The sequence below is a fragment of the Periplaneta americana genome, chromosome 13 (genome assembly GCF_040183065.1).
Source record: "Periplaneta americana isolate PAMFEO1 chromosome 13, P.americana_PAMFEO1_priV1, whole genome shotgun sequence".
Classification (NCBI taxonomy): Eukaryota; Metazoa; Arthropoda; class Insecta; order Blattodea; family Blattidae; genus Periplaneta; species Periplaneta americana.
The window spans coordinates 60,098,809-60,170,897 of NC_091129.1; positions in this window are offsets into that span (position 1 = coordinate 60,098,809).

The following is a 72,089-nucleotide window of genomic DNA, read 5'->3' on the forward strand; positions in this document are numbered from 1 at the left end:
ATTAAATACATAAGGTTTATTTATTATTTTCACGAAGTACATAGTAGGCCTATGTTTTATAAACTCACCTTGCTGGATATTTCGGAAGGAGGATAACTTTGCCTTTTTTTTTTCTCACAATTTATATCACTACGTCTCCACCTTGTTCCATATTATTATTCCAATTATTGTATTTTAGCCATTAATATTCATTACAACCGATAACGAACATTTCACAGTTTACACACCCTTTCCTTTTCTCCAAAACAATGCGACATATGGCACAGTCCTAGTCGCTAGCCGCTTGGAACGCTGTATCGCGAGAAATGCAAAAAATCATCTCAAGCTTCGTGACTGTATGTACTAGACTATGGTACTATAAAAAATAGTTTGACAGGTCTGAAATGCAGTACTAGTTTGACGGTAACATAGCAACCAAGTCACGTGTTACTTGAATTAATGAATCTATTGCAAAATTTATAAATGCAATTTTGATTTGTTATTACTTTTTTACATTTTTTCAAGTATTGCAAAAAGTTATTCACTAATCGCATTCGGCCATCGGTTTCCCAAACTGCATTCTCGACCAGGTGAGTCTCATTTACAGTTCCCAGTACGTAATATACTATTTATTTATAGTTTAAGCGAGCTTGTAATGGTTGATAAAACATGACAGTTTCTTATTTTCGTCCATCCTCAAGTACACATATATATTCGTTGTCATGTGTCCTCTCGTTATTTTTATACGTACATTCTTTATTCGATCGCTTACAAAAATTATAGCTATGAATTCTGTTTTTAGAATAAGTCTTTAAATGTGTGCCTTGCCCCTGGAAGTCGACGCCTATGTTCCCTTCCACTCGTATCAACCATTAAGCTATGATTCCGCTATCCTATGGCTATTATCGCTGAGCGTACAGTACCAACGCCTCTCGATTAGCTTTACGTGTAAATAAATGGAGCTGGTTTTTTACGACGTTCAGCGCGGACTGCAGCGATCTGCGCTGGCATTCATCGCTCTGGATTGCCTTGGCTTCAAATTGACAGCGATGTTCGTCGTTAATTTAGAAAACAAATGAATGACGATAACACAATATGTCTGCAAAACATCGCGTATTTAGCAATTTCTCACAAATAAATGATGAAACTTTAATTAATCATATTTCCAGTCATCCTGTCCTGTACGATATGAATTCAAAATATACACAGATATCCATAAAAAGGAAATTTTATGGAAGGAAGTTTGTGAAATTGTAAGCAAGATTGGTAAAGTGTCTGTATTTTAGCACAGGTTAATTCTATGTACAGTATATTCCAATACATTAGAGAAAGAATAATTAAAATATCTGTTTTTAAAGACTGCTTATAAAAAACGAATTTAATGTTGTTAGAGCAGGGACTTATAGGCCTATATAGAATGTCAAGAGAATATTTTCCCCGAAATTCCAAACCTTAATAACGATGATTAATGTAACCAATTAGGCCTACTTGAGTTTATTTTAAAATCCTAATGGAGTGTGTTTTAGAATTACTTTTAAGTTGAATAGCTTGGACAAAAGCCTGAATATTGTAACCACGATATTTTTAAAGAAAGATGTAGTTAATTTTGTTGACACAGATCGCTCGCTCGGAAAATAATTTAAATATAGGTAGGTCTACGTCTTTGTATAAAGTAGCATAAGTCCAACAATGTATCTCACTGACACCATTTAACTCTTCCTTCTTTACTAAAAAAAATAAGCCCTAAATTTGTCCCCAACGCTAAATGATTCAGCGGAATTATTGCCTCCAGTCTTAGTGCAAATCTAATTTTCTGATGGCATAATATTTTCAATGGGAAAGACTACGAAGTGTGCTGTAAAGGAAACAGCTCAGCTGACATTGTTCGCTCGGCGATGATCGCCAACGTTGTACGCTCGGCGGTAATCGCCATAGCTCAGTGCTTCACGAGTCAACTGCACTGCGCAATGCACTGTGCACGTGCAGTAACAAGACAATACTGAGGGGGCGTCAGTGCAAACTGTATACGTGACGGCGAAATAAATAAATGTAAGTTACATATTTATTTACAATTTTTGTTTTTATTAAGTAATACCTGACAGGAAGTGTATTGAGTTAACTTGAATGTTTTTTATTGACAGAAACACAACATTTAACATAAAGCGTAGCCTATTGATGTTTCTTTGGTTGTTTTTTTGCGATGATACCAGTTATATCAGAAACCCTGAGAATATGGTTTAAATTATCATCTGAAATACTCGACCGCAATTTTGTTTTTGTACCACTTGAGAACAGAAAAAATCGTTCACATATACAAGTTGTGTAAAACTTAAAATAAATTTAAGCTCCGTTCAGTGATCGATACCACACAATTATCTTTACATGTTGTGCCAACCTAAGATTTTATTTATATAACTAGCCGTACCCGTGCACTCCGCTGCACCCGTTAGAAATAAATATAAAGTAATTACATAATTAAAATAGGACATTTGATCCAGGGAACATTCGTGTTTGATATAAGGATAAATCGTTTATTATGTTACTTAATTTAAATTGTATTTGCATAATTAAAATTCGATCATTTTGATCCAGAGACCACTCATTTAGTCATAAAAATTATTTTAGGAAATACAGGAAACGAATGTACAGAATAGCCTATCAAGTTTTCTGTGCATAAGAAGCTATTTTAATCTTACCTGTCCTCGATTCACTCAGAAGTTACTGTAATAACATTATAGCATTATGTCCATCTAGAGAAACTACACTTTCCAATGGTGAATTAATAATTAATTATATAAATCGGTTAATTTAGCTTCTGATATTGCTTCATACAAACACAGAAACATTATCTGTAGGCTATCTTTCATAGCTTTCGAATGTTGCTGTCCAAGGCCCCTTATAGACGAAGTCATTTGTTTTTTAATTCATTACACGGCCTTAGATGGCAGTTATTTTAATTTTAAAACTCATTTATCTCATTAAATATCAGTCCTATCAAAATTTTTCAAGGAATAAAACTTATCGGAAAATTTTTAAAGAAACTTTTGTTATGTAACATTTTTCACAAAAATCAATAATAAGCGAGATATTTCGATTTATTTAATTCAGGCCCCCTTATAACCCCCCTTTTAAATAATGTACTTTGAATGCCATATAGCCTAAAATCTAAATTACAACGAACTTAATTTATATTCCAATTTTCATCGAAATCCGTTCAGCCATTATCGCGTGAAAAGGTAAAAAATATACAGACAGACAGACAGACAGACAGACATACAAACAAAAATTTCAAAAAAGCTATTTTCGGTTTCAGGGTGATTAATTGTATATGTTAGGACCAATTATTTTTGGAAAATCTAAAATTACCAGAAAAATTTCGGCTACAGATTTATTATTAGTATAGATGTGGCCTAACCAAACATAACAAACGTATTTTTAATTTAACTAAACAGCACTATTCTGAAGGTTAGAACAAAAAAAAAAAACGATCGCTAAACTGCGTAACCTTTCGACTCAGACTCCGCTGTCTAATTCCGCCCCCTAGACTTACTGCAATAATTGCGGAAGATGTATTTGGATACCTCGCAGCGATACTCTTCACCTCGTTGCACCGTGCATTGCACCGTTGTATGGCTATTTGCGCGCGTGCAATTTTGAGCATTTGTGAAGCCCTGCCATAGCTGAACCATAGCTTTAAGTTGGTACCTAAGTAGTTCAAATATAGACTTAGAACAAGCTATATGGATTTGAGAAAAGCGGTAAAAAATAGTGCTGTTGATCGATAAAAATATTTAATCGATTAACTATTTCAATTTAATCGATTAATCGACAGATTAATCGAGTTTTGATAGAGTTGAAAAAATGTTTTAATATATTGTAAAATTTAACTTGTGTTCGGTGATAAGCATAAGTATTAAATATATATATATATATATATATATATATATATATATATATATATATATATATATATATATATATTGTATTGTTATATTACAAAACAACTGTTTTAATTACTTACTAACATATTTATTACGAGGCTTATAATTTGTTGTGTCAATTTCTCCGGGAATTTTTTAGACAAACATAAATAACAAAAAGTATGAAGACTCACTTAGTTAATACTACTTAATCCATGATTTTAAACATGTGAATGCATTCACATACTCCGAATTAAGTGCCGCTCTACATTTAGTAACAATGTTTCCTGCATTACTAAACACGAATTTTTTTTTTCTGTGAAGCACTTCTCAAGAATCGTTCAATTTAAATCCAAACGTTTCACCGAGTTTACCTCTCAAATTCTCATATGACATAATGGAGTTTACACTTTTCACAAACCACAGAAAACTGACTTTTTTCTTTATCAAACTAAACACAAAACTTCATATACAAACTCAGTACAGAAACTGCAACTGCAAAAGTACAGCGGTTTAAACAGAAGACTGGCCCCTATTGTAATCGAATTACCAGATTTTAGAAAGAGAAGAAAGTAGTTACGCTCTCACTTACACACAGTGTAGACATGGCTATTTTATAAGGGATGAGGGGGCGAATCCCAGAAAAGTACGTATTTCATATGCTAGGAAGATGAGCTGACAACAAGGTGTAAGTTTTCTTGGAAAACCATAAAACTTAATAAGGGTTTCGCATTGTGTTTCAACTTTCAATAGAGGTAGGCCAGGTCACTGTTCTCGTATCTCCGTCTCCTTCTGAAGTGATTTTCTCTACGCTAACTGGTTTGTAGTTAGAAAATAACAGTACTACTGTGCTTTTAAGTAAGCAATTTCCGAAAGAGAAATATTGTCGGAATTTTTAGTATGAGTTTGTATTAACAAAATAATAATAATTAATATCAACTACAACCGATTAATTTTAATCGACTCGATTATTCGATTAAATATTTTTGATCGATTAATCTTACAACAGAAATTGATCGATCCGATTAAATCGCACAACACCAGTAAAAAGGCAATATTAGAAAGGTATTCAATAGAGGACATGTTGCTGAGTACCTATTATTATGTATATACTGAGTGTATGTGAATGTGACGTGTGTGTATTTGTCAAGGATTTTCATATCGCTGTTGGGTTTTCACCCTTAGGCAGTTTCTTTACTATTAAATTTGACAGTATACAAACACATGGCGAAATTCATGATGTGGTGTTAGCACGACACTGGTATTTCATCTGAGATAATATTGGACGTCCCATTTACAACGAAAAAACATCAGCGTACTGGGTAGGATTGGAAGCGTCTTCTACGAAATATCGAGATTCTGTGCCTCAGCCATTTACTCGAGTACGAGTATGGCGCGGCCCTCAAATTTACAGATTAAAAATACATATTTATTCACTCATTTATAGTATTCTGCCCAAAGACCCGCCTTTAACTGGAAGCCCAGCATTCTCCAATCTTTAGTCGGCCTCGGTAGCGTAGTGGGTATAGCGCTGGCCTTCTGTGCCCGAAGTTGTGGGTTCGATCCCACGTCAGTAGATTTACTGGCATGCAAAAGAAATCCTGCGGGACAAAATTCCGGCACATGGGCGACGCTGATATAACCTCTGCAGTTGCGAGCGTCGTTAAATAAACCATAATTTAAGAAAATTCTCCAATCTTTCCTATTTTCCACTTTTCTCTTCCACATACAGTATGATCCATTGCTTTTAATGTTGTTTATCATCTGATATCTTCTTCTGCCCTGAACTCAACTCACATTCCTTCCAGAGTATCCTTCAGTAGGCAGTTTCTTCTTAGCCAGAGGCCCAACCTATTTTTTTTTCTTCCTGACCATTTCAGCTTTATTATTTCTTCACCCTCTCTTTTTAGCGCAGCTTACTTTCTTATCCTATCTGTTCACTTCACACGTTCCATTTTTCTCCATATTTACATTTCAAATGCTTCTATTCGCTTCTCTTCACTTCGTCGTAATGTCCATGTTTCTGCCCCATAAAATGCCACACTCCATACAAAGCACTTCATTAGTCTCTTCCTTAGTTCTTTTTCCAGAGGTTAGCACAAGATGCTCCTTTTTCTATTAAAAGCTTAATATTACAGATATTATTCTGTAGGACACATGAATAAATCTATAATATCAAAAGCTTCCTTTGCCATTGCTATCCTCCTCTTGACTTCCTGGTAGCAGTTCATGTTACTACTTATAATACACCCCCAGTATTTGAAGCTGTCTACTTGTTTCACTGTTTCATTACATGCATATTATATGCAAATATTATAACAAACTCATAGTTTTATGAAATTAATTATACAAATATAACAGTGTGGTTTTAGGCGAAGTCGATCACCAGTAGATGCAGTTTTTTAGAAACGAATAATAAAGAAGAAATGAATATATTCAAGAATCATTTATATTATTAATAGACTAGATCAGAGGTCTCCAAAAAGCGTATCGTCTTTCGTGCTCCGGATGCTGCCCGCCGAACACAGAGTGCTGTAAGGCTAGAGAAGGGTGAGAGACTCTTACCTCAACAGATGGGAGCGATCAGTGGGGGATTGCGGCTACGGACATGAAAAGAATAAGAAATAGCATACGTTTGTACATTATTTTAACATATTATGAAGCATCCTTTGTAAATAAACAACATTTGCGTTACCAAGCTCTCAAGATTAGGATTGGTTTCATAGCAGCCAATATTAACTACGCAAGAAGACTTTCACCTGTCATATGAGACCTTTACACGATTTTATGTTGGTTACTTTCTAAAAAAACTGTTCACAAATATATGTGGAACCAAACATAGCTGAGATTCTCAAAGCAAAGGACCTTAAACACGTTTATTTACATGCATCAATATTTCTAAATATGTCAACACCAACAAAATCTTTATACTTGGTTTTGAACAATATATCACTTTGAATTGTTGCAACTTCAAATTTTAGTTCAGGTCTCACGTCTGCAATGTTCATTGTAAACGGATTCGCGAACAAGGGAAAATCTTTTTCAATGTTTCTGAAGTCTCCAAATCGTCTTTCTTTGAAATCTGTTTTGAGACTTTCCATGATTTGGCAATATGCATCTACTTTTGACTGGGGAATATTCGTGAGCGAATGCAAACTTGGAAAATGGAATAATTCATTCTCCCCCCCCCCCCAACACAAAAAAATCATCTTCCCATTCATCCTTGAATGTACTACGTCCATGATTAGAAAACATTGTGAAACGATCGAACACTCCGACCAACACAATGATAATGGCAGTCCCCCACTGCTCTTCGTTTGCGCAAAAACATTGAGTACAGTACAGGTGGGGATGGGTGAAGCGGAGCAGGCTCATTACGTGCTGGCTTCGGTTCCATTCAGGGACTTACTCGCGAGTACGCTTTTGGAGACGTCTGGACTAGATTATGAAGACACGTATGACAGAGTAGAAAAAGAAAAAAATATTTCTAAATTTAGAATCTCATAAAGTAGGTTCAACATTACAAAATGCAATAAAGGCTCTGTATAAATAAACCATTGTATTATAGCTATAAAATCAAAAGATTATTTAACCTTTCCTCTTACATTGAATTTAGCCCTGAGGTAGAAATGTTGATTATCACTGTAACTTTTTAACATTTACATATATCATATTTTGGAACTTCATGAATAAACAAAAAGTGAAGGAATGTTAATAGGGCGAAATAAGCAAGTAGGAACAATATAGTATACATAAAATCAAATTTCAATCTCAGGTGTGTAGAATAAGTTACACCGATCCTCCAATATTTTCACTTATATCGCTGACGTATAAAATAATATGAATATCTTTGTAAGCAAGGCAAAAGCAATTATTGCTTTTCACGGACAGCAGATAAGAAGAGTGAAAATGATAATACAATATGAAACAATAGAACAAGTCAGAATATAAATATATGTGGGAAATTTAATAGCGGATACAATAAAGAGAGATACAGGGGATAAGTTGACTAAATACACTAGACTTTCGTTAAGCTGGCCCTCAGTAGTCCGGACCCTCAATCATCCGTCCTCCTTCTAGTGTACTCACAGTATAAGGAAGAAATGGATGTGTGTTTAGGGTCACATCCTGAACTCTCAACTGAATTTCAAAACACACACCCTTTTCGACACAATCATGAACACACCCCACCACAACAGGAAACTAGAAGATAGCGCTAGACCTCACTAGGCTTCGGGCAATGAGGGACACCACCTCGAAACTAGTCAGCCAGGAATTTATATAATATTAACACAAAAATTAAGTTATTATTGATCAGCAGAGACCGGGAGTTTAAGCATTATGAATCAGTAAAATAGGCGGGCAAAAAGGCATCATAAATAGCTAAAACAGGCAGGTAAAAAGGCATTATAAATAGCTAAAATACGCAATAAATGACAATTACAAAAACCTTGCATTAGACCCACAACCTTGCACTTTCCACAAAGGGATTTCGGCAGCAAGAAAAGCTTTACATAAGTCGAATGCAAATTGAGATTTTCGACTCGATGTTGTAATTACTGTTAGAAGCAAAGAAATCTTCTTCCCAGTAGCCTTGGAAAGTGCATTTTTGTGTTCGGTTGTACTGATATGTTGCGATATGAAATATTTAGCTATAGTCGCGACGCTGTTATTCCCGGCGTTGACTCCTCCTCTTTGCTTACGTCTTAGGAAGTGAAGGCTATATAAAGTCTAGGTAGGTAGTATCCATTTTTGTTCTTTCGTTGCCGAGCTACCATACGAGGAATCTATTTGCCACACCGTTAAACATTATCATATCGTAGCTCCTATGATAATAAATAAAACGCACTGTAATTCAGAAAATAATTGAGCGGCAAATAACGTCTTCGTGTGCTTTCTGCGAACGTCAACGAAAGAGCCAAAATGGCGGGCGATTATATTAAGTATTTATCAAGCCTTAGGAAATGAATGACGTCTTCCTCAGCGAATCACAAGACGCACAAATTTAAATGTAAAAGACCTTCAACGCAATTGGCTGCCGGAAATTAGAGCGACGGGACTATAGCTACAACAATGTCGCAATGAAAACTGAAAGAAAAATAACCGTTAAAAATAACGTTAGACCCGCACTCATTGTTGCCTTGTCAAATAAACACAACCGATAAATTAAAGCGCTTACTGTTATACATTTTTGCACGGCAGCACTCATTGTTGCAAAGAGAATATGAACTGACTGTGAAAGACAATAATATACATTCGGGTCCACACCTGTGGAGTAACGGTTAGCACGTCTAGCTGCGAAACCAAGTGGCTCGGGTTCGATTTCCGGTCGGGACAAGTTACCTGGTTGAGGTTCTTCCGGGGTTTTCCCTCAACCCAATATGTTCAAATGCTGGGTAACTTTCGGTGTTGGACCCCGGATTCATTTCACCGGCATTATCACCTTCATCTCATTCAGACGCTAAATAACCTAAGCTGTTGATAAAGCGTCGTAAAATAACCTACTATAATAAAAATAAGTATACATTCGGTGAAGTCACTTTCATTGTAGCGATTATAGAAATAAATTAAAATATACCTGTAGGCAATTTTAATAATAAATTAATAAATAATAGATAAATAATCAAATAAAGGCAAAAAAGCAGTTATTTTGTAAATTAGGCATATATATTAAAAAGGCAGAAATGAGCAACATAAAACTGTGACATTTCAATCATAAAGGTCTAATTCGTACAGATTTACTTTCAAAAAGAAAGATAGATTTAACACATTTAAAAAGGCATTCTGCCAAATTTCCGGTCTCTAACCAGTGACAATATATCTATTATTTTATGAGATTTTTAAGAAAACAATTAGGAGTGATAGAAAGAAATCACATTCTAAATTAAGTAACCCGTCAACAATTGAAAATTGGAAACAAAACAACGAACATAAAAAGTTGCAGAGTTATGTGGAAGGACTTCTTTTTGGCTCTAGGGGAACTTCATTTAAATTGACCTTAAAGTTTCTCTTAAATTTTCCAACGAGAACATCAACAAAATTTGTCTAATGGTATTGAGAGATTCATTATCCATTTTACACAATCAGTTGTATAACACTACATAACATTATTTACTTAATTTTAAATATTCTTCATTGCACTTTCATCTCATGTTTCTCCGAAATCAAATTCCTTCATTTCGTGTTTTGCCCAAGGGCAGGTCTTTCACTGCAAATCCAGCATTCACCAATCTTTCCTATTTTCTGCCTTCCTCTTGAAATCAAATTGTACTTTATTTTTAAGTTTATCATTGTTTTGTATTATTTCCGCAAATCATATGGTACTTTATTTTTAAGTTAACCTCTGCTTTGTATTCTGGATCCTAGGGTCCAGCCGTAGATGTCGGCCAGATGTCCCAAATTGTGGAATTAGTAGCAGAAGCTGATGTTATGTACATTTTCCCTATTTTACAGGAGAAGAGATTTAAAGTTTGTTCTTTCAGGAAAAATCAGGAATACTGTATAGAGGAAATATTTTTCTATTGGTATTAGTGTTAACTACTAATGGGAGTTATTATTTGATGTACCGAAGTACATATGATATTTCCGTGCAGAAATTCTGCATTATTATATGATGAAGGATGAGTGGAACGGATAAAAATTTCTCTCCGGCACCGGGATTTGAACCCGGGTTTTCAGCTCTACGTGCTGATGCTCTATCCACTAAGCCACACCGGATTCCCATCCCGATACCGATCGAATCCTGTCAGTTTAAGTTCCACCTCTAGGGTTCCCTGTAGTGGCCTACCCTCATGCACTGCGTCATAGATGTATGACAGTGGGACCATGTCCACACGCAATATGTGCAGAAGTGCACTCGTTATGAGTGACTAAGTGGCCGGGACCCGACGGAATAAGCGCCGTCTTAAATCACTAAGTGATTATTTTTCGCATATCATATATATTATTATTATGATGTACCGAAGTACATATGATATTTCCGTGCAGATATTCTGCGTCATCATATGCTAATGGGAGTATAAACACCATGTTTCCTCATAACGTTAAAACCAATATTTTAAACATATCTAGACAATAACATTTTTTTTTTTGTCAGAATTGTACTTCTGCCATAACACCACAGAAGACTAAAATGAAAAGATCGTAAAAGCGGCACAGTTCACTGACTCAGTATCGGTCAACTAGAAAAAGAAACTGATAAAGACCAAGAAGAAATATAAAGAGCAGGATTAAATCTTTGCTTCGGAATGGGAAGTAAAAATATCCACACCTTGCAGAGAAGAAGATTATATATATATATTAGTGTTTTATTTTTAGGTGGCCACTTCACGACTGGCGCGCTTTCAAATTTCTGTGGAATGTGCTGAAGTGAATGCTAATGGAACAGCGAACAATAGAACTGCTAGCTGTAATGGCGAGTTCCTGTAATGCAAATTAGTGGTAACAATTCTCTTCCACGATGATTTCAGACTATCTGTTGTAAGTTTTAATGGCCGTTACGAAAGCTAATGCCTTGATATGATGATGCCTCACGTACATGAATTATCGTGTGTCACACCCCACTGTCTCTTGATTATTGGTCAATATGCGTTATGTAATCCTCGTTTTGCTCCTGTAATCACTAAACAAGTAGTCCAGAGCTGAGCTCATAGGCCTGATTCATAACTGATGATCAGACATCGGATTCTAGGGCAAATGCCTATTTTGTTTCTTTAGGAGAAAAGTAAAAATAATTATTAATATTTGTGTTTCATGGAAATTGAAAGGTATTCAAAGAGTTTTATAGTGCCCTAAAGTGCCCTAAAACGGTTATTAGAGCCTAATTTGTTAATATTCGCCTAAAAATGCCTAACTCACTGTAAAGTTTCGCATTTTACTCTTACTTTTTATCATTTATACATGCATTCACTGCGAAATTTAAGGCATTTAAAAAGTGGAAAGTTTGCTTCACACCGGCCATGAAACCATTGATAAAGGAAACAAAATATTTTGAATCTCACGACACTCGCAATAGATTTCACCGAATTTAACATGTTTGGAGGCATAAATGCCGACAAAGAACCAACCTTAGTTTTGAAGCAGGCAACAATCACAACATGTGCTGCTACGATTGGGGGTTTTGGTAATTGATTAGTACCACTAATACTAGGAGCTCCAGATATAGCCTTTCCACGAATAAATAATATAAGATTCTGATTATTACCACCCTCATTAACTTTATTACTAGCTAGTAGTATAGTAGAAAGAGGTGCGGGGACAGGATGAACGGTATATCCTCCTCTAGCAAGAGGCATCGCCCATGCCGGAGCATCTGTTGATCTACCGATTCAGAGATATACTATACTATAAAAATGACTGTTTTCGGTCTGAAACCGATTAGCTGTACTGCCCTTCAGAGTGTCATAAAATCACAATTTTTGGAGAAAGAGTGCTTTTGAAATATTTATGAAAAGTCGTAAAACTGCGAATTAGTAGGGTAAACCGTTACAAAATATTTAAAAGAATGGCCCTCCTAGTGTTAACACTACCAGGAAATGCAACAATAAGTGGAACTTTGTATTTTTGTCCAATTGAATCTCAATAACAACGGTTCATTTGAATGCTCGTTAACAGTTGCTCTTTCCCTCACCTTATTTGTGTTGAGAAGTTTTGAGCGGTAGGACGTTTTCCTGTGAAGTTTAACGCGATAATGCCGAAAAATATAAGTGCAAAATCTACATTGGTCCGGCAATGGCTAACAGAATATTCAGAATTCACTTATGATGGAAAAATAATATTCTGCAAGATTTGTAGCAAACAGGTATGTAACAATAGTTGAAATATATAAATTCTATTAATTTTAATGAGTAGGCCTATAATATTTATACATTGACTGAGCTATCCTGAGGTATAATTCTTTTTAAGACCACTACACTTTAACCTTTTAAATTCCGATAGTTAAAGTATTTGCAGGTCATTAAAATTTTGATTGTTCGAACCCACTAACTTTGTGATAGAAATACGGCAATACAACAATTAGGATTTTATTTTAATTCAGTTTACTTTACATTTTTAGATTTCGCAAGAAAAGAAGTGCCACCTAAAGCAGCATGTGCAAGGAGCGGCTCATAAGTAGAGTTGAGCTTAAACGATATTTTCAAGTATCTGTGACAACTGTGACTGTGACAATTAAATATCTGTGACTTTTACCTGTGATTTTGTCACACCGATATTTTATATCGATAAGTAAGCACAATATGCATGAATTACACCGATATTTTGTCACAGCGATAAAAATTAACGGGAAATATTGAAGAGCAGTCCAATGTGAATACGATTTCTCTATACACGCCACACATAAGTGGTTTATATGGGAAAATCCAACAAATAACTTATGTACATGTACTATTAACAAATAAATACTAATCTAACTGAACAGTAACATGTAAAAAGTTAACCTCATATACCAAGACGTTATATCGTAATTGATTGTAGATATAGAATCAATTGATAATTTTTTAATGTAGGTGGGTATGGAAAAATTGAGGTTATGTGATTATCCTAATCGTTTTAAAAATTGATCCTTTTTATTGTATATAATATAATGGATAAATTATTCTAAGTCGTGCATTAACATCATAATACTGAGTCATAATAAAAATTAACGAAACATAAGTATTCGGAAAAACAATGGAAAATAATTACAAAACAAAACGGTTGTTCAGACAGAATTTTACACAAGATAAAGTATTGGTAACCAATGGTATTATTATTTAATCGTGTAATCACTATATCATTCATAATAAGATGGTGAAACTAGCGTTGAAGTAGTTTCGGTGATTTCGGATGTGAAAATCGTTGCATTTGTAAGGATTTTTTTTTTTTGTGGAGGGACAGTTGCTTGGGTTAAACTAGCGCTGAGGTAGTTTCGGTGATTTCGGAAGTGAAAGTCGTCGACTTTGATTTTTTGAGGAGATGCAGTTGATCATATATCTAAGGCATAACAAATACTAAACTAACCAAAGCTAACCTGTCACAGATTCGTATATGCAAGGTGTATAAGGGGAATACGAAGGAAACTATCTCAAAGTTAGTTTAGCCAAATAAGTTGCCCATCATTGTTGTCGGCTTGTGAGAAATGCTTCGAAAGTTCGGAAGAACATAACGTTCAGGGACACGGAGTGAATTAACATGATTTACGTTTGATGCCCCTTATTTTCAAATGTAATTAATTATCCCATTTATGTGTAAGTGTAGGCCTATTTTAAAAGTGTGCAAGGGCAATGAGAACGATTTGATGGCGCAGTGTCTGCTAGATGTCAATCTTTTTGGAATTTATAAAATTGACAATTTTTGCTAACTACCCCATAGTATTATATTTAAAAGTTGAAAATTACTTGCAAGTTGATTATTATAACAATATCAAGATAAAAATCACTAAATATCAAGTTTAGAGCATTGATTAGGCCTATTAATTGGGGTGAAGTAACACCCCACACAAGTACCAATGTTAGGAAGCACTGTGCGATTTCATAAGAGTTAATAACCATAAACAACATACCGGTAAAGAACTTACTACAAAAATAATTTTATTTTAAGTTTAATTATTTTAATTAATACTACCCTGCACGGTTCGTGTTGGAGCTATACATTAAAACTGGATCATACATAAATGAGAGAAGTACAGGACGGTAAAGTTATTAAAATAATATAGGCTCCTGTGACTAGCCTATTCTGTTTGTAATTAATAGTATAACTAAAAAAAAATATTGTTACTGCGTAAAAATTGGGTGGAAAATACTTACACATTAATATAAATTCACAGTAATATGAAAATGTGAAGATCTCGGGGAATACATAAAATATTTATAAAGCATATATACAGACTAAATATGAAAACAAAATGTTAGATTCATGATTATATTACTAGAATGCCGCTAATTACTTTGCAACACATCGTCACTTTGAAAAAAATAATATTGAACAAAATGCTGTTATTGTATCATGCGCATGCGCAAACTCACGACGTAGAGGAGAAAATATCAGTCACAGACGTTGCAACGGTCATAAAGTACTGAATACGGAGCAGATTTCGATAGCGATATTTTGTCACAGATATTTCGCGTCACAGGTTCATCTGTGACAAAATATCGGTTTGTGAAATATCGGCCATCTCTACTCATAAGGCTAAAGCTCAGCAGAAAAAACAACTGCAACAAACTTTACTAACACAGCCTACTTCATCCAATCTCAGCAGCAATTTCTATGCTGATTTAACCAGAGCGTTTGTTGCTGCTAACATTCCCTGGAATGCAATTGAAAATCCGGTTTTAAGACAGTTTTTACAAAAATACTGCAAACAAAATATCCCATCTGAGTCGACCCTAAGAAAAAATTACTTAGACAGAATATACAATGAAACTTTAGCTTCCATTCGGGAGGATATAGGTGATTCTTACATATGGGTCTCTGTGGATGAAACCTCAGATCCTATGAATAGGTATATAGCAAATATGCTAGTAGGAAAACTTAGTCCTGTTGGACCTTCGATTCCACACCTCGTATGTGTTAAGGAACTTTCGAAAGTGAATAGCCAAGCCATTGCTTATTTTGTAAATAAAGGCCTACAGTCTTTATACTCAGGTAATATAGACGATTCTAAAGTTCTGTTGTTTTGTACTGATGCTGCCTCATACATGGTTGCTGCAGCTTCACTTCTTAAAACATTTTATCCTAACCTCACGCATGTAACCTGTCTAGCACATGGCCTTCACAGGGTTTCTGAAACAATCCGGAATGAATTTCCTCTTGTCAATTCGTTTATTTCTAACACAAAAAAATGTTTTTGTAAAGCCCCATCCAGGATTTCAATATTCAGAGAGAACTTTCCAGATATCCCACTCCCACCTCAGCCGGTTGTTACACGATGGGGAACCTGGATTCAGTCAGTGGTGTATTATTCTAAGTATTTTAAAGAAGTGGTCACAGTTATTGATAAATTACCTGAAACTGATAGTGCAGCGTGTGTGAAAGCAGTGAAAGATTGTCTGAATGACTCACGAGTGAAAAACGATATTGCCTACGTAACATCAAACTTTTCTTTCATACCTGCAAGCATTGAACAATTAGAACGTGAAAAACAATCTCTTTGTAGCCAAATAGCAATAGTAAAGGAAGCTCAAGTGAACATACATTCTGCTTTGGGCGAAACTGGGAAAAAAGTTAAAAATAAGTGGGACAACGTATTAAATAAGAATGTAGGATTTTCATTGTTGGAAAAAGTATCAAGAGTGATATCGGGGGAAAGTGTAAATGTTCCAGTAAGTATTGATTTTTCTATTGTACCTAATTTAAAATTTGCGCCTCTCACATCAGTTTCGGTTGAAAGAAGTTTTTCTGCTTTCAAAATGATTCTCAGTGACAAAAGGCAAAGGTTAACTGTGGAGAATTTAGAAAACATTCTGGTGGTGTACTGTGCAGATAATTATAATAAAGTCTGAGCATGGAACTGAATTTCAATAACTTAAAATGAGTAATCTTGATATCAATAATCATTATTTCATTAGTTTCAATATATTAAATTTGTGCAGCTCTGTTTATAAATATAATATAGTATTCTTTTTTAATGTTTAAACATACTTTTTTGTGCGTATTTTAGTGTATAACTAAAAATTTCAGTGAAAGAAATAAGTATGATACCTTGATGTGCCTAAAATGCCTATTTTCATTAAAATAGAGCCTAATTTGACAAATTTTGAGCTTATTTTAGGCGCCTAAAACTGCAATTTTTAGTGCCTAAAAATCCGATGTCTACTGATGATATATTGGTATACAATATGTATTTGTTTTAACATGCATTTCGATCGAGTGGATACCAATGTGAAAGGCACAACTTAAACGACACGAGATGTGGATAAATTTAATGTCTTATTTTCTACCAGCGGATTAATACATGTAATGGAGCATAAGGGAATGATGTGAAATTTCGCGAAAAATTAGTATTTATTAAATTTTGCATTAAGTACGTAAACATAGGCTATCAATTTATCTATAGTAATCACAGTAGAGGTTTGTTTTATCTAGAGAAAATCAAAACTCGAGTGGGATTTTGTTGAATATTACGCGATTAGAAGAAAGTATATTAAGGTTAGAAGAAATAAAGTACAGCATTCTAATACAATAAAATATTGACTTACAAAAATACTAAACTGTCATGAAAATGCATTGTTGTACCATCTCATTATTTCAAATATTCCGCTAGATGGCAATAGTGTGTTGCGATTAACTGTTCTCTTGTTATCAGTTGCACCAACTATACAATTGAACTCTATGGACGATTACTAGTCAAGAAGGCTTTGTTGGTTCAGTTTCATTTTTATTAAAACAGTCCCATTCCACTTAAATTGGCAAACTCTGATACGTGACTATCCATAATCTCGCACAGCAGAAGTTACTGTATAACATAACTAAATAATATAAAAAAGATAAATGATAGAAAAGTTTTAATTAAGGGTGATGAAATAAACATGAACCATTTTAAAAGGTACAATTATTGAAAGTACAATGTTGGCAAACAAAGAAACAAATACTAGGAGGTGTTAAAAACAAGCAAATGTTAGGAAGGTGATAAAAACAAACAAAAGCTAGGGAGATGATAAAAACAAATACTAGAGAGGTGATAAAAATTGTAGGATAAGCAGTCACGGTTGGTTGAAACACGTCGTTCCATACCGGTTTATTGGTCAAAGGTAGTATGACGTAGTAAAAGTGTAATAGTCCGATTAAAATAACAGGAACAATTAGCAGTTAGGGAAAGTTAATATTTAAAGAAATGAGTGCAAGTTGATTGCCGAAGGAACTGTTTTCATGGTATAAGTTTGCCGTTCTCAACTTAATGTCCTACGTTATCCAAGAGTCGAGATTTGTTCACCCCAGGCAACGTTATTCTCATAGGCTATGCGTCTAATGCAGAGGTGCTCACGGTGGGCAGAAAACGGGGCGTGCCCTTTGCATCCATCGGACAAACAAGGAGTTCAGTGGCGGCCCCTCAGTTGCTAATTTCCTAGTGAAAGTTTTCTTAACCTGGGTCCATGGACCCCTTGGAGATCTTCAGAGATTCCGTGAAAGTCACATAAAAATTAACAAGTATATTCAATATATTATTTCAACGTAAAAAAAAACAAATTGTTTCTCATTTTTTAAATATACTTCTAGGGAGTGGTCTATAGCTTTAACCAGATTTTCGAAGGAGTCCGTGACTCAAAGAAGCTTAAGAATCACTGTCCTACTGGAATTGACAAGAACATTTTATCGCTATATTTCAATATTGTTTTCTAAAATTAGAAAGTTGTATTTATAATACATTTACATTATCTAATCAACAATGTTTTGCTTTGAATACGTACATTTTCTTTTATGTTTTTGACAACAATATTTAGTTATTTTATTTCAATTTGTATTTTAAAATGATAAAGCAATATATTTACATTACCTACGCAACCAAATGTTGTTATGATTTTGCTGTGTGTATTTTCTTATATGTGTTTTTCAATAAGCAGGGAAATGTCTGAAAGAATAATATACTTTCCTAAAACAACTTACCTCATCGATTTTTTATTGGGTTATTTTACGACGCTGTATCAACATCTAGGTTATTTAGCGTCTGAATGGTATGAAGGTGATAATGCCGGTAAAATGAGTCCAGGGTCCTGCACCGAAAGTTACCCAGCCTTTGCTCGTATTGGGTTGAGGGAAAACCCCGGAAAAAACCTCAATCAGGTAACTTGCCCCGACCGGGATTCGAACCCGGGCCACCAGGTTTCGCAGCCAGACGCCCAGACGCGCTGACCGTTACTCCACAGATGTGGACTACCTCATCGACGACTTAGTTGCATACGCTCATCTCCAACAGTATTATTATATGTTTGAGCATGCCTGGTGTTGTAATGTAGCTCAACAATATATATATATATAGTGCCAGTAAATGTTCTGTTCTCTTTATAAACAGTTCTCTTATTGTAGCATAAAATACTTCAATCTCCAGTAATTTCATCCCTACATAATATTATTCTACGTTTAATTTTTTATAGTTTATTTAACGACGCTCGCAACTGCCAAGGTTATATCGGCGTCGCCGGAATTTTGTCCCGCAGGAGTTTTTCATATGCCAGTATATCTACTGACTTGAGGCTGTCGGATTTAAGCACACTTAAGTGCCATCGAACTGGGCCAGGATCGAACCCGCAGTCCACACCTGTGGAGTAACGGTTAGCGCGTTTGGCCGCGAAGCCAGGTGGCCCGGGTTCGATTCCCGGTCGAGGAAAGTTACCTGGTTGAGTTTTACCGGTGTTTTCCCTCAACCCATTACGAGGAAATCCTGGGTAACTATCGGTGCTGGACCCCGGACTCACTTTACCGGCATTATCACCTTCATCTCATTCAGAAGCTAAATAGCCTAAGATATTGATAAAGCATCGTAAAATAACCTACTAAAATAAAAAAATCGAACCCGCAACCTCGAGCACAGAAGGACTAAAATGAAATAATTTTTTACCTTAATAGCTATTCAAAAAATTGCTCCCTTAATGTTAATTTCATATTCATTAACCATAAATATATTCATGTGAACTATTATCTTAATATCGGTTACTATTGGATCTATTGGTGGATTAAATCCAGCGTTATACCGACTACGCTACCCAGGCCGACTCTACGTTTAATTTGTACTTCTTAAATTATACAAGAACTTTTCCAGTCTTTATTAATCGGATAATGTTTTAGTACTTTGATTTTATTGTAACTGTAAATTTTATAATAATTGTAATTTTAATTTCAATTGTATTCTTGATGTTCTAGTTGTAATCTCCTGAAAGAGGAGAGGAGAAGGCCTGATGACCTTATCTCTATCAGATTAAGTAATAAATACATAAAGAAAGAACGAAAGAAATAAAGAAATAAATATAGAAAGAAAAGAATAAGTAAAAAAATAAAGAAAGAAAATAAATAAATAACTAAATAAGTAAATAAATAAATGAGTAAATAAATAAATAACTAAATAAATAAGTAAATTAATAAGTAACTAAATAAGTAAGTAAATAAATAACTAAATAACTAAATAAATAAATAAATGACTGAATGATCGAATGAATAAATAAATAAATAAATAAATAAATAAATAAATAAATAAATAAATAAATAAATAAATAAATAAATAAATAAATAAATAAATAAGTGAACTGCCAACAATCTTATTTCTTGGTTTACGCTACGCTTGAATGAGCGACACTGTGTGTTTACGTTTGCAACAGGTTTCCAGCGCCCGCCCACCAAGTGCCCGGGCGCCCGAAGTGCAAAATGCCCAACGTGAGCACGTCTGGTCTAGTGTCAAGCCTGAAAACCCTGACAGGAGTATTAAAACCCACGACGTAGGTGAGTAGATAGAAAGTTAGATATTGTTGTTAAATACTCGATTTAAGGGAGAACTATAGAGGAAATGGCATTATTTCTACTTTTTTATGATACAGTTTTATTTTTTGATACATATATATCTTAGCAACCTAATAGAGTTGCCAAAATGTGAGTGTTATTATACTATTATTTTTTCAGGAAGTAAATATTATACTGTTATTTTTTTCAGGAAATAAATTTCGAAAATTCTATTCCTAATACAAATTCCGTTCAATCAATGTGAATATTTTTATACAGCACCACTGCTATGTTAGGAAGGGAATGATACATTCATTTTTTATATAACCCTAGATTACAGAGGAAAAAAATTAAACAACCCCACATTTTTTAAAATTCTCTTGTTTATGTCACATATATTCATATTTTTTTAAAGTTGGAGAGTTAGAAAAAAAGTTATCCCAAAATTGTTAAGGAAGATATAGTAAATATACAGAAAAAATGCAAGTTCTTAGCTGCAACATTGTAGAAAAATTAGTGATTTAGGTGAACAGAAATAAGCCTACAGAAAACGTTATAGCTGAGAGAGATGACTTTAAATATGACAGTTCAGTAGCGCGATCCTTTAATTAAGACGTCATTAGAAGGGTTTCTAGTCGTTTTCCGCCGTTGAAACTTTGTAAATTTGTAGAGTAGGGTATTTAGAGTGATATACATAAAAATGAAAGAACACTTTTTGTCTAAAAATTCGTATTTCTCTTAAAAGAAAAACGCAAGTCTCCACAGGAAGTCTCTCTCTACAATTTATTTTCACCTATTTCACTGAGCTCACAAGATTTGAATCTGAATGTCTGGCGTGGAAAATCGATGTATTAATAATTATTCAGTTAACAGAACACTAACTAGTGTAATAATTACATGAAAGGTAGAATATTATCAGACAAATCTCTATCCAAGCTCATGCTATGGTAGCTGATTTTGAATTAACCTTTTCATGAGAGCAACGGATGCTTTAATTTGATGTGGTTGCGGATATTTTCCCACCCCCCATTTTTTTATTATGGCGAACGATGGAAAGCTTTCGTGTAATGAGATGATGTAATTCATCCCTTTCTCTTTCTACTAATACGGATTATGATTAAAAATAATCTGGGTTGACTTTAATTCCATCGTAGCTGCAGGTTTCCCGCCCGGATAGTGTGTGTGTCATTGTTGCGCTCAGTTCACACCTGACTGCCGTCGCTGTGGATTGCTACCTCGGACGTGGAATCGCGTCCTACATACCCACTGACTGTGTTGCATGATTTCGAGCAGAATGTGTATATTGTGGACTTGCGAGAAACACTTCTTGTGTCTCTTTCCTCGTACTACATGTTTACATTATCAAATATTTCGATGGTTAAGAAGTGATAGGCTACCTCGTACCTGCAAAAAATGGTCATTCACTTTAAATAGATTATTGTTATTTAGAGTAACTGCGTTATTATTATGTTCACAAAATTGGACAGTTAATTAGTATTTTGTCCTCGAATAGAGGATCTTACAAAATCTCTCTTTTGAGAGAAAATAATTTTTAATACAGTTTTCTGATTCATCTGCAAATTCACAGGTATGAGGTATCACTTCTTAGCCATCGATATGTTTGCTAATGCTGGGCAATAAAGTTATGAAAGAAACTTGCGACCCTACCCCATTATCTCTTGGCTCAGGTGTCTCATGAGTGATGCGTTAGCACAAACTTTTCCGCACTTCATAGACTATTTCTTGTAAACAGAAACTTGTAACTTAGACTTCGACGTAAAACAATTCTAAACTTAAGGATAATAATTCTTGTATTATTGTTATGAACATTTATAATTGTCTTTCAAATATGATAAATGGAGTTCGAATTCTTATTGCGCGATCTCAAATATGTATAGGCCTATCTTAAATTGAAGCCACAATTCTATAATACGAGGGAGAGCCAAAAAGTAACCTTAATTGTTTTATTAATTGAATATGTACAATAAGACTACAAACACTTCATCACTTTTCAACATAGTATAACAAGAACACTTGCATTGAACGTGGTGGGGACTATGTTGAAAACTGATGAAGTGTTTGTAGTCTTATTGTACATATTCAATAAGTAAAGCAGTTATTAAGATTACTTTTTGACTCTCCCTCGTATTACGTAAGTAGACTGTCCTTTTTTTACTTTTGTACAGTATTCCTGAAATTGGTTTGAAGTATTTTGAAGAATGAAGGGTTCAGAGCCATAGTGGGCCAAGCGCCATTTATTGAAAACGGAGAAAGCAAGGCTTAAAGTTAAGTGAATACCATAGTTTAATGAAGATTGACATATCATTTAGTTTGAATGTGTATACTTTATATTGCTTGCTATATGTTTCCATTGAATTATGGTGATAAATTCATTTTAACCCTTGTTTTGTACGGTTTTAGTAAATGGCGCTTGGCCCACTATGGTTCTAAACCCTTCAAATAGTAGCTTGAAATAGTGCTGCGCATGATTAGGTAGTCTCCGGAGCAGTTGTTTGAGCGCTTTCATTCGGAGACTTCTGTTTACCTCCGATTGATGCCGAAACAACTTTCCTATGGACTAGACAGCAGGTTGTATTGTGTGCTGTGGCGCAGACATACACTTTCCGCTGTGCATTCCTTTAATTGGTTCATACAATTATAGATCTCCTGGAAACATTCGTTTAGTCACAAATAGTTACTCCCAATTAATCTAATCGATATCTCGCCTGGAATGGCGCACCAAGCGAGTAATAACGAGCCACCCCTTTTATAGGAGGCCTTTGCCCTTCAAGGGACATAATGACTAAAATCATTCATTCAAGCTAATCGATTTAGTTTAACGTAAAATATATTAAATGGAATTTCAGGATGGAACCGAAGAAACGTGTGATATAAATGTGTTAAGATTTACTGTTTAAAAATAATTTTAGGCTCTTCGTTACTTTTAACACTGGAAAACACTTTACATTATTTGCATGAATATGTTGTATTAGAACATAATACTAATAATAATAATAATAATAATAATAATAATAATAATAATAATAATAATAATAATAATAATAATAATAATAATAATGTAGTACACAAAATTTAAAAAACGGATAATGTAAATTGTGAACAATTTTAATAATAACCTCCCTTGACAAAATTCTGCTACTTTAAACTTAATGAAAGGAATTTCCATATGTCGGATATTTTCTTCAGTGCCATTTTATCACACTGACAATTACCACCAGTCGAGCCACCATGATTGCGCCAAATGGGTTGCTGTATATTCGTATTGCGTTTGCGCCAGTAACTCGAACATAATATGCAACTTTTTTGTGCATAGATTGGTACAAAAAAATTATTTAAGATGTTACGATACAATTTTCCGTCCCACTTACAGACTGCGGACTGACACGCGAATATGCGCATGGTTTGGTTAAAAATTGTGCGTGTACAAGTAGTACATAGTAGTAAAAATTGAAATGATTGATATGATTAAAATTTGTGTTTTCATATTTTAGGTCCGTTTAAATGGGAGATGTGCTTTACAAAAGCAATACGAGATATGTAATTTTCTATCTTCGTTACTTTGTTTTCTACTTTCCTTCTTTTATTGGCCTGCAGGTGCATGCCATTAATTTTCAAATAAGTTTCCATTTGAATGTTTTTAAAAGTGAAATGACTTTGAAAATGTCAGGATGTGAGCTGTAAAATAAAGCGTTGAATTTACTATGAAATGCCTCACATGCGTTCGTAGTGTGAGTGGCTTCAGACGACAGCTCGGCCCATATTTGTAGGATTGAATTTGGCCTCCTCAGATAGTAATCAACAAGATAGTTAATAAACTTTTCAATCTTTTGGCATAGTGGCTTATTTTCAGTAATATCAAATACAAAACAATCACCTACTTCATGTGGAGGTAAATATGACAAACCGAAACAATGTTTAAGCCACTTACCAGCGTCAGACGAATACATTGTCTTTGAACACACTTGCTAATCCAATGCTTTGTAGTTTACACCACCATGCCTGGCCCAGATGAAACCTACAACCCAATAGTTGAGTTGTGTCACTCCACGTTGACTTAATTTCTTCATGTATAGCAACCTCGAAATGCACTTTTCAACTATGAAACGAAACACCAATGAATAGATATCTATGTTTTTATTTGGTAGTAAACAAAAAAACTGCTGGAATGTAATGTCCCTTGTGAAGGAAATGCAATGTAAATAACCGTGTAACATACCTTGCACTGTATCTGAAAGTTCCATCTGCGTAAAGCGCTTCTGCTTCGCACAAGTATTGCAAACTGCTTTCACATCCGAAAATAATCACATTGCTTTCGCGATCATTCAGTAGCACAAAATCTTCCTTAGTGGAGGACATTGGTTGCAATTCAGTTACAGCTTCGTGAACTTCAAATAAGATTTTTAGTAGTTTCGTCACATGGTGACGTCGTTCTCTGTAATAGTTTGTTAGTGTAACGCAATAGCACAAGCCTCTGAATTCTCATTTAATGTTGTAGATATTATGATGCCTGTTTTTTTTTCACTTAAGTCACTAGTCGCTTTCCTTTTACACGACGCACGTATTTTTTGCCGGACGAGATCTCTTTCATTACTTTGGTAATTATGGCCACCTACAATTTTCGTTTGACTATTTAAGATTATTATTATTATTATTATTATTTTGGCAGGAAAATTCTTCACTGTACAACGCCAACGTATACGTTCACCTACATATGTGTGCGCCTTGCGAAATTTAAAACCATCTCTTACAAGTAAGTTCTGTCCTCTATTGCTACACCTTTGGACTACCTCCATGACAACTTCCACTAGTCACTAGTCTCCCTCACAATGTTCATGTCCTCCCACTCAATATGCCTACTACTAAAACAAAAACGCCACCTGAGTATCGTGCACTAGTAGATTTCGTGAGCTACGAACTTAAGAAAAAAGAAAATTCTTACTCAAAAGTGATTTTGGCGCAAACACATTACCCTTAAATATGACCCTAATTTTCAATTACGAATAAAGAGTAAATCTGGCGCAAACGCATTGCACCCACCGCCAGTCCGGTTGGTCGGTCGGTCGGACTGCCGGTCGTCCTTGAAAACTCCATCCTTCTCCGCTTCTCTCCGAATCTCTACGTATACGTAACGAAACCAATTGTTGACTATAATGTTAATGTCTGTGGATCAAATGTTGCACTGTTTGTTGAAGGTTTAATTATTTACTGGATTATCCAGCTGCATGGCCCTAAGTCCTGCAGTCCATCACAAGGTGGTATTGGCTTAATACATGTCATAGACAAATGTCTTGCGTTATTCCTAAGCAGAGGGAGAAGGATTCAACTTTCTAATGCTTGTTACTCAGCGGCATGGCTCCAACATTGGTCACTTAAATCGGACCTTCGAAATCCACCTGATCTTCACGTAATTCCAAGGTCGTTACAATATCTTCAAGTTTATTTACTGGAAAGGTGTTACATGGACTTACTAGGTGCAGATCAGAATACGAGACTTGTACAGTTAGTGTACCAGAATATTGAAAGAAGGTCTCCTCCACTACAAATGCGTATACAACGAATCGCCCCTACCAATGTGAATTATGATCAACTCTGGCGTAACATCAGCTCCCCTGCTTTGTCTTTTGATGTCCGCTCCACCTGGTTTAAGGCAGTACATGATGTGGTGGCCACACGCACTCGCCTTTTCTCCATCAGGTTGAGTCCAACGGAAGTTTGCCCCTCGTGTCAACAACAAGACACTTCTGCACCGCATCTCAACATGTTCTTCAGTTATTGACATTTTTGAAGCTGCCACGAGTTATGTATGGAAACTAGGTTTAATCAACTGTTCACCCGAGAAGTTCCCTCGTCCCGATTTTCAAATTTCACCCCGTCCTAGACTAAACGCCATCTTGTGGCTTTTAGGTAATACAATTTATTATGTGTTGCAAAATCATGGAGCTTTAGACAAGGCTGTATATTTGGATTTTCTGAAACGGACACGGTGGAAGACGCGACAGTACAGTCAACACAAGATTATGTTTGACAATTTCATTGACATTGTAGATCAGTGATATTGTATTAATAATAACGGTTCAAGATCACAGAGAAAGCGTTAAACTTATACATTCATTTACGTTTATTGTTGTATTCATTCATATTTTATGTATAGTGTGAGAACGGTATAAAAAAAAAAAGTGGCTTAAAAACGATTCCCAGCAAAAAAGAAAGTCGATTGTTACCATTGATATTATTATTATTATTATTATTATTATTACTATTATTGTTGTTCTATCTGTTGGAACTCACGTTTCTGCCTTATTTAGAGAGCTCCGCGCTTTATTTCCGCCCCAGACCTCGCAAATCGTCGGGATGCGGACGGCCCTACCCAACATGATAGACAAGGTGAAGGAAAGAGGGATGTGACACTGCTGTAAAAACGCGTTTCTTGTCACTCTACGCACAGATTCTTATTCTGTTCAAGTTATTTTCTCAACCTTTTTAAATTAAAGATAAGATTTAATTGCCAATGGCGTAAGCTGCACTTACTCCTCGAGTACCATTAGTAGCGATAATTGAGTTTCAAAATGGCTGCTACTGAAGGAGAGAGCATGAAAAGGAGCGATGAAAGTACGAACTGCACTATAGGCCTAGCAGCAGGTGTAGCGTTATCGCCAGTCTAGCACAAATTAGGTTCGTAGAGGGAAGATTGTGAAAAATTTATTTAAATCTCTAAATCTTACAGCGGAAAATGTTTTTTCAGATAAAAACGTGTGGAAAGGAAAACGTTATCTTCTCCTGTAAAGAGCATGTTATACAAACATTAATTCGGTTACTTTTACACGTGTTCGTTCTAAACCGTACAACATTAATTTGTGTATTTGCGTGAGAATGTCAACATAATATCTGCAGTGCTTGGGAAAAGTGACATAAGTCAGTTTTCACAAATCTTTTTTGATAATTTGACAACTTACACTGGTTTATGTCGATTTGATTTTTTTCTGTATGAATTATTGTAATGGGAGGAATACATATGTATTTTTTTCCAAGCGAACAGATGTTCCGTAAGTTGTCAATAAATTATCAAAAAAGGTTTGTGGAAACTGACTTGTGTCACTTTTCCCGAGCACTACAGATATATAAAACATATTTAATCAAATCATCTTCTAAAACATTTTAGCCATATAATCTTATTAATATTTTGTCTATTAAATTAAGCAAAGCTTTTTAATTTTTACGTAGTCTTACGAGTCCAGGCTCAATGTGATTTTAATCCAAATTAAAATTGGTATATGTTATTCCTGCAAATACACCATGTGACACAAAAATCACTTGTCAAATAGAAAAAGAAGAATATCTTGCACACAAGAACTCACTACAAGGACAACGACAAGGATAACGAAAAAGACCACAGTAAAGATAATAATATGCAGAGCTTGGACTATATCTCTACCCAATGAAAAAGTAATAGCGCATCTCTGAATGTCTGTGAACCAGAATGAAAAATTTATACCGGATGGTAAGCAAATATGTGTTCCAATCGTCCGCAGCCTTAGAACAAGAAAATAATAAACGAATAATATAAAAAGAAAACAACAATAATTTGTAATAATTATAAACTTCGTAACTTCCAAACTAAAATAATTTACCCATGCATATAAATATAATATAAAAAGTATACAATTAAGATTCTAGCTTCATTATAACTAACAATGAATATTTTCATTTTATCGAAAGAAATACTCCTCTTATGTTCAGAAAGAAAAACAATATTTGTACTCTGAAAATATTCGTTCTACAGCACAACACGTTACTGGAGCAACTCTGAAATATGATACAGTATTTCTTACTATCATCAGGTGAACAGCTACTTTTGAATCTAATAGTGTATCTCGTATGTGACACATAATATTAAACCCATAATTGTTTTCAAGAAAATTTTTCATTTCCATTGTAATAACAGCTAGGAAGTTCGAATCGTAATTCCGTTGTTGAACTTGGACTGTAACGCAACCGAATGCATAGCAGCACGAGACGTCAACATTTACTGAAGAACAAAAATAAACATGTTACACACTCCTGTTTGAATAATTATTTAATAACGGGTGAGTCTACTTTTTCGGAATCATGCATAATATTAACATTACGTAAATAATACAATAATAACAGAATAACTCACTTTGTTCAGAACCTAAAATATTAATATAAAGTAACAATATTCTTCAAACTAGCTTTCTTCAATACACTAGCAAGCATTTGATTTCTCGACAATGGACTTTAGTTCGCCCACTTTAATAGCAATCCGACGCATGTTTCCGACCTGACTCCTGAAACATTACACCATGAAAAAATATTATTGGAGCCGTGAGACTAAAAGAATAAAAGACGGTCAAATGTCGGATTTTGTATAATAAAAAATGAAGTATTTAGACACCTACGACAATAAGGTCACGTATTACTGTCATAAAATTGCTGCGATGACAATGCTGCTATAGAGGATTCCGGCATTGGTCTTGCGGGCCTTGCCTAGTACACTGTTGCAGCAAGATGCCTCCGTTAGAAGAATGAGTGAGGTATAATATCTCTGTTTCACTCTCTTCCTAACACGTACAGTATTCTGGCAAGTTTATCGCACAAGATAGGTACGTCGAGTCCGCTCAAATTATTAAAAAAAAACTATTAATTACATAATAATTCCTGCAAAAACATACATTATATTTTATATACATAATAACTACACTTCGGACAGTTAGGCCATTAACCAACTTTTAGAACCTCAACTAGGCTCTAAAATGATCAAAAGTAGGCATTAAAATATTGTTTTAGGTACCTAAAAGTAACTGCAATAATAATAATAATAATAATAATAATAATAATAATAATAATAAATTAATTAATTTGAGGGAGATGGGACATGATGGTAGAGAGTTTAATCTTGCTGAGGATAGGGACCGATGGCGGGCTTATGTGAGGGCGGGAATGAACCTCCGAGTTCTCTAAAGGCCTTAAGTAAGTGAGTAAGTAAGTAATAATAATAATAATAATAATAATAATAATAAAGAAACTGTGTCAAACATCAATACAGTTATTTTATTGGGTTAAGAGGAACATATAATACAGATTTAAGATTATGTGCAGCACACATTTTCTGACATTAACTGTGATGCTAAGAACGGCTATAATATGGTTTTAAGATTATGTGCAACACACGTTTCCCGTCATGAACTGTTCTGGTAAGAACGGCTATAATATAGTTTTTAGATTATGTGCAGCACACGTTTTCCGTCATTAACTGTTCTGCTAAGAACGGCTATAATATAATTTTAAGATTATGTGCAACACACGTTTTCCGTTATTCAAACAAGAACTTAAGTTACATACCTAACGCCTTAGTTGTTTTGTACTTTATACAGGTTGTTTCTGGGCTAGTGTTACAAACAATCAGAAATGATGGGGAAAGGCACATGTATCAATTTGAGATAAGGAACCCTGGTTCGGAAATGACTGAGTCGAAAGTTATAATAAAAAATAGTTGTGTGGAAATGGAATTGTAATTTGGCACCACGTGCCTTCCTTCCCTTAACCTTTGGAACAGTTATGGAAAGATGGTATGGATCGGATGTCTCCTACGTGGGTACTTCACCCCGATACAATCTGTGAACTTATCTATTGTTCCCATTGGCTCATCCGTATTCGAAAATCAGGTCTGCATATTCCGCTCTCGTGTACTCCTCCATTTCACTAGGACTGATCGACTGGACACTGCAACTTGTACACATACACTGCTGTCTACAGACGTGCATATCAGGACTGACCATGTCCGTTACACATTACGCCATCTGCATTGTTTTAGTGTAGTTTCCTGTCCCTACCCTTCAAACAGCGCACTGAATGGAATACTGTAAGTAGACAACGTAAACAACGTCAGATGAATACAACATGTATAAGATGTATAGATAAATACACATAAATAAGGTGTACAGAGGGATAAAATTATTTCATTTCCACACAACTATTTTTGGTTGTAACTTTCGACTCTGTCATTTCCGGACCAGAGTTCCTTATTTCAAATTTATACATGTGCCCTTCTCCATCATCCCTGAGTCCACACCTGTGGAGTAACGGTTAGAGCGTCTAGCTGCGAAACCAGGTGGCCCGGGTTCGATTCCCGGTTGGGGCAAGTTACCTGGTTGAGGTTTTTTCCGGGGTTTTCCTTCAAATGCTGGGTAACTTTCGGTTTTGGACCCCGGTCTCATTTCACCGGCATTATCACCTTCATCTCATTCAGACGCTAAATAACCTAAGCTGTTAACAAAGCGTCGTAAAATAACCTAATAAAATAAAAAATAACTATCATCCCTGAAAGTTTGTAACACTAGCCCGGAATCACCCTGTATAATAAACGCAGTCAATGTTTGTTGTACGTGTTTTAACAGTGTGAAATCTCAGCTGTACCATCCTTGCCTGTCTGTTAAATTCGTCAGCGGGATGTTTGGCAAGAAAGCAGAAGGCTATTCCATTAATTTAGCTGTTAACCCATTATTTGTAAATTAAATATGTGGTAATTTTAGAGGTGTAACAATATTTTAACACATGAAATTGCTCTGCTTCTCAATGAAATTATATCCTATGGATTAAAGGAAAGTAATTAATTCCCGATTCTCAAGAAAAGACTTATAAATTGAAGTTGGAACAGATCCCATAAATGTTCAATGCTTTTTTCTTAACGTGGAATCCCCTATAGTATGCTCTGATTTCATAGATACAAAACAGAACGTGTGTGTGTGTGTGTGTGTGTGTGTGTGTGTGTGTGTAATGTAGTGTTATGTATATATGTATGTATGTATGTATGTATGTATGTATGTATGTATGTATGTATGTATGTATGTATGTATGTATGTATGTATGTATGTATGTATGTATGTATGTATGTATGTATGTATGCATGCATGGAGAAATCGTTGGTTGTTTACTGCTGTGATAATTATGTGAAAGACAAAGAAAATTTAAAAAAAGTTGGAAAGTTTTAAAAATGTGCCCATTCATATAGCCTACTTAATTATGTATTTAAAATGAGCAATTGATACATTTATAGAAAAAAAATCTGAAAGTTAGAATTTATAAAACAGTTATATTACCGGTTGTTCTTTATGGTTGTGAAACTTGAACTCTCACTTTGAGAGAGGAACATAGGTTAAGGTTTTTGAGAATAAGTGCTTAGGAAAATATTTGGGACTAAGAGGGATGAAGTTACAGGAGAATGGAGAAAGTTACACAACACAGAACTGCACGTATTGTATTCTTCACCTGGCATAATGAGGAACATTAAATCCAGAGGTTTGAGATGGGCAGAGCATGTAGCACGTATGGGCGAATCCAGAAATGCATATAGAGTGTTAACTGGGAAGCCGGAGGGAAAAAGACCTTTGGGGAGGCCGAGACGTGGCTGGGAGGATAATATTAAAATGGATTTGAGTGAGGTGGAATATGATGATAGAGACTGGATTAATCTTGCTCAGAATAGGGACCAATGGCGGTCTTATGTGAAGGCGGCAATGAACCTCCGGGTTCCTTAAAAGCCAGTAAGTATAGAAAAAAATAGATTTAATGAAAATGATGCCTTGATTACAATTATTAGAAATTATTTTCATTTATGTCATATTATTAAACGAAATAAACTTCTCGAGTGTACTTTTACTGCATATATTTCAATTTTTAGCGCATATTTCAACAATTGTTACTGTATTGTTAGTTGCATGCATATTTTCAGGTGTTTTAGTGCATGAAGTTCCGTGGTCTAGTCATAATTATGCATTATTCTGGTGACTCGACACTTCTGAGAAGTGTGAGGTTCCTTATTGTTTCTACAAAGTCTGCTATGTTGAATTCTTTGTATGACTATATTTATCCCTCATTAAGCAAGTCTGTTGAACTTCGCACTCTTTTAATCTTCTGACCACAGAGGCATTCGCTCAGGTTGTAGCAAAAGCAAATGGCACACGCCAATGTTCGATAATTACATTTCTAAGATGTTTAAACTTAACGAACCGTGGCGTGATGTTTTAAGTGTCGTCAGTTAGCGCTGCCACAAATCCGTGTGTTCACAGAAGAGCTGTGAAGTGCTGAAAAGTCCTTCCGCTTTTGCAACTGCGAAAGACCCGTCAGAGCATCTAATATCTTACACTCAAATAAGCTCAGTATTTTTGCCTTCCTCGTTGCACTTTTTCTTCACTCACTTACTAATTAATTCATTTCTTCCTTCAATCGCTCTTTCATTCATTCACTCATATATTTTTTTATTCGTTCAATAATTTATTCATTTATTAACACTTATTCAATCCCTCATTTAAATATTCACTTATTCAATTGCTCATATATTTATTTAATCACTCAATCATTTCTTCATTCATTCATTCAATCATACATTCATTTATTTACAAATACAATCATTCGTTCTCTCATGTGTTCACTTATTATTGTTTTGTTCATCATTTTGTTGTTAGTTTCCTTTCTCTATATCCTTCTTATGTATTTTATTTCTTTTCTTGTCTCTTCTATTCTTTTTACCTTTCCATGTTTCTTTATTATTTCGCTTTTAAGTTCCTTTTATATTTCTTTGTTTTTAATTCACTTTTGTTTTATTTTTCTCCTTATTTAAGTCAGTTTTTCTTTGTGTTTTCTTCTTTTATCGTCATTAATTTTCCGCTTTTCATGCTTCCTTTTTTTCTGCCAATTACTTCCTTCCTTTCTTTTAATTTCCTTCCCTTCGTTTTCAATCTTTTCTTTCTCTTCGTTCTTCATTTCATTGCTTTATACTTTTCTTCCTTTTTCCTCTTTCATTTGTCCACCGTTGTGGCTGAGGAGTCTAACTCCGAACCCAGCGTTCCCGGGTTCGATTCCCGGTTAGGACGAATTGCCTGGGTGAGTTTTTTTCGGGATTTTTCCCTCACTCCTATGGATGAATATCAGGTAACTTTATCAGGCGATTGCAACCCAATCATCTTCGCCACTTCCTTTTCTCATCATCCCGTTTTTGGTTTTTCAGATCACTCTACCGGCGGCCTCCTGAAGCTGCTGATTCTCTCGACCGGCCTCCTGGGATTGTAGTTCAGCGATGTCGGATGCCTTCTGCAATAGCACCCGAGGCGGACCTACTCGGGAGAGGAGTTTCGCCTCGGACCGACAGGGGTGCCTTGAGGGAATTTGCCGAAGCAGGAATGGTATATGGATTCTGTCGGCTGTAGGGACCGGTCGTTAAGGGAGTCATACGGTTAGGGCGGTGTGCGTAGGGGATCTATAGCATGCAACTCATTCCATATCGAGGGTTAGCGCAATAGATCTCAATAGGTAACTGTGCTGGGCCATCCGTGCCCCCCTGAGTTAAATTCAATTCTATTCCATTCCTCTTTCACTTTATTTTTCTTTTTGTCCTTCTTTCCTATCTTATTTTCCTTTGTCTCTTTTACTCTTCTTCCTCTTCTTCTGAAAGAGATTTTTTAGTGACGCTTGCTATTAGGATTTCTCAGCAGTGACAACAATATAAAATTAGGTAATGGTAAAGGTATCCCTTTAGAAACCATGGAGACGCATGGAAGTAGAGATTCATGCTTTCATGACATCGACACTAGAATGAGGTGATGTGGTACTTACCGTCTTTTTATCCCGAGAAGGACCAAGTAAGCCACCGGCGTAGCTCAGTCGGCCTGCCGATTCGGGTTCGATTGCCGCTTGGAATAATTACCTACTTGGGTTTTTTGAGGTTTTCCCAAACGGTAAAGCAAATGTCAGGTAATCTATGGCGAATCCTCGGCCTTATCTCGCCAAACGTTATCTATCACCAATCCCATCGACGCTAAATAACCTCATGTTTGATACAGCGTTGTTAAATAAGTAAGTAAAAAAAAAAAAGACGTACCCAATTTGACAGCAGGCTGAGTGGACCCTGGGGTCGTTCTGGGAGTTTGGTGAAGCCTTAATGTTATGCCGTCGTCCTTCTCTTCTGACAATATTTTTGTTATGCGCGTTTCTTACTCGCTCACAACTTAGGCCTACGTTAAGTTTTACTTTACCTACTTCTAAGAACCATTTTATGTTGTGCGACAACTTAAGTCAGGTGACTTGTAGAACGGTTGGTTACTGCGTTCGATTCTCGGCGATAACCATACCTGACACATCATTATAATATCTTATAACAGAAAAGACTGACTTTAGCCCTACTTTGTTTGCACTTTCATAACACATCACTTGTTTAACTAATTTCACTCATTATACTTAATTGAGCTAATATCACTTTTTCTTTATCCAGACGTTTGAGATGGGCAGGGCATGTAGCACGTATGGGCGAATCCGGAAATGCATATAGAGTGTTAGTTGGCCAGAGGGGAAAAGACCTTTGGGGAAGCCGAGACGCAGATGGGAAGATAATATTAAAATGGATTTGAGGGAGATGGGATATGATGGTAGGGAATGGATTAATCTTGCTCAGAATAGGGACCAATGGCGGGCTTATGTGAGGGCGGCAATGAACCTCCGGGTTCCTTAAAAGCAAGTAAGTAAGTAATATCACTTTTTTACTCATGCAAGTTTTAATCAGAATATATATGAAATTTTCTTGGTCTCTTAATTCAGTTTCAAGATGAAATTAATATTAATTTACAAACAAAACTATATATTGAATTTACAAATTTGATAGATTACTTACATAAAACAAAATATCTTCATTCTTGTGTCCGCTATCTGATGCCGTAATTTATTCTGAACTTTCTTGAAATATCTTCTACAATCCATGTCTGTACTTAGACAAAGAAAAGCCTAGTAACCGCCAAAAGCCCAACAATAGCCCAATAACCAACGTAGGCAATCTCACTTTGATGTGGAGTGAATAATACACTTATTGAAGAATGTGATGTGTATCCACGTGCTGATAAGTTATGTCGATGACTGCTGACGTCTAACCAGAGTTCATAGCTAGATAGCGAATTCCCTTCATGGCTAGACAATGGATTTCTGTACAATTTTTAATTTTCTTCTCGACGCTTTTATAATGCGGTACACAGTGCTGTAGTTGGAAACAAATTTTGTGGGGTATTGTTGAAACCTCCTTGGTCAGATTAGATCACTAGACTTTGTATGGACTCGTACTGCACTTCTTTTCCAAGGTTACTTCTTCGTCATGCAGTCGCCTCTGGAGACCTTCAAGATCGCAGCCACAATTGCATATAAGGCAAGAAATTAAACACTGACGCTAATGGCCCAACACTTTTTAGGAACAAATGTCTAGGAACTCTCTTATTGGAAAAGTATTCCTTTTCTTAATGCAGATATCGTTCATTAGAGTAATGCTCATTCACATTCAGTTTAAATTGAGATAGACTCTAGCCTATAATATGTAACTGTACTCAAGATTCATGAACGCACGAAAAGTAACAATATTTCCCTCTAACAAACTGCTGGCATTACACCTGAGGGAGTTTTAAAATCAGCGCAGCAAAGTTCTTGAGGGGCCATATCATAAAATTAGTGTCATGCGAAGTCATCTATGCAAGTTTTGAAATTAGCGAATCAGTTTAGCACAGCGTTTCTCAAACTTTTTTGAAGTAGGGACCACTTTTTTAAGTCAGAACAACTCCGCGGACCACCTTACTCTTGTTCCCTTCGAAAGCAAATTTATCATTTTTGTAGTATATTTTAATACCAGTATACTTATATTTTAAAATAGAATTAATTAACTATAATACTTTTCTAATTATATTTTTTGTATCCAATCACAAGTAACTTATACAAATTTTGTGCATTGTTAATTTATCGCTTGCTTGTTAGCAGTTAGTTGTTTGAAATCCTTCTTACGCTAGTAGTTGCCCATGTCTCTGTTAAATAGTGCTCATTATAAATAATGGAAAACTGGCTTCGATCCGGATCTTTGAAAAGAAAGAAACATGAAGATACGTTTCATTTAGGCAGTGCTAATTACAGAAGCTGTGTGTGAAGAAATATATTAATTATAGTGCCATTAAAGACATATCTAATCCTATTGGTAGCTATTCAAAGAAAAAATACTTTCATAAATATGACAAGAGTTATTTGGAACATGGATTCACTTGGTGTGGCAATGAAAGTGAACCAAAACCTCTGTGCGTTGTTTGTTACGAAGTACTTTGAACGAGTGTATGAAACCCGCGAAATTGAAACGGCACTTAGAGACGAAACACGCAAGTGTAAAAAGTAAACCTGTCGGATTTTAAAATAGGTGGAGTCTAAAATTTCTTATATCGTCATCTGCAAAATTAATAAAAGAAATTAATGCAAAAAACATGCCCGATTTTCAACAAGGACAGATGCAATTATTGGTGTACGACGTACAGTACGTGCACATTTCAGTGTGCATATTGGGTGTCGGAAAAACTATTAAGAAAGTCATCAATACATGAAAAGGTTCCTCTGTTACTTTGGTCCTCTGTTATGAATTCGGGTGATCCCTGGCTGGGTTACAGGCTCGGCGCCAGATATGCAGGAGAAGATGGCGAGAAACGCCACTTTCATAGTGCTTTAAATCCCTCTTTTGTTGCTGAGAGTAGAGTGGGAAGTCGGTAGACGGGTAGGGTATCATTTGTCATGTGTCACCATGTGTCATTTTCAAACTCTGAGATTTTCAGCTATAGTGTGATATGCAACTCGTTTGAATTTTATTTTTTCTTCTGTCTTTTTTGAAGGACCACAAGGCCAGAACTCGAGGACCACAAGTGATCCGCGGACCATAGTTTGAGAAACGCTGGTTTAACAGATTTCTTGATGCGCCATGTCATAAAGTTAGTGTTAATTACTTATAGAAATACCATGACGGTATGCAAGCTTGAAATTAACATATCCTGTAGTGCCAGACCATGGTTTTCGATAAAACAACGAGTGGACAAGTTTTTAAGCAAAGGATATGAGATGCCAGTCGCTACTTTTATGCCATATATCAAAATCAAAATGTTTTTTAAATAGCTAACATCCTCCATTTCAAAGTTCTTTAAAGATTATTTAAACATAATATATTTTGGAGTGTATATTTTTTTCCGGTACGGTAACAGCGAGTTTTTATTTTAGACCGTACGGCGTACCGGCCCAACTACAGCACTGGCGATAGAATATTTGTAAAATATTTTCTAAGATGATCATAGATCATACCTGCACAAACAGCGCTCAACTAGCGCGCGCGGTCCTTCGGAGCGGGGCAGCTATGTTCACCGCTCGCCGAAACGGAGAGGAAGATACGTCGGAATGACATAGACTTGCTATAGGTAAAGGAGAGGGAAACGACCACTCGGCAATCTAGTGGAGTGCAGTGTGTAGATCTATTCTCAGTAAATGTTTCACGTTGCTTACCTACTGCTACAGTACAGTATGGAGGAATCTAAAAGACGGAACATAACATTTAACATTTAACGATTTACAGCTCGAACTTATTGATCTTCAATGTGACCTAAGGGCTAAAGATCGTTTGAATAATACTACTAGCCTGGTTGAGTTTTACAAGACTAAACATTAGCAATAATATTCACGACTACACAGGCTGGCTGTGAAAATGTTTGCTATGTTTGGCTCAACATTTATATTTGTGAGCAACTGTTTTTATAATCAAATTTAACAAAGGCAGACATCGAATATCTGTAACTGATGTTTCATTATGATCAATAGGCTACTGTTTCTTTCAGCTGCCAACAGCATAAAACCCAATTTGATGTACTGATAAATAAAAATATAACAAATGTTATTGTACATTTAAGTAGCTATAGAATTTATATTATTTCTGTAAAATAAATATTTCTTTATTAATTAACAATAGTCCGAGATAGTTTTGCAAAAACTGAACGGAATTCATTTCATAAACACTCTTAATAGTACTGTATTTCTTTTTGTGTATATTTGTACGAGATCACCCCTTCTTCCAGTCCACCCTTATACAGAGCGCAGCTAATATCTGCGTTCCGCTCATGAGCTGTGAGCCGGTTCGGAGAGCGCAAACCTTGTGCAGGCCTGTCATAGATATAGACAAATATAAAAAGTGCTACAAGGTAGTTATACCCTGGATCACAACAGTAATGATAAAAATTCCGCCACCACCCGAGATTAATCCCGGACCTTTTAGTCCATAGCTATTTGTTCTACCAGCTGTACACTCTGCCGCGGGCAATAGCATTATCATTCCTATGTGTTCATATACTCGTAGAAGTTTCTCATAGTCGTGTAGCGAATAACGGCAATTGCTTTTCCGCCAATCACATCTGTCAAACCGGAAAGTCACTCTTAATAAACTGTCCTTGTCTGCTTTTCCGATTTCACGTCAGGGATAGTGTCATAATAAATACGTGTCGTCATCATGACTCTTGATATCGATGAAATATCAGCGTATAAATTAGAATGAATGGACTGGAACACAGGTGCAGGTTGAATGGAAATCGAAGTTCAAACTCGGGTGGCAGCACTTACCATAGTATAACAATGTTAGAAATATTTATGGTTCCATGTGCACTGAGTTAATGGGCCGCGGTCTGGGGCACAGAAAGAGGTCAGGAATGCTGTGTATTCATATTAATAGGCCAACCTTATAAATTGGGCCATCTTGAGACGGCTTCCTTCTGCTATGAGTGAGAGTTATCACTGTATTCTGCGCGCTAAAATGGTGTAAGTGACTGGGAAGATAGAGGTCGGTGGTGTGAAGACCAGACGTATAATGATGAAAAGGACACGAAACGAAAGATGTGAGAAAAAAGGACATCAGAGAATAGAAAAATATAAAGGTAGACGCAAGGAATAAATTAAAATTAATACGTTTTTAATTGGTAAATAAATAAATAAATAAATAAATAAATAAATAAATAAGTAAATAAATAAAATCCGCATTAATTGCTAAATATTTCAGACCCTTTCCATCTCTACCCGTATGGCGAATGTTAACAAAGTAGTAATTTATTTAACGTCGCTTTCAACTGCAGAAGTTATTCTGCATAGAAATTCAACTTGGGCAGGAAATGGCCTACAAAATATTTGTTTAGGGCCCTCAGTCGGGATTAAAGTTCTTTTACGTTCCGGAAATCTATGACATGGGATCCATAGCTCTACTATTCTCCCGGAGGAAGTCATGCTAAATTTGTTTATCACTTTTTAACCCTTTGCAGCACAAATTAATTTTTTATGTTTTTCATTTCATGGATCATAACAAAGCTTCGATCAATTTTTTTCAACATTTTAACTCTGCACACAATTTCAAAACATAGATGGCACCTCTATGTATACTCAAGAGGTGGTTCCTTGGTGGAATATATGTGCCATAAAATTTAGAAAGAAAGAAAACAATTCAGAATTCTTCTGAACAACTACTATGCTGCAAAGGGTTAGTTCATAGTTTTCGGGTGGATATGAACCCGCTAACCTCGGTTGTAATTGTCAGCAAGATAACCGCAAGACTACTAATGACGACACATAAGTAGCGGGACTCTCTCTCTCTCTCTCTCTCCATGTGATCGCGTGCCCAGAAATGCAGTTTGAAACAATACAGGACAAGCACAACAGAAATATACACAACCAGAGAAAGAGAGGTAAAGCCCCACTTCCCTGTCAAAAATCTAATCGGGTCCATCTGGACCACAGACGAAAGAAAATGTGAATAGTATGGAAGTACGAATAGATTATTGGAATTTATAGCAAATGAAAAAAAGTAAAAAGAAAGAAAGGAAGAAACCATTAAAGAGAAAGGGAAAAGAAAAGACGATAATATAAGATTTGGAAAATAAAAGGAATCTGTTGCGGAAGATGTTTGTGAACACTCCCTTGAGGCGGAAAGGAGTCAATGTAAAAATGTCATGCACTCTGAACCTCTGTGATGTGGCCATTGCCATATCCTGGCTGCCTTTGGTTTTCTGGAAATGTCCGCGACTCAATTTCATGGGAAATCGAACTTTCCCTGTCATTAGTCTATGATTCTATTAACAGTGCGAATTTGGCTGCCTCAATAAATAGTTATATACAATGTAAGTCAAGGAATAAAAGGAATGTGTATAAGTAGCTACAAAAAAGGATCTGAAGTTTCACAGTGGCGTGGACTGATTGTACTGCTTCTATCATGTGTCAAGGCAAGAAAGTGTTTTTATCAGAATATTCATGGTTATGAGAAGAGTGGATTTCAGTTGGGTTGTATGTATTTCTCAGATACACAAATTGATCCTTAGGTCTGGTTAAAAAATTATCAGTGCCAAATCGGTGAAAGTCCAATCGAATCCAATCCTACACAAGTCAAGTTCATACTACCAAACCTAATAAACTCAACACAGTCCAGTCGGATCCGACCCGACCCGATCCGACCCGACCCGACCCGATCTGATCCGATTCGACCCGACCCGACCCGACCCGACCCGATCTGATCCGATTCGACCCGACCCGACCCGATCCGACCCGACCCGACCCGACCCGGCCAGACAATCCAACTCAACTCAATCGTGTAAAATCTAATCAAATTGAACTCTCTGTCAATGAGCCCACTTCAGCCTCTTTCTCTTCAAGTCTTTGCTTTCCTCTCCTTTTTCCTATCGTGTTTTAAGGCTCCAGGTTATGATTCGACTCTTAGAACTGATCTAACCACCATCCTTTAGGTCGTTCCACTCTTTAGTCTATAATAAAATATTATTTCGGGAATCTCAAGTTACTAATTATATAAACATGATTTATTTTATAAATTGTAGCTAATAATGTTTAACAGCATCCATTCGGCATATATTACCTTTTCCCAAGCATCCTTTAGTCTTTGTGTTGGTAGGATAATTCTTGTCTCTCCGTGTCATGTCAAATAGTAATCTGAGAAATCGCATTTCATGAATCTCCAATCATTTTTTTTATCATTCTGTTTTGGGTCCTGTTCTTGAACCAAACATAAACATTGGTTCTGCAACAATATTATTCAGTCTAAGTTCGACATCTCTTGACATATATTTCCCAAAATGTCTTCTGATAACCCCATTGACTTTATTACATTTATTAATTTTTCTATTAAAATAATCCGCCCCAAAAGTTTCAGTAGTTGTACCAAGATGTTTAAAAGTCCGAACTTCCTCTTCTGTTTTCATTGCTAACCATAATTTTAGCTGACGGCCGCAGTACCCAGACTTTAGTGTACACAATAGCTGCTCCTCTCGCTAGGGACCCGGTTATGACATGTAATTATATACAGGGTGGAAGTGAAATAACCCTGCAGATTGAAAGAGACAACAGAGTACACTTAAATGAATAGAAAACCTACGTTTTGTGATTAAATGCACAGTTAATCAGAAAATTAAGTTGGAAGTTTCAGCAGTCTGGCAACATCGCCGCTAACACACTGCTCTTTCTTCTCGTAATATAAGAGATCAACGAACTAAGGTCTGTCCTCCTAGGTCAGGCATGTCAAAATGAGCCATAGCCTAAATGGCATTTGTCATAGCTGGGATTCGACTTTCCTACAGCGCAGCGGCCAGATGATTGACAGTTCAGCTGAGACTTCGATTGCTCGAAAGTTAGTTGCCAGTCTATTGTCATAGTAAACATACTAAAAGCATTGGCTGTAGTCTGTTTCAGGAGAGAGAATTGTTTTTGTTTTCTTTTACTATTGATTGAGTTTGCTTTTTTCAAAGTGTATCATTATTGTCATTGTATTCTTTACCTGACATAATTAGGAGCATTAAATCCAGACGTTTGAGATGGACAGGACATGTAGCACGTATGAGCGAATCCAGAAATGCATATAGAGTGTTTGTTGGGAGGCCGCAAGGAAAAAGACCTTTGGGGAGGCCTAGACGTAGATGAGAGGATAATATTAAAATGAATTTGAGGGAGGTGGGATATGATGATAGAGAGTGGACTAATCTTGCACAGAATAGGCACCGATGGCGGACTTATGTGAGAGCGGCAATGAACCTGCGGGTTCCCATTTGTAAGTAAGTATGTAAGTATCATTATTGTAATATTATAATACAGTTTTCTAGTGGAAGAAAAACGTACAACCTTGATAATTTGTGAATACCGAAAGTTTTTTTTTTTAATTACTATTACATGTTGTGTAATACTTACGACCGAATTAGATTTTCCTTAGCAATATTTGAAGTGTGGGATAATGTAATTTCAATGATTTAAAAAAATCGAATGTTTATAAACCTGTTTTTCGCACTTAAAAATATAAAAAAAATATAAAGAGTTTTGAATGTATTATTCATTACGTGAGGGGGGGGGGATAATATATTATGTAATTAGCTACTTAGATGTTTTACAATAAGAATGTTTAATATTATACTGTAGTTTCGGAGTAAACCGCTTACATGAATCTACATACTTCAACATATTGTACACAGAGTTCTGGATTTTACGTGTAGTGTCATAAATGTAACATTTAATGTAAGAACGCTGTATCGTATGTAAGTATCCAAGGTTGTAGTTCGTAGTAGTTTATTTTTTATAGGAGACAGCTGCTACAATTGCTACGCGAGCCTGAACTCTCCCATAGTGGCCACTGATCTTCACAATACTGCGCTTGGTGAACCTCTACTTCTATGACTATAATGTTTCAATCTATTTCGCATCGTTCAGTGGCTTTAATTAATGGTTTTTAAATTAAATTTACACGAAAACCGTCCACGCTATGGAAATTAGCCAGAGGAATAAATGATTCTTTATTAGATTTTCTATCGATTTAGACAAAAATTTACGATCTTACGAATAAGAGAACCAGTGACCCAGTCAATTCCTTTTTCTAGTCCTCATCAGTTTCAGTATCATTCTTTCTTTACCCACTCTTTCCAACACAGCTTCATTTCTTATTCTGTCTGTCCATTTCACACGCTCCATTTTTCTCCATATTTACATTACAAATGCTTCTAGTCGCTTCTCTTCACTTCGTCGTAATATCCACGTTTATGCTCCCCATACAATGCCACACTCCACACAAAGCACTTAATTAGTCTCTTCCTTAGTTCTTTTTCCAGAAGTCCGCAGAAGATGCTCTCCCTATAAAAAAGTGTTTCCGAATCTTCTGTAAACACATCTTATGACCAGGCATGGACACAAACTTTACAAGAAGAGATTTAAATCCCTCTCATATCATATTTGCTCATTATCAAGATATTCAAATGTTTTTTCGCTCTCCTGTAAAACTGAATATATTGACATATGAGGTTGCTGTTCAACACAATCGATATTTTCTGTTTAACATTGTTCACATATTTTTCTGGAGTCTATGATTACAAATAATTTGCTTTTATTTTTCTCCTCCATTTTTGGCTTTTGCATACAATGTTTCTTCAATTTCCCTCTTCTCTCATTGATGTCAGGTGTTTGGTGATCTTTCTCTTCCCCTTCGTCTAAATGTTATCTATCCTATCTCTCTGCTTGGCAATTTTTGTGCTGTCATCTTTTGTGTACCAATTGTTTTTGTTGAATAAAATCCATAATTGAATTTTGGACACAATAGTGTCTCTGATGATGGTAATAATGATAATGATGATGATAATAATAACAATAATAATAACAATAATAATAACAATAATAATAATAACAATAATAATAATAACAATAATAATAGTAATAATAAACACTAAAAAGTCACGATTTATCTACCTCCAGGATTGTGCTCTTTGGTCTATTCCATTCGGACTTGTGTACTAGCATAACGCAGAACTACAGCTTAAAATAATACTGTAAAAATTTGAGATAAAGGATACGTATCCAATCCTGTGGGAATCAGATAAACTTTCATTCCCGTGTCGGAAATCTAACCCTGGTTTTGTAACTGGATACACAACATAAACACTAGATTCCTTTGCCGCTATCACAATTTATGCCCTCCACTTAATTTACATCCAACACGTCAACTTGACGCGAATACAATTTAAGAGTAGCAACGTTGCGCTCGCTACCAGAGCTAGTAGGACGTGTCAAGGATATGAAGCACTACCTAGCCATTACTGTTCCAGTACAGTCGTTTTCATCGCCTCCGGATATTGTAACTCACGTCTTCCCGACGTTTGCTAGTCTGGCAATGCGAATGCCATTTATTACGAGTATGTGAAGCATCTGTAAGGCATAATTCGTTACCCATTTGTGAAGATAATAAGAGAGCCTGACGGCGAACAGGGTTAAATAATTTTGACATGGACGAGAAACGAAAAAGTAAATTGTTCGGATACCTTTCGTTCGGAGATGTAATAAACTACGATCCAGGAACCCTGTTTTTACTGTCTATTCATTTGCTATAATTTTCATCGTTCTTAAAGATTCATAGCTAGATCTATAGTCAGTGTTTTAACTCTTAAATTTCGAATTACTAACGATGGAAGGCGACAGTAATGCAGTAATTATTTCCAGTTTATTGTGAAGTTCTTAGCGCGCGCAGTGATATTTTAAGCAATGTAGGCCCTAATTCATGGGTTAAACATTGACAATTTCAAAATAATATTGATATTATAAGTTCATTGACATTTTTAGTAGAACAAACTTTTATGAAAGAGTGATTGTATAGACTATTTTGTTTCATTATGTGGTTCAAGCTCATAGATTCCTATCATGAAAGATAAACGAACATACATTGTGAATACTAAAACTTTAGCAAAGCGATTTGATAGCTCATTTAGCAGAGCGCTGGCTTTCAACGACCGAGGATCCAAGTTCACTTCTCGACGATGGCGAAATTGTATTTGTGGTGGACAAAGTCAAGGTCATGAGAGTTTTTTCTCGGGGTTCTCCGGATTTTTCCTCGTTATTACACCAAAGCTTTTCACAATTCCATTTTCATTTCTTCTCCGTCTCGAAAAATAGGGCGTCACTTATGTTTGTGTGATGCAGAATCGGCCGTCCGATATGATAGGTGTTCCTCGCGGTTTGTGCAGATATGGATAGATAGCAGTGGTGGTGGGTTCTAGACAACTCATACATCTGCGCAAGAGGTACCGAAGCCTCCCTCTTGCAGGTTCTCTTTTGCCTGATGGGAATGTGACGACTCATATATATATATATATATATATATATATATATATTTGTGAGTTGTGACTAGGGAACGGATTTATAGTTCCGCACCTATTTTGTTTGCACACGATTCTCCTTAAAATCCTAGGGAACCTAAAATGCCTAAATTAAACATAAAAACTGTTGTGCGTGAAAAGCGTCTTTTCAGTATTTTGCGTATATTTAAAATAAAAATACCGGTACTAAAAATGCAAAAAATGCCCAAAAAACTACAAAAATGTTATTTAAAATTAAAACTTATCTTACAGACAAATATTGGTCTGACAAGTTCGTTTCAAATTGGTCTGAGAAGGGAAAGGAGATTTTACCTAATTCACTGGAACCGAAGTTCGTTTGGAAAAGTCCATCCTAGCATAAAAGGGGTGATAGATAATTCAGGTTAGGCGAAAGTTGATTCCATGATATTACAAATTTCTAAATTCCGGTGGCGAATATGTTGAAAAATAGCTCAACAATTGCTGTATCTGTTCCAATAAATATTTCCATAAAATTGTGTTTTCTTTCTGTAAACGGCCTCAGAGAAACTTACTTTCTGAACGGCTGTCGTAAATTCCATCTAAAATGGAATATTTACCAAAATTAAAATTCTTAAATGTTAATTTAAACATCCTAAAATGGAACTTATAAAGTCCTAAATGTCTCCTTTTAGCACCTATAAATCCATTCCCTAGTTATGACAGACCACCAGGAGAAGTGTGGTATACGGATTTGAAGGCTGGATAAGAATACAGTGTTGCGAATGGCAGTGCAGGCTTAGTCGAGGTTCAGAATCTTTAAGTAACTCATCCTATCAAGGTATACAAAAATACTATTCGGATTGAAGTACACCATGTCCTGCCTGATAAGCACCTCTACTTCTCTATAAATTCTTGACAGAATACAGCTAAGAGTTCGTTCAAGAAACAAAGACAAGGAATTACATGTACTGTATTACCTAATTATCAATAAAAAACATAAAATCATCACATAATGAGAATGACTACAGATACAATTAAAAAAAAAATTACGCAACAACAGGCCTAGAAGTCGATGAAGTGTTGAAGAAATGCAGACATCTTCTGTAAGATAAGGATTATCCTGTTATCCTGAAAGGGGAGGGCGAATCTTAACGCTACGTCCATCTGACAAGGGAACCGTCCCAGGTCGTGTAGCTTGAATTTGAAGAAAATGCATATTTAAGCTAATTTTCGTTCGTGGTGATAGTCGTTCGTTTCGCTTTTTCCTCGTTTACGAAAAATAATGATTTGAAATCGTTGCTCCCTGTACTGCTTCTTGCGAGCACTCGGATCCTCATAGTATCGCGAAATCGTATCACAGATCTCGCATTAATGCTCTTGTCAATTTGTTTTCTCTTAATTCACATTAATTAAGTAGCATAGTGCAATCTATGGCATCTTTCACTCATTCGTACACCATCCAAATCTATGTGTGCAGCTGGAAGTTTACTATGCTTTCAAGAATCGAAAGGAAAATTCGGACCCAAAATAAAACAACGTGCAGATAATGATAAGCCATTTCATATTGTGGTCGATGCAAGTAGTTCCGGTAAATTGACAAAAAATAACGTGAGAAGATGGTTAAGAGATGTATTTCTCCCGGATGTTAAGAAAGACACGCTACTACTTCTGGATTCCTGGAGTAGTCAGATAAATGACACTATATTTACTTTTGAAGGAGTAAACAATACTTTACATGGTAAAACAATTAAAACACAAATTATCCCTCAAAAAACTACAAGATTTGTGAAACCCTTGGATATGTATTTTTTAGGAAATATAAAATATTGTAATTCGAAGGCTAGAAGAGTATTTCATACATAAAATTATCTGTCAAAACATTCCAGACACGTTCTACGATAGGGTCTTCATAATGATATTGGTTTGTTTGTGTATCAACAGTTTCATTCACGTGTCCTCAAAGACATGCTAATATACGCGTGACGGAGGTGTGGATATGTGACAGAGAAACATATGAGAAAATTAGATAATACTCTTGAAACAATGTTGCATGTTGGAAACAGTGTGTGTGTTACAGAAGAGTGTGAAAACCCAGCCTATATAAAATGTTTGTACTGTTCAATGGCTCTTTGTTCCGACCACTTCATTTCGAATCCCACTATCATTAAAGTGAATCACAAAGTTAATACGTATTTTAAATTCAACTTGAATTTATATTGCAACAGGAGTACTGTATTAATGGAGTTAAGAGAAAAAGAAAATAGACCAGAGCATTAATGTGAGAGCTGTGATACGGTGTCGCGGAACTATGAGAATCTCAGTGCGCGCAAGAAGCGGCATAATTAGCATCGATTTTCAAGTCATTATATTTCGTAAACAAGGAAAAAGCGAAACGAACGACTATCACCACGTTTCTCAACGAACAAAAATTAGCGTTAATATGAATTTTCATTAAAATAAAGCTACACGACCTGGGACGTTTCCCTTGTGAGAGAACGATTACTCAGAATTCCAGTTAGATGAATTCTCAATGCACACCAGCTGACTATACTAAGGTTCGATAAGTGTCCAGGTTTCTAGAAAGCAACCGCACATGTCTCTAAATCTCCCCTATCCGCGCGTCGCCAGCCGGCGATCGAAGACTTCTATGGAATGGTAATGGAATTATATGCATGCCTAGGGAAACGAGAGAACCCTGTGATAAAACCACAAAAGTGACCTTGTCACTAAGGATTTTTGAATGAAAAGTCTCAGAACTGACCGGAACTCAAACCTGGAGGAAATAAGATAAAGACGGTGTGTAGCCTATACTAAAACATGTTGCCTTTGTTGGCGATACTGATGGTGATGTTAATAGTAAATTTTACCGGTTCACATTTAAAAATGAATTCTGAATAAAAATGAATGGATTATGGATTCGTTTTATTCCGCTTTCGATATATTTATTTCCTTTCCAAGAAAAATTAGTTATCACTCAGAAGTGAGAATGGATATTTTCTGAGAAGAAAGCTAGACGTAGACGTTAATGCCTTCAAGAGGAGTTCCAATAAATATATAGGGTATGAAAACAGGAAAAAGGTTGACTGCTGTGAATCTCCCGTTACAATCGAATTATGGACCAACAACGGTATTGCACTTACTTCTGAGAGAAACACGATAGATGCGGTAGGATTCCATGTCCAATTTATAGTGACACCTTATGCCTGTTGTCATCTTTTCCACTACGAATTGCAAGGTACAAGTGTATTGAGTCACGTTGCTTGTCTTCAAAAGAACAATTCCTACTTTATTCAGGGCAATAATTATTGATCTGTTTGATTTTCCTCATTCTTATTAATAATTTACGTAAATCTTGACACTTGAACATTAAAGTTCTTTTATACGCTAACAGAGACTTATTCCACAAAATTATGGTATTGTACATTATAAGTTGCTGATAAGAGTTGTTATAAATTATAGAGTTGTATCTTTCTGTTCCACGAAATAATTAAAGTGTCTTGTACATTACCAGTGAATCGCTACAAGTGACATCATATCAATAAACATAGTATGGCATAACAAGAAACAGCTCTTGATTTTCATATTTCATTCGTCAAATCAGGTTATGTTTGTCTCCTGTTTCAACATAGGTTACACAGCAAAATTCGTACTAGGCCTACTGTTATTATTTATAGTCCATGAATTACTTAACCTTGCAATGTTGTGTATTTTAGTTTATTTTTTCTATAATGAAAAATTACTTTTTTATTATTGTCATGTTCTTCCGCGATCCCCACATATGCTCCTCGATAGTATCCCATATTAGTCAACAAATGTCGCTGATAACGATCTTCACCCACCAAACTTAATTGTTACGAAATTGCAAACACCGCAAAATTATTAAAATGGTGTCAAAGGAGACGAAATTATTTCTTTTGAAGTAAATAGAAGCAAGGAGAGATAATCTTTTCGGTCCTGTCAGCAATAGTCTGAAAAACAAGACAAAACATATATTCGTAGTTTCATGCAAATAATTGATTTGGGAAAACCTAATGGAGCTTTCCAAGGGAAGACTTGGACGTATATTAGGGACATAATGATGTTAGTAACAGATATTTAGCAGAAAGGGATTTACATCAGTTCGTAGGATGTTCTAACCTATGTTCAATATCAAGCAAAAGTTCTTCCACTTGTATTGCACTTAACCTAAAACGATCATTATATTGAAATACAGACTTGGACTAGAAGTTTATTTATTCTCTATATTACACAGTATTATGAAATATAATAGTACATTATGCAACGAGCCCATAATGATAGTAATTAAGAAGCGAGTATGGATGTTTATGAAACGAGCGCAAGCGAGTTTCATAATTTTCATACGAGCTTCTTAATTACCATTATAGGCGAGTTTCAAACGACTTTTTATGCTCGACCATATTTCTAACTTGAAATTATTCAGATGTATACATTTTATTTGTATCTGACAAGATCGGAAGTGACCTTGTTCTAGATCGTGAATTGTGAGATGTGCGCAGACGCGAAAGTATTAATCTTTTCCGAGGAACAATAATGTCATTGACCTTGATGTAATCCCGTTAAACTTGGTATAACCTTGATTATTGAATTCGACATTGAAAAACGAGATGACAAATTGAATTTATTTGAATATTATTTACAATTAACGCTAATTATTATAGTAACAGAACATAACCTTCGGCGACAGTATTGGATTTCCAGCCTCCGTGACTTTTCGCTAATTCTCTTTCGATTGCATATCCGAGAATAATCGATACTTGCGGTTTTATAACGGTACAAAGCTGACTTGTCATTGGCTGAACACCTGTAAGCTGAGTTATCATTGGCTGAAAACACCTGTACTTTAATGAGTAGGTGTACTTTAATGACATGCATTAAAGGACTGCTACCAGGTGTATAATTACTACATTTCGGCATGGTCGAGCATAAATATATTTAAATAGCGCTAGTAGACTATATGTATGTATTAGTCTTGTTTCATGGGTAGAGAATACTTGACAATTCACTGGTAAACCACACAATCATGAAACTTAATTTGTAATTTACAGGTTTGGAGTAGTAGAAAACTCTTTTGCGGAACAGAAACTCTAGTATCTGTACTACTTGTGCCTATTAAAGAATCTACTTGTAATGTACAAGACTATATCTTTATTTATAAGTATGAAATAGTAAAGTCTAGTAAGTAAAAAAAAACTCTTTTGTAGAACAGAAACTTTAGTATCTGACTACTTATGTCCACTAGAGAATCTAATTGTAATGTACAAGACTATATCTTTATTTATAACTGTAGAAATCTCTTTTCTGGAACAGAAACTCTAGTATATGTACTAGGCCTACTTATGCCCACTAGAGAATCTATTTGTAATGTATAAGACTATACCTTTGTGGAATAGACCCCTAAAGCGACATTAAAATTATGTTTTAATGGTAAGGATGTCAAATACAAAATAGTTTGCTTTGAACGTATTTGCTAGAAGGTTTTACGTATATCATAGGGTAAAATTGTTTATATTAACCCTTAAATTGACAATGTATCCTATAGGATACAATAAGTTAATAAGCTGTATGCTATAATTTTAATAGAACAATAGAAAAAAATGGTAGGAAAATTAAATTTCACAACTTAATAATTATCTTTATTAACTCGATCACCAGACAATGACCGTTTTCATTTCTTAGCACGTTAATTTTGCACTAATTAAGTGAACTGCAATATGCTGACTTCTAGTGAGCAAAAGTTCGATTCTTGCCGTGAGTGCAGTGTTATCTTCATTCTAGGGGCTTCCTTGTCTTGCTTTCAGACATTCAAATAAAGAAAATCTCATCCAGAGATTTGACGTCTGGAAAGGTTCCCAAAATGCTGGCTGCGTTTCCACGTTGGATGGCTATTCCTATTCATTGCCGTAGGTAATTGGTGCAGTGAGGGTCTCCAGTATCAGTCACCAAACTTCTACCAATTTCGGAAACCAGGTCTTTTGCTTCTTTACATCAGGAGCCTAGTGTTTCGACAGCAAAGACGATGAAGATGTAATTGTCTACTAGATGTACAGTTTCCCTGAAAAAGGATGAGACGATTGAATATTCCTAAGTCTCAGAGACCAGAGCACTGATACACAAGATAACGAATATTGAGTTACTTAAATTCAGGCTATTTGGTTTGTTACTAGCATCGTTCCGAAATTTACTTTAAAAACTGCAAAAAATATGATAATATTACGTAAATGAAAGATAAATATATACATAAATCGTGTAGTTAAATCGACAACGGACCTTCATGACTAGATCGACACTCCACACAGAAAGGAAAGCTTTCATGTCGTTTCAATAGCTCAGACGGTAAGACTTCTGCGTGTTGTGTAGAAGAGTGCGAGTTCGATTCTTAGTCTACACAACGATTTTTTTGTCTAAATAACGTTGAAATAGCTAAGTAACGTTGAAATAGAGTTTTACAAAGTCCTGAGATTAAGTGTTAATGATTGCAAACAATACAAAATTACAAGTTATAATATTATAAACGTTAATCTAATGAATGCATTTATACACACACATATACAATGTAAATGCATCTATATTAAAAACTAACAATTAAAATGAAATTAAAAAAATATATATAATAATAGACAAACTTTTACAAAGGTTTAGAGTCCTTAGGCTATGTCATTTGTTGAGTAATTATTACAATATTTTATTAATAGCTTTCCCATATGTGTAAGAAATGCACTCGCACAAAACAATTTTTGTTAAAAGTATGGCTTTGGATTATTTCATTCTCACACCTTCAGTTAATTTTAACTATTTTATCTACGTGTTTGCAATAGTGTTTCATTTAGTATGCATTCAATTTTATTCATGTTATAATTGAATGGAAAAGCACTGTTGCAGTTATTGACTAATTACATATATTAATACTAATTATTAAATGCATCTGTTAAGTAACCAACTGCAGTATCTTTTGCAAAATCTTGAATGTTTAAGTTGTCAATAATATTTCTGTACTATATACTATAATACGTTAAAAGAATCTGCAATAGATTTGGCATCCTCTACTTTATAATCATTGGTTTTAATGAAAAAATATTTTCTTTCTTAGGATATCTACAAGTTTAAATTTAATAATATTCCGAATAGGTTTAATTGCATTATCTGAATTTTGTACTTTTCTATTCAAATATATTCTATTTCCCTCTTTTATAATTTTTGATAAATTACACTGTACTCCTTGCAGTATTTAAGAACATGAGGATCATTACATTGCAACTAATTACATATAGATTCTTCTTTTTAATACATGAGATTTTGAAGTCCCTGCGTTATCTACATGTTTTTACTTTTGAATTTTTTCACAACATTGAGTGGAGAACATACACTGAAGTAATTATGAAATTAAGTGAAAAATGCAATACATTAACTCTTAATATCAGTAGTACCAGTATCATATACGTTTTTCCAAGATTCATTTTGTAGACATAAAGGTAAATAATCACTAGATACAGCATTTACGATCCTTTCTTAGTTTTTAAATTAATATTTTGAAATTGTTCAGTGACATTGGAAACATTTAGGATTTGTTTATCATGTTCAGACAAGCTATTGATTATAGGTTCTGTCGAATAGGAATTCAGTCTAATTCTGTGTACGAAACATTTATCAATGGCTGTGCTACTTCAGCTTAAATTTAATTTGATTAGTTTCGCAACAATTGGACTTCCTGTTATATCCTGTTATTTAGATATTTAATTTATAGTTGATTTATTAACTCTTACTATGCAAGATGCCTCTTATTTCAATAATTCTATATCACGTTAAATAGTCATTGTCTACACTAAAGTATTATCGTCATCCCTCATTTCTCATCCTAATGGCGAACCGACGTGACATGAGACAGCGAGTTATAGCTCTAGTTGAAACTGGATATGGGACTAGATCTGCTGGCCGTTTGATCGGTGTTCCTGGAAGTACAGCCGTGAGGTGGGTTATCGTTACCAAAATTTAGGGGAGGTCGAAAATCGCCCTATTCCTGGGCGTCCGCGGATTTCTTCATTGGAAGAGGATGTTCTCTTATTCGAGACAGTTTGACAGGACCCCTTTCTGATTGCTAACGAAATAAGAGCAGTATCTAACTTTCCCGGCTCTTCACAGACTGTGATCAGCAGGTTGAGGAACCGCGGTATTAGGAGCCGGAGGGCTGCGCAAATGGAAATATTGGGGGAAGTACAAGCTGTCGACCGTCTTGCCTTCGCTACCAATCGAGTGGATTTCGATTGGAGAAATGTAATTTTCTCCGACGAAACAACAATCTCGAGTGATTACGAAGGTCCTGTCCGTGTCTATCGTGAGGATGGTCTCCGACATGACCAGCGCTATGTGCACCGACGTGAAAGATCGGGGCGCTTTAGCATATCGTGTTGGGGGTGGATGTCTTACGATTGACCTGGCGTTATAGAACGCATCTATGGCCGGTTTAATGCGGGAACTTAAGAGCACATTCTGGAAAATATATTCCTTCCCTCCGCCCGAGAACGTTTTCCCGAAGGAACATTGCTCTTCCAGCAGGATAACCATCCCGTGCCCTATGCTGCAAGCATTCAAAGATGGTTTCAAAGGAGACCCGAGATCGAAATCATTAATTGGCCTCCGAAGTCACCTGATTTGAATGTCATCGAAAATTTATGGGCGGAATTGAAAAAGAGAAGGATAGCTCCTATGCCCACCGAAGCCCTCGAAATCGAGACGAATTGTGGGATCAAGTTGTTGACACCTGGGAAGATCTCGCCGGGGATCAGAACTTATTCCACAATCTCGTGACATCCATGCCGGATCGACTTAGAGCTGTACTAGAAGCTGATGGCATGTGGACAAGATTTTAAGTTAACAGGTCTCTTTTTGTTTCTTATGATTTTTGTTTGAGGAAGAATACTTTTAACTTCCAAGTAAGTTTTATTTTTTTTTGACGAGGTTCGGCCAACTTGTAAAACCCAGAAATTGGGCATAAATTATTCCATATTTTTCGACAAATTAGACAGTCGAGGAACTCTGAACAAATTAATTACACCTCAATAAAAAAGGTTTTGCCTGGGATCGAACACGAGACGTTTCGGTTATACAGTGGAACCAACACGCTACTATATGAGCTACCGAGACAGGACAGTGACCAGAAAGTAGATCCCTTAGCAGGCATTTGCCATTCGGTACAGTGAAGCAATGATATTTTGTGACTCGAGCTATGTTGTGAAATCCTGGCCTTAAATGGCAGTCTTCTTCGTGATCCTTATTCTGGTCCTTGTCCTTGTTGTGGTCCTTGTAACAATTCTTGTACTATTTATCATGGTATGTATCGTTACGTCGATATCGAGTGAACCGCGCTGTAGAACTTTAACTTCCGACGAGCAAGAATCGTCTCATTCTTTTTAAGGGTAACTATATGTATTTACGACGTTTACGGCGTACTGCAGATTCTGCTACAGAGCTTTCGATTTTAGAAAATGATGGCAAGTGTGATGGAGCTAAGGTATCCACGCATGTCGTATCTCACATTAGCGATTTTCCTCTGCTCCACGGGACCAAGGTTAATCCATCAGGGCGCTTTCCATCGGTGCGACTAATCCCAGTGGGGTTTAAAATAGCAGGGATACCAGAAGATGTTAATTCTCTCTTGATTACGTTGTTAATTGTAGAATGCCTAAAGAAACGTCCCTTACTCTTGACACAGCTCAGAGCATGATGACCGAAAGTGTCGTCAACTTCCCCGCATACACATTTATGTGGTAGGCAGATTTTGCATCCAAGACGTAGAGCGACTGCAGTCTTAAAAGACATGTCGTCCATCAGCGTTCCAATATTTGGGGAAGGTAGAGCTTGTAGCCAGGAACCCGCTTCTTTTTCTTGTAGAGCCAAAAGTCGAGCTTGGTCTGTTTCTGATGTACAAGATGTTACAAGAGACTCTAGGATGTGCCTAATAATTATATCATCCCAACAATTCTGGACGTCTGGATGAGCTGGCGGAATAGAGTTCCTGGATATATCATTCCACCTATCCAAAGCCTCCGGCAAATAGATTTCGACCTCATCACTGAATGAAGGAAAAATAGATTTGATTATATCGAAAACTCCATATGCAGAAGCCAAGAATGCCGGTGTACAAATGTCACCGAGTTTTCTAATACCGAGACCTCCAAGTCTGATAGGAAGGCAAGCTTGTGTCCAACTTCTGTCCTCAAGTGTAGTATTGAGAATAGTTTCCAAACATTTTCGCATCATATAGTCTGATTGTTGGAGGAATAATGGAAATAGCCACAATGGAGTTGTCCTCACGAAATAGGTCAGTTTAGAAATTACTAAACAGTTTTAAGAAGAAAATATGATATATGAGGATTAAAAGGCAATAGACGATCAAATAGCGTTTTCAAAGCCAATAATTTCTGTTCAGCAATAGTTTCGACACTTTCCAAGAAAACAGGGGAACCAAGGATGGTTGGACAACATATAAAATATGGGCAATGCGATAGTTGTTTTTTTTTAAAGTCCGACACGGTTTAATAAACTAGTGCGAGAAATGAAGTTTTGCCAATTTAAGGGTTAGATGTAACATGTTGATGATATTGGTTACTTGTGATCAGAATAACGTGGTGACAAGAAATAGATTTTTAAAGAAGTCGGTTTGCTTTGCATGAGTCATCATATTCACTCTGTTTAATTTCTTTTTCTTTACTTTATAATTCATATATGCTTATTTTAATTTTCTGTCAACAAATTTATGTAAACATTTAATATTGTAAAATTCATGTAGGAGAGTACACTGAGTCCTTCTGGGCTACCTCCAATGGGAGCCAGTTAACAATTTAAAAATTTAACCCTATCTATTTTTGCTTTAAGAGGCCAGAGGAATGTTTGAAAATGAAGAGTAGAAAATGCAGGCAATAAAGATATAGCCGTGTTAGATTGCTGATTCCAGGTTGGAGAATCAAATCTCTAAACGTAAAATTTTGAAGGTAGACTTTTGCATTTAATATTAGAGGAGAAGAATTCGCTCCGGCGCCGGGGATCAAACCCGGGTCCTTGGTTCTACGCTCTCACCATTGAGCTACGCCGAAGTCCAATCCCTAGCACAGTAGGACCCCAAAAAAAATCTTTTGTAAATTCTTAAAGACTTTTGCATGCCAGAGAACTCGGTTCTAGTGCCGTAGAGTAGTGGTTTCAATTCGTGGTAGACGAAGGAAGCGATTTTGTGGCAGGTTTTCTTTATCACTAGTGACCGGATTTTTAGGTTTCTTAAAATACCATTTTAGGTTTTTAGAATAGGTGAAATAGATTTTTTAATTAAGGTTTATGTCCAACCTCTGAAAGAGGTCGCAATAACTGCCAGATCGTTAAAAATGTATCCTTACAGTTATTCTTAAATATATATATATATATATATATATATATATATATATATATATATATATATATATTAAAGCAACATGGATCACGAAACTGACCTTTTCAAGAACCAAACTATTTATTAAAATTTATAAGATTCGTAATTTTTGTTCCTTCACCTTTAACATTAGGTCTACTTGTAGTTTTAATAAATTATTGTAACAACTAACATTTTATCTAATATAATTTGCCTTGATATATGAAGAGTCCACTGCAAGAATGATGGATGTCATTTGGAATACATTTTTCAGGAGAAGCAATTGAAAGTTTGAAATGCTTAGCGCTCAAAGCTTAACTGTGATTTTCCGATCATTACAGGACAATGACTATCAGTGTTAATGCCATATAACTCTCTATGTACATTCTATGTGTCTTAAGCTATGCATTGACAGTCTTGATTCATTTTCAACAAGAAAGTGAAATCCATCATTCTTGCAGAGGACTTTTCATATGTAACTACATAGATTTCAATTTTCAATAGATAAAAGGTGCAGTACAGACACAATATTTGAATTAAATTTGTTCAAACTTGATCAAGGATTATTTTAAAAAGTAACAAACAAACAAACAAACAAACAAAACAACATTATTTACTGGTACTAATCCTGGTTGCAATATATGACCAAATACGTTTTAAGATTCTCGACTGAGAAGTTTTTTGTATCGTCTTTCAAAATATATTCACTGAAGGACAAAATGGTTCTTTTGACAGCACATGCCGTCATGGGTGCAAATTTCATTGCTGCCACTGCAGCAGGTACCCACGGTAACTGACAACTGAAGCTTTCCCCCTGAAGAATTGAGCACACATTTTTCATTTTTTCAAACCCTGGATTCCTCTGCAACACTTTCTTCAGTTCTAATGTGACGGCTTCACCCATGGGTCCTGGTACTTGTTTCTGTAGAAGCGAGGCAATGACACCAATTGCATCCAAGTACTCAATATATTTTGGAAGGTCACTGAAATGTGTCTTGAGGAAAGCAAGGGCGCCATAGATGTTGTCACTGCTAAGTACAGTTTTGCCTCGGGGATTGAGGCAGCCTCCTCCACGTTGAGAGTGTTCTTTCCTCTCTCTCTCTCTCTCTCTCTCTCTCTCTCATTGTATTGATATTTCTCTCAAAATAATGAAAATATACAGTGAATACAGGATAACACTTATCAACCGCAAGCATCTTGCTTTTTCGGGTGTGACCCAGTTGCATTGTATTTCATTATATTTATACAATACATTGTAATATGTAGGATATTTTACTATGAGATTGGTAATCAATTTCGAATTTTGAAGAATATTCAATAGTTGTAAAATATTTGTTATTATATATAATTTTTGCTTGCATTAAAATCTTTGTAAAAACAAAAAATAAAAAAAACAATGATTTAGGTTTTTTTAGATACTAAGGTCCAATTTAGGTTTTTTTAGGTTCAACAGAATCCACATATACGACTCCTACGATCATGTTTCGGAAAAGTATTGAAGAAATTACGAGTTCACAAGCAAAGAAAAAAAATAGGTACAAACCTACAAATCCGGTCCCTAGTTATCACCCCTTTATAACGGTAGGAAGCAGCACAGTTTCACTGCATTATCTCGTGTCATCCCAAGAGTATCGTTACTAGGTGAGCGAACAAAGAGAAAGGGGTAGAGGGACGAGGAGAAGGGGAAGATAGAACTGGGGAAAAGGAGGGAGACAAGAACAGAGAGACTTTGTAGCAAATGAAAATATGTCTTGTGGATTTATTGCTGATAGGAATTAATGATAATAATAATATTTCATATATATAAGCTTACATGACATTTACAAATTTGTGGAGAATGTAGCAAATATAATCGAATTAAAGCGAAGATTGCGATTGAAGGGAAAATCATAGAATAAATTAATGGCTTCAATTTCAATAATGAAAATAAGGGACAAAATTAAGTACATTATTATATTCCGATGACTAAGCAAAGGTATTTATGTGAGTTAATAATTGTAAGGTAGAATAAGAATAACATATTTTATTAGATAAGAAAATATTAGAATGAGTAAAAATGTGCACTTATTTCGTATTGAAGTTTATATAATTATGAAGTTGAATTCCAGTCCAGGATAATTGTAATTATACGGAAGGGGCCATAAGTCACGCTACCCCCCTAATTTGTTTATTTCACAACTAACAATTAACGACTCGTATATACATACACGCACCTTATTTATCCAGAAGACTTGTGTGTGCACTGTCATTATCATGACACAACTGAATACGACGCCATGTTCGACGAGAGGTTTTGCGAAGAAAATCTTCTGTTATATTCCTGAATGCTTCTACGACAGCAAAATTGCAATTGATTAATTGCAAAATATAAAATAATAATATCTAATCTTTCTCAACTTGGTGAGAATGTTAAAACAGTAACATTTAAGGTGCGAGATTAAAAATGTTTTGCAAGAAGTTTGTTTACAATAAATTGAAATTTACAGTATATAATGTTTTACAATAATGAAAATTTGCAGTGAAATAAGAAACAACAAAAAAAATAAAATAAAATAGAATGAGAAAATTCAACTGTAATTTGAATTAGTGTACAAGTGTCACTGTAAAATCCGCAGGGAAGACTTCAAGGCTATCATAGAAATTTCCTTAATTGTTGTTATTGGGACTTCAAATTTATGACAGAATGACACGAATTATTTTGTTATGGTCCCTCTAGCGCCCACCATTAATCCAATGACTTCTATATCCCTGAGTTTATATGATGTTTTGTAATAAGGGATAATTGGTTCATAAATTTCCCTTTTCTCTAGATTAACTTCATCTAGATTCTGATGCATCTTGAATCTGATGGTCGGATCCTGAATATAATCTTTTGTCTCTTCAGGTTTAAATGTTATAATATCAATACGCCGAAGACTTCCGGTATCCGCTATTCCATGGACTTCTTCATAGGTAGTGTAGCCATTGAACTTAAAGTACGGTATTAATTATTACGGATAACGTGACTTATGGCTCTACTTGTATTTCTAATATATTATGAATGCTTAATAAAATGTCAAGTCTTTATTTAAGAAACTACATTAATTAAGGTCATGTAATATTTAAGGAATTCCATCACTACTGTATGACAACGAAATTGGGAACGAAGACTTAACATTAAAGCCACAAGAGATAAAGCAGCAATGTATAATTCCTTGGCTCACTATTGAAGTGAAATCAAGTCCACTGCTGTGGAGTAGAGTAACGGTTAGCATGTCTGACTGCGAAACGAGTTGGCCCAGGTTCAAATCCTGGTTGAGGGTTTTTACAAGGTTTTCCCTCAGCCAAATGAAGTAGAATTGCTGGGTGACTTTCGGTGTTGGATCTCGGACTCATTTCGCCATCATTTCATCACACGTCATTGTCATTATTATCACAGCCCGGGTTAAGTTTATGGTAGATAGATAGATAGATAGATAGATAGATAGATAGATAGATAGATAGATAGATAGATAGATAGATAGATAGATAGATAGATAGATAGATAGATAGATAGATAGATAGATAGATAGATAGGTAGATAGGTAGATAGGTAGATAGATAGATAGATAGATAGATAGATAGATAGATAGATAGATAGATAGATAGATAGATAGATAGATAGATAGATAGATAGATAGATAGATAGATAGATAGATAGATAAGTGCATTTATAGATGCATAATAAATTATACAAACTCATGTACACAAGATCCTTCGCACGAGCTCATACGGCCATTCGTGCTGTAACTATGCACAGTTTGAATCTTCAAAACGAAAATAATGCCTACTAATAATAAAATAGTGAAACAACAGTTATTATTATTACTATCGTTATCATTGATTGCCACTATTATAACTAATCTAACTTTATACCAAATTTCACAAAAATAATACAAATAAAATAAAAGGGAGATATGAAAAACAGACACGCACAGTGTCACACACACACACACACACACACACACACACACACACACACACACACACACACACACACATACACACACACACACACACACACACACATATATATATATATACAGTATAAACAATTCAATTTCTTGTTGAAGCTGCACCAAATAATCCAAATAATAAATATAAAGTTAAAAAAAAAAAAAAAAACTTATCCCCTAATTCTATCATTCGCTCAATGTTAATATTACTCATTGCAACACTAATAAATCTTTCCCTTATCCATCGGGTCCCTCCCCCTTGGCCAATTCCACCCTCAACTGTCGAACTTTTGCCAAAAATTTTCCCACACTGTCATAGGATTTAACGTTATTTAATACAGCGTATGTCGCCAAGTGCCCCCTGCTAGATGTAATGAAGGACTCTGGCAGGAATCGTTTCCTCAGAGCTTCTGTGGCTTCACACTCCGACAAAATGTGGTGTGATGTCTCGCCTCTACCGCAAAGAGGACATATTCTCGCCCCCTCTTCGTTGACGATTTTAAGTGCCCGCCAGGCTCCTAGACGAAACCAGATTAAACACAGCCTACCATCTTTGCTACCTCCATAGAGATATAGTTCGGCCCCCCAATTTGTTTTGATCATCGATTGGATCTCCAGATCAACCTTATCCCTACATTCCCCTTCTGTTATTTGCCTGTCTATATCCTTCAGGCGTTTCTTGACTTTCCGCCAGACATTTCGCTTGTTCCTGCAATCTTCCGCGATTATAAATCCCATGCCTATTTCCTCCAACCCTCTGCGTAATCTACCTGCCCAGGTTACTTGGTCTCTCCTCTCGAGTTGCTCCCTATAACAGACCGCTCTAATAAGAGACTGATCTCCATGCACAATCCTCAAGTAGTACTTTAAAACTTTTATCTTGCATTCTATTGAGTCTCTATGGCGTCCGAATTCTCTTAGGATTCCGCTGTTAGCCGTTCCCCTCCCCACTCCCGCTATCCGTTTTAAAAAGTCGCTTTGTACCTGGTTAAGCTTTTCCGTTCTTTCCCAACCCCAAATTTCTGCCCCATACGTAATTGTAGATCTAACTACCGTGTTATATACTTTATCTAATAAATTTAGAGAGACTTCCGGGATTTTGTTACGTATCTTCAGCGTTTCCATCGCTTTTATCAATGCCCTATGTTTTGTAGTGTCTATATGTTTATTCCATTTTCCGTTCATCGTCATTGTTACCCCTAAGTAAACAAAACTTTTCACGTTGCTCAGTGCTCGGCCTTCGTATGTCCAAGTCTCCGTTTTACTGTAAACACATCCGTTCTTAAAGGTCATAGTCTTCGTCTTTTCAGTATTTACTTTTAATCCCCAGTCCCTAGAGTATATTTGAAGCTTGTCAAGTCCTTTCTGCAATCCCTTAACACTTTTAGAACATAATGTCAAATCGTCAGTGTATAATAGTACTGGAAAAGAGAGGTTACTTGAAGGAAAAACTGAATGAGGTAGAAACAAATAGTAAGAATAAAAACATTCGAGATTTATATAAGGGTATAAAGGAATTTAAGAACAGATATCAGCCAAGGGTAAACGTGATCAAGGATGAGAATGGTGACTTGCTTGCAGACTCTCCATCAATCCTAAACAGATGGAAAAACTATTTTGCGCAACTACTAAATGTACATAGGCCATATAGAAATGATCGGGACGAAATTGAAATACAAACTGCTGAGCCATTTATACCCGAACCCACGCTTTCAGAAGTCGAAATTGCGATAGAAAATCTGAAAAAGTACAAGTCTCCAGGTATCGATCAAATTCCAGCAGAATTAATACAAGAGGGTGGGAGTGCATTATATAGCGAAATTTATAAACTTGTACTTGCTATTTGGGAAAAGGAAATTGTACCAGAACAATGGAAGGAGTCCATAATTGTACCTATTTTTAAAAAGGGGGACAAAACCAACTGTGGTAACTTTCGAGGAATATCACTTTTGTTGACGTCGTACAAAATTTTGTCCAATATTCTTTTGAGAAGATTAACTCCGTACGTAGATCAAATTATTGGGGATCATCAGTGTGGTTTTCGGCGTAATAGATCGACTATTGATCAGATTTTTTGTATTCGACAGATAATGGAGAAAAAATGGGAGTATAAGGGTACAGTACATCAGTTATTCATAGATTTCAAAAAGGCTTATGACTCGGTTAAGAGGGAAGTATTATATGATATTCTTATTGAATTTGGTATTCCCAAGAAACTAGTTCGATTAATTAAAATGTGTCTCAGTGAAACATATAGCAGAGTCCGTATAGGTCAGTTTCTATCTGATGCTTTTCCAATTCACTGCGGGCTAAAGCAGGGAGATGCACTATCACCTTTACTTTTTAACTTCGCTCTAGAATATGCCATTAGGAAAGTTCAGGATAACAGGCAGGGTTTGGAATTGAACGGGTTACATCAGCTTCTTGTCTATGCGGATGACGTGAATATGTTAGGAGAAAATACACAAACGATTAGGGAAAACACGGAAATTTTACTTGAAGCAAGTAGAGCGATCGGTTTGGAAGTAAATCCCGAAAAGACAAAGTATATGATTATGTCTCGTGACCAGAATATTGTACGAAATGGAAATATAAAAATTGGAGATTTATCCTTCGAAGAGGTGGAAAAATTCAAATATCTTGGAGCAACAGTAACAAATATAAATGACACTCGGGAGGAAATTAAACGCAGAATAAATATGGGAAATGCGTGTTATTATTCGGTTGAGAAGCTCTTATCATCCAGTCTGCTGTCGAAAAATCTGAAAGTTAGAATTTATAAAACAGTTATATTACCGGTTCTTCTGTATGGTTGTGAAACTTGGACTCTCACTCTGAGAGAGGAACATAGGTTCAGAGTGTTTGAGAATAAGGTGCTAAGGAAAATATTTGGGGCTAAGCGGGATGAAGTTACAGGAGAATGGAGAAAGTTACACAACACAGAACTGCACTCATTGTATTCTTCACCTGACATAATTAGGAACATTAAATCCAGACGTTTGAGAAGGGCAGGGCATGTAGCACGTATGGGCGAATCCAGAAATGCATATAGAGTGTTAGTTGGGAGACCGGAGGGAAAAAGACCTTTGGGGAGGCCGAGACGTAGATGGGAGGATAATATTAAAATGGATTTGAGGGAGGTGGGGTATGATGATAGAGACTGGATTAATCTTGCACAGGATAGGGACCGCTGGCGGGCTTATGTGAGGGCGGCAATGAACCTTCGGGTTCCTTAAAAGCCATTTGTAAGTAAGTAAGTATAATAGTACTGGAATATTCACGTCCCCTATGACGGGGGCGTCGATGTCCTCTCGTAACATAATCTCTGTTATATCGTCAATAAACAGGTTAAAAAGTAAGGGGGACAGTATGCAACCTTGTTTCACACCTCTGCGACTGCAAAAGCTTTCAGACACTCTGTTCATGTCGTACTTAACACAAAATTCCACTTTATTATATATCCCCTGAAGCGCCCTAATCATCTTGCCCGACATCCCTTTCATCCATAATTTATACCAAAGCGCTTCTCTCTCCACAGTGTCGAAAGCCTTTCGAAAATCCACGAAAGCGCAGTGCAATTTCCCCCCTTTTCTAGACATTTGTTTCTGTTTCAGTGAATCCAAAATAAATATGTTGTCAACTGTGCTACGACCTTCCATAAAACCCATCTGAAATTTTGAAATTTTGCCATGCCGAGACACCCACCCCTTCATTCTTTCATACAAGATTTTACAATAGATTTTACCCATAGTAGGCAGTAAGGCCACGCCTCTATATGAGTCTGGAGATCCAATCGAACCCTTACTTTTATAGATAGGATGAATGATGGATGTAGCCCAAATTTCCGGGTATTTCCCATACTTAAATAAATCATTAAACATAATTTGCACCCTTTGTACAAATTTATCATTGACAAGAGCAGCCTTAAATATTTCTGATGGCAGACCATCCCAGCCTGGTGCTTTATTATTCTTCAAAGAGGAAACCGCTTTTCTAATTTCTGCCCGTGAAATATCAGCGTCCAGCTCCGGAACCTCCGGAAACCCCAATAATTCTTCCGGTCCTATCACTAATCCCCCCCCACATCTCTCCTTCCCCATAAACGCCCCTAAAATATTCCCGCCATACTTCTGGTGTAATTTCGTTCCTTACCCATCCCCCACCTCTTATTCTTTTAATAGTGTGCCACATTTCAGATATATCCCCGTTCTCTACCACTCTACTCAGCTCACCTGCTTTCCTGAGTTCCCAGTTAATCTTTTTGAGCTGAATGATATCTTTGTAATTTCTAATCAATTGAACATACCTTATCCTACTTTCATCATTCCCCACGCGTCTAAATACCCTTAGGGCTTCTTCAGCCATCTTCTTAGCCACCCTACATTCGTCGTCATACCAGTCATCCCGTTTGCTCCCCTTATTCTTTCTTCGTTCCACCATACTACCCGCTGCCGTTCTTAAAATATTTGTCAGCGTCTCCGCCGATTCCCCCCGCCCCCCCTGAAGCTGTTCATTTAAGTTAGTGAGAAATGTATCCTGTAGCTCGCTCTTCCATTTATATCTGTTAACAGTTCTGCCCCGGTTGTCCGTCCAAACTCTTATCTCTTCCTTAGTTGTATTATTTGACTGAACATGAATCTGCAAAACCACAGGTGAGTGCTGCGATTCAATCCTGTCCCCCACCCAGAAATCCGCAATCCTGTCGATTAAGTTCATGCTACACAGTATGTAATCTATCACACTCCCTCGCCCCTATGAAAGTCAGCTGTCCCTCTAGATCCCTCCCATATTTCCCGTTCATAATTTCTAGATTGAAGACGTCACAAAATGCCAATAAATCCCTTCCCTCCCCATTCAGAATCTTATCTTTACTATTTCTATTTGGCCCCCTTTTGTCGTCCTCTTCCGTATTCCCGCCTACTAATGAAATGTTCTCGCGGCCCGTCCTTGAATTTAAGTCACCGAGAACAATGAGCTCCGCCCCTGGAAATTTGGTTGCTAAACTGGAAACGATCTCTGCCAGGTCCTCAAAGAAGTGCGGATTAGCATACCGCGAACCGGAAGGCGGCCTATAAGCACCCAAAATCACTAAATCTAATTCACCCACTCTTAATGATACTCCGACAACCCCTTCCAGGCCCGTGTTCAAATTCTTAATATTATCTCCTATGTCCTTTTTAATAGAAATGGAAACACCTCCCGCCCACCTACCTCTCCTGCCACGTTTATCTCTGCCCTTACTAAAACTAATGAAATTGTTCAATTCTAGATTATCCTTACAGCTAAGCCAGGTTTCTGTGAAACACACTATATCTAGGGACTGTACAAAGTTCATAAATCGGTCACATGATACTTTCTTTTTAAAACCTTCAATATTGAAGGCTGCAATGCTGAGGGGGGTGAGGTACCTCTACTTTTTCCCCTGACCTACTTGCGGAACCGTGGAGCTCCTCAAGTTCCTCCGTAGGGGTGTGACATCCGCCCTCTCCTCGGCTGGCTGCTGTCCACGCTCCCCTCTCCAACGCTCCGACGCAGTTGCCATCGAAGCCACGACCCTCGGGCTGGTGCTAGGCAGCTTGTCCACCCTCGTCTGTAGGCCCGCCTGCGGCTTCTTCTCCCCTCTGGCGCGCTCCAAGGTGGTCGTCTTTGTCGCCCCATTCCTCGGACTGCCACTGGGCTGCTTTTCTTCCCTCTTCCGGTCTGCGGTGGTCGCTTTTGAGGCGTTTCCGGCACTAACAGTTGGTCTATTTTCCTTCCCAATGTTCTCCGAACCCCGACTTCTCTCTTCTGACGCCACCACGGTATCCTCTGGGCTGACCTCTATATTCCTGTCTACTGACTTCGCCCCATCTTCCTCCAAGCTGTCCACTGCCTCCAGTTCGACTCTGGACCACAGCCTGCCGTTAGTGAAGAGAAGACTATAGTAGGGAGCAGGAATATTGGCGGATGGAGGTATACCCCTACATACTAACCCAACCCACGTTCCACCCCTACTTTAGCTGTAAACGTTCTTCGAAGGGTCGCTTCCGAAACATCTTTCACTCCTCGCTACGTAACCTAAAATCTGTAACATCGAAATAGTGTTTATATATAAACACTGTCTGTGTGTCAGTATTTAGTGTAATTTCTGTGCGCAGCATTATAATTATTTCATTAAACAACAGCACATGTGAACACTTCATTTGTTATAATACAAACTACTGGTATACAATATGCGATATAATTTTATAACTACTATACTGATATCGAATAGCATTCGTATTTTGAGGTGAATGAACTAAGAAAATCAGTTGAATTCATATCTTCCAAGTTCGACAGTCTTAGAGAGGAATTGGCGCACACAAGACATGAACTCAACTCCACGCAGGAGGAGATGAAGAGCCTAGTGCAAGAAAATGACCATCTCAAACAGGAAGTGAGTGATCTGCAGCAGTACACATGCAGAGACAATATAATGCTATTTGGAGTTCCGGAGATCGATGAACAATCAACTTATGAAGTCATTGACCAAATATCGGAAGTCATAGGCGGTAATGAATTGGTGCAACATGATGTAAGCGTAGCACATCGCATACCATCCAGGCCAGGGAAGACGCGTCCTATTGTCATCCGCTTCACAAAGAGTAGAAGTTGTGATGAATGGCTCCAGCTGTTCAGAAATGAGGCCAAAAATGATGGCAGCGGTCCTGGGATTGCGACAAAGAAAGTCAACAGGGACCTTCCGGCGGGAAGAATCACAGCAGGTGACCAACTGACAGCAGTGACCAGAGACCTTTTGAACAAGACAAGGGTTGCAAGAAAAGATGAAGGGCAGTCCCGTGAGTAAAATCACTGTTGTTGACGATGTAAATAATTTGTAAATAGTATTGTGTCGGTACCCAGGTTTTATTTTATATAATATAATTGACTTAACAATGGCTAGTAATACTATATTAAATGAAATCCATCAGTGCAAATTTAATAATAATAATAATAATAATAATAATAATAATAATAATAATAATAATAATAACACAATGGTTTTTAACGATTTACTTCACTGCAATGAGTATATTGCTAATATACTATCAGATCTTAAAATATTTCACTTAAACTTATAGTGACCTAATTCCTGTTTTCCTCATTCTCTTAATAACCAGAATTTCAATCATATTACGAAAATTTTAATTTGTTGTATTAATTAAAGTTTTTTTTTAAATATTCGTAAACACTGTAATAATTCCTTTCGCTTGGCTTGCGTATCCGCTCCCTTTCTAGACATGTCGCTCAACTAGACGCAGAAGCAATTCCACTGTTAGTACTGAAAATTACTGTTTGAATATGTACACCAGGGGCGTATTTTGCGGGCTACCGGCGGTAGCCCAAGGAAATTACAAAAGAAAAAGTTTATAATATAACATAATGTAATAATTTTGTATTATTAGTTTTACCATAGTAATTAAAATTAAAGTAATTGTTAGATATATTTTGTGTATTAATAGGGTCAGCGGTAGCCCAAACCTTTTAACCAGTATACGCCACTGATGTACACAGTGAACAGACAACAGCTACGATGACTGCTCTCTCAATACCCAACGATTGGCTTGCAAGCAACTACACCCGAACGCATCGACACACTGCCAGTCAGTCATCCCAATGGACAGGTCAGAAGAGAGGTGGTGGTACGTGCAAAGATGTGCTAAGTACGACCCGCCAGTATCTTTGCTCCCTACTATAGGAAGGTTATATAATGTTATAAAACATCTTCATTTGTTTATCGAAATGAGTCACCAGGCTTAACATTGCTGAAGAATAAATTATTAGTATTATGATGAACATGGTTTTAATGTTCATATGTAAAAATGAAGTAATTTCAGGGGGTTATTTTTTAGATATTTCGAACTAAGAATTTTGCTCGTTTTTGCTTCCTTGCGAATAAAAATTGTTTTATCTGAAATATTTTATAGCGTGTTTTGGGAAAGCCATTGATTTAATTCCCAACATACTTTGTCAATTTAAGAGAACAATGTATTATGATAGTAAATGCCTGAAAGAATTTTTGTTTTGTCCTATAAATGTGCAGAAATTTGATCCGAACAAATGTAACTTTTCGTTCTGCAAAGGAATTATACAATGTTAAATTTTTTCGAATAACATTTCTGCACATTTAAAAAACAAAACTAAAATTCGTACAATCATTTACTATCATAATGCACTGTTCTCTTAAATTGACAGAGCATATTGGGAATTCAATCAATGGCTTTCCCAAAATACGCTATGAAATGTTTCTTGTAAAACATTTTTATCTTGAAAAAGAAGCAAACACAAGCAACATTGTATTAAAAGTTTTCGTTTGAAATATCTCGAAGAATAACTTCTTCAACTTATGATTCACACTATGTATATGTACTCATAAATATGAACAAAGAATAATAGTAACAGAACCGAGATATTTTATCATGAAGTCAATATAGTCGGTTCAATAGATGACATAATGCAATGTAAACTAAATTGGTTATAACATGTCAAGAGGATGGAATATGACCGCATACCAATACAGATCATAGCACACAATCCCGCAGACAGGTGAAGTGACGTGATTGAAAAGACATTCAACCAAACAATTTATTTCTCAATTAGACTGGAACGATTATTGTATGGTTATGAAATCTGATCGCTGCACTGTTGATGTTGAACTTAACATAGTGTTTATGATGTATGTAGTGTTGTGAAAGGCGTTAGATTAATAAATTATTTACATACCATTGATTTATTGTGGATAAGCTAAATTGATATCAGCACTGTATATTCATTAAAATACTCAATTTACATCCACTCTTGAAAAACTTCTAAAAAGATGAAGTGCATGTAATAACGGACGAAGATAGAGAAAAAAAAAACATATTTTCAAGCGGAAGAAAATTACAAAAATAATGAAAGTGATATAAGGAGGTATAGAATATAACCTCGTTAAGAAGTCGTTTTAAAACTGTCCCGATATTTTTAATTAACAGAGGAAGCGAAAATATGTAACTAACTATGCCGTAGCTTTGAAGATGTTGAGATTTATCTAAGAACTACAAAATATTTAATAACCAATGTACAGGCGTGGACAAATTATTGGACTAAGTTAAATATAATTATTTGGATACATTTTTTGTTGGTTTTTAAAATTCAGTGCAGTTACAGGCAATATTATTACATTTGAATATTTTGTATGCAATCCTCTTGCCTTGGTGAGCATTTCAAATGTCTTTGATACGCTGTGTATAATATTTCTGCAAGACTTCCCAATTTGAATGTCTCTGTGTCAAATAGCTATGAATGATTATATAAGCCCACCTTTAGTGGTAATATTCAATTTTCTTATCTCTTCTTTAGAAAGACCAGGTCCAGATGAGGAGCTTTTTTTTTCAAAACTGAACATGTCCACTTGACTAAATTTTTCAGGAGAACCAAAAAACTTGTACCTTCTGAAATAAAGAAATATTTTGATTTTTGTTTTTACATAATAAAAGTATACAGAGATCATGATATGTTACATGAATTTAAGAGGACTGAGATCAACGGTACTCCCGTAATTGCAAGAAAACATTTGGACATGTTCAGCTTTGCTATAAAAATATGGATATGTTTAGTTTTTCTAAAAATAAAATTTGAACGTAATATAATTTCTTATTTATTCTCAATAGTAATTCGTATTAATTAATAATTTTACACATTGAACACATTCTACTGACATTCTTTTACACAATTAAGTAAAAGTTCAGTTACCAGGTTATTCTTTTAAATAACACTGAACAACAAATTTTTACTTTTTGTCTTGCTTCGAAATAAAAATAGATGAATATTACTAATATGCATGCCCTAAATCTGAATTTAAAATCCAAATTGCCTCATCACGTACCATTTTCCGGAGAAAATGAATTGAATTTTTTGTGACAAAACTTATTTGTTTTTAATATTTCACTGCTACTGATAAAATTACAACACACTAGGGATTCAAAATTTCTCATAATACTTGAAAAATATGTACTGGATTCAAAAATTATGTTACATAGTTTAAAACACAACAAAAATAAGAATATTTCATGCATATAATGAAAAAACCTCGGAATTTTAACTTACATTTAAAACAATTTTCTGGAGGACTTCTGTTTATAACTAGACCCGGTACTCTCTTTTGCAAGGAACCAAAAATAGTCTGCAAGCATGCTGGATGGTGATCTTCCTTTATATGGCCTTTCCATTTCAGATATTTCTTGATGAAATCTTTCCCCATGCTCGTCGCTTACCGCTCCAAAATTAGGAGGAAAGAAATCCAAATGAGAATGTAAAAAGTATATTTTGAGAGACATATTACACTTCATTTTGTCATATGCACTTAACATGGTTTCTCAACATTGAATCTGAGAGACTTACTGTTGTGCGAGCATGGTCTTGGTTTTTTTGTTTTAACTGAACTAGTTGAGGATCAGGATTGCCATACTTCTCATTTTTTCTCTTCTGTGCTGCCAAATATTTTGATCTTCCCTTCTTTCTTGATCCACTGCTGGTTTCTCCGGCAGAAACATCCATTATAATAGTTTCGATGAGAGCAATACTTCTCAATGCAATGAAAGCTGACTGAAATTTGCAGAAACGCGATGCCGCAGACTGCTAAAATAACTAAATTTTTGTAGCCCATTGTTGGAAGGTTCAAATGCTCTAATATGACCTTCATCACTCATTGGGAACAGTTAAAAATAGCAGGAAATTTATACGACTCTTAGAACTAAGTTGGACATGTGCAATTTTGCTTTCAAAAAGTCTATTAAACAATATAGTAATTATTGGAGATGTTCAGTTTTGAGAAAAAATGTCTGGAAGAAATGAACTGGATGGACATGGTCAGTTTTGATGCAAAAATCAATATTCACAATGCTGTTTCAATGGGATATATTCATTTTCTTCGAAAAATAAATTTACATCTAGTTAAATGTCGGACAGATCTACCATAATCGATTCAAAACACGATTTCGTAATTTTTGGACATGTTCAGTTTTGAAAAAAAGCTCTTCAGATATTCTCGATTGGATTCATATCAGGAGTATTGTCTGGCCAATTAATTGTTTTGGTGTGGATTGTGGTAATCCTGAAGATATTTTGATCCTTCCTCGCTCTATGGCATGGGAGTACCACCTTGCATGAATATGCAGTCATTATCAGGAAACCATTCTCTTATCTGTGACAGGAGTTTAATCTGTCACAATATTTGAAATAGTAATAGGATCAGTGTTGCGAACATTAAGTGCTCATTTACAAAACTATAGAATGATAAACTTAAACAAATGAAAAATAATGTTAGTCTAATAATTTGTCCATGTCTGTAATTACGGAAAATAAGGAGCCACAATAAATATTGATGGAGCATAATTATATAGATAAGTTATACTGATTT